We start from the raw sequence: 71,901 nt of genomic DNA, 5'->3' as shown, positions 1-71,901 counted from the left end.
AGGAGAAATTGTGAGTGTATAGGTGTTCAGGCTTTTTCTTCTGTGGTAACAATGGCTGCTCCAGGAGAAAAATAACCTGGGAACAACATCTAGCATCCTCCCCACTCCTAAGGAGGCAGTAGTCGTGTGTGTGTGTGTGTGTGCGCGCACATGCATATACGTGAATACACACACACTGCACTGCATTCCTTCCTCAGGACTAAAAGTATCTACTGCCAGTTTCTCCTTTTATCTCGAGTAGCTATGACTTGTGGATTTGTTTGTTCTGGAGATCCTGAGTCTAAATCATGAATAACAACTGTCGTGTGCATGACTACTTCCCACAAGAGAAATCTGTGGCAGAGTCAAAAATACAATAAAGATCTCACTGATTCTAGTCCTATCCTTTCTGTGTAAAACTATTGTTTTCTTCCTGATAAAATCTTGTTTCCTTTTAAAGGCTTGGGAATGAGGCTTAATAAGCCAGAATCATTTTGTGGGGGTTTTAAGGCTATGTATACACATTTTCATTAGTAAGAATGATATCTTTGCCATGATGACATTGGTGTTTTTGAACTGTGCCTAGTTTTCAGGAAGCTTCAACATGAAGTCTGGTTGTTCCAGACTACAAATAATTACCATTTTTTATTAATGTGGCAAGAAGACTTGATTTTTCCCAGTTCTTCCACAGCAAAGTTCAAACACATTACTAGTTATAGCTACGACTATCCATATCAGATACAGGACTTTCTCCAGGGCTACTGTGGTTGCATATTTCTTCCAATCTAAATAAAATTCTTTGTAAAAGAATGAGACAGCTCTGTTTTTATCCAAGCTGCAAATTCAGAGATACTTTCTCTGAAAAGATGGCTTGCACAATTATATTAAATAACCCAAGATTTTTATTTATTTTGCACAGTTTTGTATACAATTAAACCATATAAGCTTCTGCACAATAGTAGTTATTGCAATAGTACCCAAAATGTGCTCTGTGCAGGGCATGAGAAGACCTGGTTCACAGCTTTTTGTAGAGAAGAAAGGTAGTGTTGACAGTTGTGCATATGCATGAACAGCATTGTGTATATGCATGCACTAATACTAATGGAAACTGGACATTGCTAGGTGTTATTTTAATAGCAATTTTTTTCTTTCAAAAAATGTCTTGGAAGAGGTCTGCCCTCAACAAATGCCTAGAATTTTCTTGATTGAAATCTCTTGTGATTCTGCTACATGCACAGAGGAAGGACTGGAATTGGTTCATCTGCACAAGTTCTGTAGATTCTTTGTATGGCAAAAAAGAGCTCATTACTAAGGTATGAGAGGAAACAAGAGCTTGTAGTTTTGCTGGGAGCCAGGAGTGTTTGGGATGTAATCCTGGACGTTTCATTCTGTACCCTGGACAAGTCACTTTGACCCATTTGATCCTCCTTTTGATTTCACAACTGCTTTACATATTTTACCACTGACTTCAGTAGTTACTCCTGATTTATGTCCACATAATAGAACTGGAATTGACCACATATTGTTCATATGCAAAATTAGAATATTTCATTTTAGAGTTAGGCTTGGATTAAAAGCTTTCATCTAAACACCCCAAACTGTTGATACAAATCTGAGCTCTGCAGAAGACATCTTTCAGTAGGAATGACTTGCCTGTTTGCTGATCTTTTCAAGACATTTTGCAGATGTAAAGCTATATATATCAGATGTACAGTACTAGGTAAAATTACCAGTTACTGAAAAGCACCTGTAATCAACATTGTTTTCTTTTTTAACTGATTTTAGTGATCTGCTCTGAAAACAAGTTGTTTGCTGTGGATCTGCCTCAGAAGACTTGGCATCCATGCACACCATAGCAGGGACTGTGGCCTCTCTCAATGACTAGGTTATGTCATGTTTATAGTTTTAGATGTTAATATATAGAATAAATCATAGTTTCTGAAGTAAAGACCTATAAATAATATACATTGAGGGGTTTTAATGACATCATAATAAAACCATAAGAGCAAAGCTCAAGATCTTTCTGTTCTCATCAGAACCTCATATGATTATAGCTTTCTCCATAGCCTTTTCCGCTTTCATTTTTTTATAATACATAGATCCACTTTGTAATTTTAGTGGGAAACTGTTTTCTAACAGGGAAATATAATTCAGTGAGTAAAAATTGTAACTCCATCAAAATTTGTTTTTTACAGAGTCTCAAATAATCACAGCCAGGTGCAATTCAAATGTAGTTGAATGTGACAGCTGAGAATTAGTGCCCAATCCTATGGACTTCAGTGAGAGCTTGGGATAGGAAAAAAAGGGCAAGTGTAAGGGTTTTTTTTGTTTGTTTTTTTTGTTTTGTCAAATCCAGCCTCCACCTCTCTGATTCCAGCAATGGAACTGGCAGGATTCTACTCTGCAAAACCAAACCAACATAGATTGGATTTACGAGGCTTTATGAAGCAGTGTACTTGTCTTGCACGGCAGTGTGGGATCTCTTCATACACACAGAGTGCATCTACATGAGATGCTTTACTGCACATTAGACTAATCTAATGTGCAGTAAAGCATCGCCATCTATACATGTGCAGCAATTACTTTGCAGTAGATTAATTTAAATCTTTGTTTGCTAGTACCTACAGATACAGGTACTAGAAAAATGACACTTTACACTAATGTGCTGAAGCTCATGTGTAGATGTTGACTGGGAGCCAATTTCTCCCAATCAGCTCAGGCAGCAGGGAGCTGCAACTACCTGCCTAAGCCCTGGAGGGTGTGGGGGGAGCTGTCGTGGCTGTGGGGGGTGGCCCTGAGCCCTGCAGGGTGGGGGGAGCTGTTCTGGCTCTACATAGCTGGGAGGAAGCTGCCTCCGGAGCTAGGACAGTTCCCCCCAGCTCCCCTGGGGCTTGGGGATGACCCTGATCTCCATGTATCTGGGAAGGAACTGCCCCTGGAGCACAGGCCTAACCCCCCTGCCCCCTGCCAACCCAGGGCTACCCCTGGAAGCCCCTGGCTGCTGCAGGGGGGAGAAGAGCAGGGAAGGAGTAGCCCTGGACTAAGCTGCTCCTGCTGGGCTCAGTTTGCTCCCAACACAGGAATATGTGCAGCTGCACACTCAGGCACAGTTTAATGCACTTGCATTTTCTGTGCAGGATGTTGGTTAATTGGATTTCATCTTTAATTACCATATCCAAATATTTACAGCTCTAAGTCATCATAAATACAAAGTGTTTATAAAATTACGGATGACTAACCCATACACCCAGCTGAAGTTTCTACCATTTATTTTAAAGAAATAATTTTGAAGAATGTTCCTGATTATGCTGCATAAAGTTTTTCTACTTTTAGTTCTAGCTGTCCTTGTCAAATTTGCTAACATGCCTTGAATTTTCTAACCTTGGAATGTGCTAACAAGTCTTGAAACAACCTTTTGATTCTTCACCCTGGAACTGAACTTCTGAAGTGTTTTGACTAATTAATTTTACCTCTCCAGAACCTTGATTAGCCAACTTCCAAGTACTGTGTTCTGAGTTACTAGGAGTCTTAAGTTTAATGTTCTCAGGAACAAGCAAGGCAATAAAGGAGGAAAGACCTCCTGGGCATGTCTACATGGGCATTAATATGCTGTAAATACAGCACATAAAGTTTAGTATCTGTAATAGGTACTAAATGCACCATAATTGCACCGGCACACATCTTTTAGGTGACATTAATACGCAGTACACTAATTCTACTGTGCATCAGTGCATTAGCATGGCTTTGGCTGTGATGGGCTAACGTGCAGTAGAATTAGTCTACTGTGTTTCTAGTGTCTCACGTAGATGCGCCCACTGATTCCTGTATTCTATCCTATGTCCAGTACCTTTTTTGGGGCTTTTATTTATCTCTTACCAATATAAAGAGAAAACTGTTTTAATGGATACATCTCAAAGAATCACCCAAATTTCAATACCATTGCGGTCAAATCTTAGCTCTGATTTGTCCTTGGACTTGACCTCAAATTCTGTTCTCTGTGTGTTCTGGAGTCAAATATGTACATTGCCTCTCTGGTATATTTATAGCAGAAATGTGGAAATGAAGAAGAGTAGGCTTGTTAGCTACATATTAAGGTCTGATTTTTCAGGTTGGTGGCTGAAAAACAGCCATGTGCTTATATTGCAAGCAAACCAAGCTGTGGCCATGAAAGCAAATGATTGAGTTCAGTTCCAGCCTTGCAATTCTGATGCATAATACAGACACTTAAAAAGTCATTTTGCTTGTAGAAGCAGTACTGGTGCCAGTGGTGCATTCCACATTTAAATTCAAGCAATATGGAAATTAGGTTTATAAATATGATTTGCATTTGTTTTTCCCTAATACACATAAGAAAATCTCCTCCCACTGAAAAAATCTTTCCTAATCTCGTGGACACCAATTTCCTCAATTTGACACTGTCTCTTTAATATCTGCTGTCATGTGTCCTTTGTGATTTCTGATTTGGAAAGGTGCAAAGCAGCCTTTTTAATCCTATGTAATTTTTAAAAAGAATCATTGTTTCTTAGGAAGATCTGAAAAAAAAATCATTGTCTGCTGGCTTCTGTATTAACATTTGTTTCAAAGGATACTTGAAAGAAAACTTAGTCTAAAAGCTATGTGCACCACTGTCAAAACAGGTTACAAATCGTAGGTGTGAAATAGAAGCAACAATAAGAGCAACAAAACTCAGACTGCCAGAGAACTGCCTTTGTTACTAACAGTCCCATTTTGAGTCCTGCAGGTCCCTCTTCTGTTTCACAAGGTTCAGAATTGAGACTAGTTGAGATGTGGTGGGAGGATCTGTGAGGTAGAAGTGATTCTATTATCATGGAAGAGTAGCAAACCACCCATTTCATGGCAGCTAGAAATGTTTCAGGGGCTGAACATTTTCTTTCTTTCTCTGCCTTGCCTTTCCTTGCTGGAATTATGTTGGCTTCTAACCAAAGCAAAGCCCTATTGTTTTAGACATTGTACAAACATGTTGTGAAAGAGATTCTGGCATGAAGAGCTTAGATCTAAAGGCCAATCAATAAGTGAAGGGGAAAATGTTAATAGTGTATAAAGAATGGTGATCAAGTTCAGATGAGTAAATTCAAATTATGTTCTATGGGACAAATTATATGCCCCTTATATTCTATAAGAGAATGTGATCTCAAAGGTGGTAAACCTGCTGTAACTCTAATTGGAAAGCTGGGGTACGATATGTAGGGATGGCCTGGAAAGCACAGACTGTGGGCTATAGGGGTCCATCCATGGCACTGAAATACCATGTTTTTAGATCATTGTTGGAGTGACACTCATGGAAACTCCATTGCTTTGAATGCAGTTATTCTGAATTCACATTGGTGTGAGAAGAGATGCAGGGCCAGATTAATTAAAAGCCAGTATTGAAAGTGTCCTATTCGCTGCTATTTATTATAGCAAGAAAATGTCTAGGAAATGCACTTCAGGAGCTAACTTTTCTTGAATAGGTGGGCTACATAGCATATGGCTTTTTGCCTGCACCACAGCAGTCATTGTTTACTATAAACATAGTCTTATACTAAAACCACTTGGCTGATTGCTTTGTCTGAAATAATCACTGAGGTTTGAGATAATATGAAATCCAGATGTAAATAACTGATTTTTTTTTTCCGAAACAAGCTCCAACCTGAGGTTTCCTCCCCCAGCTGAACCCACTTTCAGTTTAGCCTATCTCTGAATGCACTGCCAATATAATATGCCCAAACCAGAACCTTTATGAGAAACTCCTTTGCTTCTCTTCAAACTTCAGTGTTTTGAATCAAACAAAACCTGTATACGCAGCCACACAAACTTTGGATTTGGTTTTGTAAAACCCGACTCGGGCATTGAGGCTTTGCAAAATAAAATTGTCTTCCCATCATGACTCCATTTTTGCCTCTGCTGAATCTGAGTCATAAATGCCCTAGTTGCCATATTTTTATTACCTAAGTACTAGATAAATTATCGTGGTACCAAGTTCAGCAACATATCTTTAAAAAAAAATCACACTGTATGTGTATTGTTTTACTTTTATGGGGAGAAAAAGTCCGCTTAGTTGCAAATGTCAAAATAGTCTAAGATTCGGTCAACTGGAAAAGCTGAAGTATGGAGTACTCCTGTTTCAAATCACAAAGCTGTAAGTAACATTCAGTGAGAAAACAAATTCAAGTCCACATACCACAGAGTGAGACAAGAATGTGTATTCCTCTGTAAGAGGACATTCCACTGTTAGTCAGTCTTCCTGCACTGCGCAGGAAGTCGGGATAGAGGGATCTGCAGTTCATTTAGGAAGCACTGACCTGTAGTACTGAATCACTAGATTAAAAATCCTAAAAAAAAAAAAAAGGTATTCCAAAAAGTAAATGTTTATCATTGTGAAAATATTTTAAAGTTGTTAAGGTGGCTATCTATCTACCTATACGGCAGCCTGAGCCTGCGGCGGGCAGTGCACGCCCACCCCATGCAGAGACCTGGAGTAGGGTCCCCCCTGCCCCATAGGAGTGTGTGCAGAGGCAGGGAGCAGCCCCGCTCCCTGACTGGGCCTGTAGTGGGCATCCTGCCCCCTCACCATGGGGAGCTGGCTCCTGTCCCCGGATGAGCTGCCCATGGCCCTGTCCTGCTCCCTGCCAAGGCCCTATGGCCATGCATTGTGGCCCCAGGCCTCAAGCACCAGGCACTGCCCAGCTGAGCAGCAGCTCCAACCCTAGCCCTGCTCAACTCCCTTCATCCCTATGGGGGCCTCAATCCCCCTCGCCCAATTTACCTACAGAAGCTGCTTGCCAGGCTGCTTGACCACCCTCCTCCCACTGCTTCCCAGACCCCTGCAGACTGGAACAGAGGGCCAGCCTGCAGAGGGCTTGTCACAGAACTGCAGAATCTGTGGGTTTCTCCAGCAAAAGGAGAAATCTGCGTTTGCCTCCAGTAAAAGGTAAAATCTGCAGTTTACTCCATTTTTCCATGGGAAACAGAAAACTTGGATCCCTGCTGTTAAGTGATGAGAAATGAAGAAAGCAGGTGTGGGAAGAAGAGTTTTATGGTTAAACGTAATCATTAGCATGTGAATGAATCAACTAGCTATTATCTAGCTCCCCTTTAGCCTTTATCCAGTTGTTAAACAGGAGGTAAATTTAGGGTACAAGCATGGCATCAAGCAGTACTGTGCTGACACCCCACACCAGCTCTGCATGTGATAGCTCCTGAATCTGCAGTAATGTAGCAAGCAAGGTGAGTTCATTGACCCAAGTGCAGTTCAGCGTTTGGTTTTGCAGCTAGAACATGCAGAGCAAACACGCTCCCGCCTGGGCTTTCAAGCAAAGAAGGGAATTGCTCTTGGGCTTTCTGCATCCCAGGGGAGTGTTCTGACCATTGGGTCAGTAATTAAAAAGAGATAGTTCTGCTCTTCTAATTTTGTGAATTTGCACTGTAGTTTCCTTGTCTTTTACTACAAGTACTTGGAAATGATATAGATGAGAAATGTCAGGACAGTTCATTTTGATGTGTTTGAAATTTTGTGTGATATGAAGAGACATTTTTCTTCTTTTCTTTGTGAGGAAAAAACTAAACAATTATTTTGAATCAATCAGACTTGCTCTTTTTGGCTGAACTGAATAATCAATTATTTACACAGCCCTACTTGGCACAACCTTCTTCATACTCTGAAGAGCTGGCTTCTTGAAGCTGTTTCAGCCACACTTCTACCAGATTGTTGGAGGGGTTTGGATAAGTGTATTTGTGTCTCTGGTCTTTGCTTGAAGATTCTTTACGTCTGGGACGAGTCATGGTTTCTTAAAACTGAATTGGCTTTTGATCCATTAAGTTAGGCACTGAAATTTTGCAGGGCCCTCTCTGCTCCTTCTGGAGTCGATCATGCCTTTGCACATTGGATACTAATCTCTAAAATGGAAATTTGTTTAATGTTTTTTTCTAAAAATCCAAGTGTACAATGGCCACACCGTTCGCTATGTGTGTACTGGCAACAGCATGCTTGAACAATTCCAATGAGTAAGGCATGACCTTCCCTTCCTGAGACCACATTGGCTAGCCTTATTTCAAGTTGTGTTTTTTTGACCATTCCTCCACTTAATCTTTGAAAACCATTGCCAAAGCTCTTCCCACAATCAGTGCAAATTGGTTTATAATTTTCTAGTGTTCTGTATCCATACATCCTAAAAATGGCCTTATTTTGACCCACTTGCCTGAGTTCTTTTCAGTAGCTGTTCTTTGAACTATTCTGTTAAAAATGTTGGCATCTACTGGCATTTCTGCAACACTAATTCTTATTAGGATTTGTTAATTGAATAGGTTGAGTTGTAAGAGCTATGACGCAGAAATAGTTCCAGTAAAATGTCAATGGGAAGGCAAAGTCGAAACAAGAATTCATTTTCATTGCACATTACAGAAAGTCATGTCTATAGGACCTGACAGATTCCTGAATGTTGTGATGAACATTTAGACATAGAGCTTGAATGAAATCTTTAAACCTTAGCTTCCTAGATTATTCACATTCAGCTGATTCTTCCTCCTGTAAAAAATAATGGAATATTTGCACTGGTAGTTACAAAATTTTCCCCGCTGAAAATAAAAATGTTAACAAAAGATGTGTATATCAAACCCAGGGAGATAATAGTGATCCTATGGCTTCCTGCTCTCTTCACTGGAAATATTCCACAGTCCTTGTACTGCTCTAAGATTAAAGTAAATTCAAAGGATAATATGCATTTTGGAGGATTTTGAGCTTACTTGGTGAGAAAAATAATCCATGGATTAAAAAGCACAACCACTTTTGGATAATAGTTAGGATAATGGACAGAATGATAAAAGTTCCATGGTTTTGTTGCTACAGCAATCTATCAAGTTGTTTCTTCTTGCCTGTTTTTTTTCCCCTAGCACAGTTTTTTCCCCATTAAGGATGAGTCTAAGCATAGAAGAGTAGGTGGCATATTAACTTTGGTATTACATAATGTAACACACGCAAACTGTACAAGTGATTTTTCTATTGCAAAGTGTGTTGTGTATATGGTTTTAATTTAAATATAATTGTATGGTTTTTGTATCCGCTGTGCCGTATGTACTCATGCTTTCTTTATTTAAGTATCTTGTCTCCTTTCTGCTGCTTGGGTAATCTGAGGAAAAACTGCATGGAGGCAGAAAAGCCCCTTTTTGTTTAGGCCTATTGTTTAGAACCAGCCCTGCTGTTCACTGCAAACAAGAAGGCTGGTTTCAGTAACTTTTAGAGGGCGAGATCAGACCCCTAGCCTAACTGGCTACACTAAGCAGTGGTCTTTTACATTAAGTAGTTAAGAGGAAAAACTGGAAGCAGGGCAAGCCCTGTTTGAAAAAGCTTGGGCGATGTCATGCTAGGTATATAGGCATCTCTAAGCTGAGAGTCACTCTTTGGGAGGCTGCAGAGCTGGAAGCGGAGGGGAACTAAGCTGCAGGGACTGCTCCCCATGGAGGGGGTCTTCCCCACATTGGGTGCATCTATGTGTATCTGTATGGTGCCTTTGTTACAGTGCTGTCTTTTGAAGTACTAAATGACAGCGTAGTAACAGCCCGCACTGCACCACGCACGCATGCCACACACAGTTATTTTTACCTGTTACGTCACCATAGCAATGCGCTATAAGGAGGACGCATGTTGCTACAGCGATGTAGCTGTGGCATCATGGTTTGTGACTGCCGATGCGAGTTGCTGTAGTGCGTTGCTACGGCAATGTAGCATCATGTGTAGGCATGCCCACGCTTCACTGGAGAAGCAAGGTAAAGCTATGTGAAGGGAAAGCCTCAGGTACAGGGAGAGAAAGTCTGTCTCAGGCTTGAGACTCCTTTTCTCTCTTTCTTCTTCCCCACCGCATACCTTTTTTTGTTTTGCTTTGTTTTCCTGGGTTTTGAGTAGGGTAGTATTGTGGAGGTACTAATCCCTGGAGCAGACTGACCAGGGTTGGAGCCTGGCAGTTTTGGCCAGGATTAAAGGCCTGGCAGGCTCAGTGGTGGCCAGTCTCGGGGGGCATGTGCCACCTCTATGAGTTGCCTATGCTCATGGGTAGCTCCCTGAGGTGCAGTGAACCCGAAGAAGCATCTCACAGGACTCTCTGGTGAGTCTGCTGAAGGGTAGGTGTAAGGGTGCAGGCCTCCTGGACTATCTCTTTGGGTGAGCCCGAAGTCCCAGCTTGCCTGGGCATGGGTGGAGCCTACCCAAGAGGGTGCAACCTATAGACTCTGCCTTGTAGTTGATAGTGTTTTAAATTGCATTTGGCATTTTCCTTTGTTTTCCTTGCCTTTGTTTTCTGGGATGAATCTGTCCTCTTGTGTTTGTACTGCTTGCATAGAAGGGGTTTTATGTGGGACACCCCAGTCAAATTCAGTGATCCCAGATTTCTAGGTAGAGGCTCAAGGCAGAGTGAAAACCTATTGGATACCCTGAAATTTAAACCTGGCCCTTGTTGCTGCTCATCAGTGTTCGGCAAAAGGGTTACAATAATGTGATGTAGAAAATCTTTCTTTAAGATCTGGCCAACAACACTAAACGCCATAGTTTTATCTTTTGTATAATTCTTGTTAGCATGGTGTGCTTCAGGAACTTAATGTTTTTAAAGAAAAAAGAGCCAAAGAAAGAAGAACATAGAGTAAGAGAAGATCTTCTTGAAAGTGTATCATTTTCCAATTTCTGTCTTGTAACATATGTGTGTGTGTGTGTGTGTGTGTGTGTGTACGTGTGTGTATATATATGTTACAAGACAGAAATTGGAAAATGATACACTTTCAAGAAGATCTCCTTTTACTCTATGTATTACAAACTAAAATCAAGCTAATGACTTGTTTTCATCTGTAGACTTATCCTATAGCATCAGTTTACTCCCTGTAGATTCAGAAAGATGATATTGTATTGGTTTACACAGTGCTCAACGTTTACTTGCAACAATGAAAGCTGCATTAAATGGAAGCGTAGATTATAGAAAATACAGTAACTGAAAAATTCTTCATACCTTACCTGTGTATAAGGATGGAACAGCCCATTGTGACTGAAGGCTTATTGCTTCCTAGAATAGCTTTGCTGTGTGTGCGACTTGCAGGTGGGCAGACAGGCACCGCTGCCTGCCCAGCACACAGCCCTGTCTCTGCTGACTTGTGAGAGCCCCAGGGGAAGGGGTGGCAGTGTTCCAGATTTCTCAGGCGATGTCCCAGATTTCCAGGCTTTCCATATAGTAAGCCTAGGTATAGCCTTCTGTTCAACTGCAGGGTGAGTTAAAATTCTTTACATTGCAATAAACTGCATTCAACATGACCCTTCTTCCACTAGCACTCAAGAGTCTCTGTCTTCCCAGTTCACCTACTGTAGTGGTTCTCAAACTGTTTTTAGATAGAAGGCATCCCTCAGACAATGCCAGCAATTAGTTATCATTAATTTTTTACTATAGAAAAGTAACAGACAATTATTGTACTTCAAGGAACTAAACCGTAAAGATAGCGGAGTTCTTTTCCATTGTAAAGACATACCAACTTTACCTGGCTGAATGTTTTTTATTAACTAGCTTTATTTATTTGAACTTGTTCTGATCTGAGATGACACAACAAAACCATTTGTTTTGTAATCAACCCCATGACCGTGCTTTACGTAGTCTTTTTTTATACTGAAAGGTATATTGTGCTCAAGAATGATACTCATTGCTCAGGACATAATGCTATGTGAAGTATAGCAGATAATTACTCTCTCAGCTCTGTGCTCCATAAACACGAGTGTGGTTTCAGAAAAGTTAGAAATATGTATGATGATGTTACTTAGTGGAAAAATATTAATAGTAAACAATCTAAACAGCTCTTTCGCTGGGAAAAATGTCTGCTGACCTGGTGGTGATGAAATGTACCTTAAGCAAATATGCTTTACAAGACTTAAGGAAAGCGAACACGATGACCTGATCTGGCTGACAAAGAGCATGAAAATATCTGAATGCCTACATGATGAAGAATGTAAGTAGTTGCTAGAGTTGAAAGCAGATGAGAGAGATTCCCTGGGCCAAATTTTGCCATTTTAGGGCTGTCCTAATGCAGGCAACAATTCAGCAGGAGATTTGTTCAGGTAAAAACTACAGGTTTTGACCTCCTAATAGGGAGCTAGGGCTTCAAAAGAGTTTTATAATTAAGAACCCTCCCATTGTCATGCTACTACTATCTCTATTGGTGGCAAAATATTTTATGATAAAAAAAGTTAGAGGAGAGCTTTTCTTTTGACATACCGGATTCATTACAAGTTAAAAAAATCAGTTGATTGCAGAAACAGGAAAGGAAGAAAAGAAAAGCAGATGGGGAAAATAGTTAACAATTTGACAAAGTAGAAAATCTTTCTCTTCCTAATTTTTACAACCTATTGAATTAAATTATCACTGTTTTTCATATGATGTGTGCAAGACTTTCCTGGCTACTTTTCATTGAAAGTTTTCATATTGACCTGGTTTTGTAGTGTTTTTTTAAACATTACTAAGTAGAAATATATATTAAACATTGTTTCCCAAATTAACTGGTATGATGAATTTCAGTTTCCTATGGACCTGTATATGTTACACTAGCCAATTGCCCTTCAAGAATGATGGGTGGGAGAGGGGAGCAGGTGAGGACAGAGATCCGGGACACCCCCATCTGGGCCTGCTCCCCCTTCCCTCCTGCTGCTTGAGGTCTGGGCCCACTTCCCTCCTCCCTGCTGCAGTGGCAGAGGGAAGGGAGGAGTGGGCCTGGGCCTGATGTGGGGGAGGACTGGGCCCAAGGGTGGGGAGAAGCCAGGGTGCCATGGCAGGGGTCAGGGAAGGGGGGAGCAGCTGGCCTGGGCCAAGCCAGCGGTGCCGGGGGGATGGGAGGAGCAGGCTCGGGGCTGACATGGGGGAGTGGAGGTGGGGGAGGAGTGGCCCCAGGCCCAATGGGGGAGGAGACTTGCTCCTTCCCTCCACCTGCATCTGCCATGTTGAGCAGGGCTGGGCCCGCTGTCTCCCACCCACCAACTGCTGCGGCAGGCCGGCTTTTCCCCTGACTTGGGCTCACTTCTCCCCCCACCCCAGCTTGGGCCCGGGTCCACTCCCCCCCTGCCCCCACCATCACCGTCAACACTATGGGTGCGCCCACTTCTTCCCCTCCAATGTTGGGCTCATTCAGGGATGGGAGGATTGGGTTTGGGGCTGACATGGGGGAGTGGGGGTGGAGGAGAAGTGGACCTGGGTCTTAGTGGGGGAGAGGGCCCTCTCCTTTCCTCCTCCTTCCCTCCTGCTGCTGCATTCTGCCCCCCTGCCCCCGCTGCGGCGGGCCAGCTATTCCCCTGCTCGGGCCCGCTCCCTCTCCCACATTTGGCCCAGGCCCGCTCCCCACCCTGCGTTGGGCCTGGGCCCACTCCTCTCCTCCCCACATTGGGCCTGGGCCCACTCCCCGCCCCTGCCATGTTACTTGCAGAGAGCAAGGTCAGCCAATCAAAGCACGAATAAAGCATTACAGACAGGCAGACAGACAGACTTAGGCTTTTATAATATTAGAACCAGTGCCATTAGGGGTGTTGATTGTAGCCATGTTAGCCTACAAGGTTCTTTGGATGTCATCCTCTCACTGTACTCGGCCTTGGTGAGGCCACAGCTGGAGTACTGCATCCAATTCTGGGCTCCACAATTCAAGAAGGATGTGGAGAAGCTTGAGAGAGTCCAGAGGAGAGCTACGTTCATGATCAGAGGGCAAGAGAATAGGCATTATGAAGACAGGCTGAGAGCCATGGGACTCTTCAGTCTGGAAAAGTGCAGGCTCAGGGGTGACCTGGTGGCAGCCTGTAAGTATATAAGGGGTGTGCATCAGGATCTGGAAGAATGCCTGTTCACCAGAGCACTCCAAGGGATGACAAGGTCCAAGAGTCACAAACTCCTCCAAGACCATTTTAGGCTGGACATAAGGAAAAACTTTTTTACTGTCTGAGCCCCCAAGGCCTGGAATGAACTCACTCCAGAGGTGGTGCAAGCACCTACTTTGGACTCTTTTAAGAAACTTTTGGGTGTTTATCTTGCTGGGATCCTTTTGACCCTAGCTGACTTCCTGCCCCTGTGTCAGGAGGCTCGACTCAATGATCTTCCAAGGTCCCTTCAAGCCCTAATGTCTATGAAATCTATGAAATCTTTTATTAGACCAAGTAAATAGTTGGAAAAATTGTTCTTTGCAAGATTTTGGGCACAAACACCCTTCTTCAGAAATAGGGAGAGTCTGTTGGTGTTTGTGTGCTCTCCTGGTAGAATAGAAATGAATAGGAGACAATACAAGTGAGACAGGTGAAGGAGGAATGTTGACCTGGTAATAGAACATAGTTGGTAAAGTGCAGACAGCTGGTACAATGCAGACAAACCAGTCAGGCAGTTTATAATGTGCCATAAATCCAATATCTATATTTAGTCCAAGATTTTTTGTATCTAGTAGATTTATGAAGTGAAGTTCATAGGCTCACCTATGAAAGGTGTCTTGTAAATTCCCTTTGAGGATTAGAACTGAGAGATTGGAGAGAGAGTGCTTGTCTTGTGAGGAGTGTGCACTATCATTATTTTTTCTGATATTTTCAGTGTGCCATCATTCTGGTACGGAGTTGTTTGATTTCTCCTATATATTTTCCATCAGGGCATTTAGTGGACTGGATGAGATATATTACATTTCTGGAGGTGCAGGTACAAGATCCAGGGCTGGTGATGGCTTTGTTGTGGGATGTAGTTATTGTGGATATGTGTTGGTAGCTTTTATATTTTTTGTCCTGGCACAGTCTGGATCCATTTGGTACACTTCAGGCCATAGGAAGTTTGCTTCTGGTAATGAGGTTGGTGAGGTTTGATGCTTGCTTATAGGCTACAATGGATGGCTCTGGAAAGATCTATTTAAGAATTGGGTTGTCTTCTACTGTGGGGTGCAACTGTTTGAGGATTTTCCATATAGGCTTCAGGGAACGATAGTATGTTATAACTAATGGTGCGCGATTCATGGGGAATTTCTTTTTGTACTGCAGCAATTCCTCATGTTATATCTGGGTGGCTCTTTCAAAAGTGCAATCTATGTCTCTGGAGAAGTGTCTGTGGTTGGGTGAAAGTCCTCCTGAGATTTGTGAGATGACAATCACAGGTATTTTTGTTAGTGCAAATTTGGTGGTATTGGGGGCTTGGCTGTATATTACAGCTTTCATAGTTTCATAGTTGGTAGGGTCGGAAGGGACCTGAGTAGTTCATCAAGTCCGACCCCCTGCCATGGCAGGAAAGAGTACTGGGGTCAAATGACCCCGGCCAGTGTTTATCCTTTTAAAGACCCCCAGGGTAGGTGCCAGCACCATTTCTCTTGGAAGTTGGTTCCAGATCCTAGCCGCCCTGACTGTGAAGTAGCACCTTCTGATATCTAGCCTGAATCTACCCTCTGATAGCTTGTGACTGTTATTTCTTGCACTCCTGGGAGTGCTGAGAGGAACAGGGACTCCCCCAATGCCTGCTGGTCCCCTCTGACTAGTTTGTAAATGGCCACTAGATCCCCGCTCAGCCTTCTCTTGTGGAGGCTGAACAGGTTCAGGTCCCTTAGCTTCTCCTCATAGGGCCTGCCCTGCTGTCCCCTGATCATGCAGGTGGCCCTCCTTTGGACCCTCTCGATGCTGTCCACATCCCTCCTGAAGTGTGGTGCCCAGAACTGGATGCGGTACTCCAACTGCGGCCCAACCAGGATCACATAGAGGGGGAAGATCACCTTCTTGGACCTGCTTGAGATGCATCTGTGGATGCATGACAAGTTATGGTTGGCCTTCCCGACTGCATCCCCACACTGCCGGCCCATGTTCATACTGGCCTCAATAATGACTCCAAGATCCCTCTCTGCCTCTGCACTGATGAGAAGGGAGTTCCCCAGCGTGTAGGTCTGCTGCTGGTATTTCCTCCCCAGGTGCAGTACCTTGCACTAGTCAGTGTTGAAACCCATCCTGTTCTCATCCGCCCACCCCTGTAACCTGTCTAGGTCCAATTGCAGCCTATTCCTCCCTTCTAGTGTTCCCACTTCTCATATCTTAGCGTCATCTGCAAATTTGAACAGGGTGCATTTTACCTCTTTGTCCAAGTTGCTGATGAAGATGTTGAACAGTGTGGGCCCGAGGACCAAGCCCTGTGGAACCCCACTGCCCACATCCCTTCAGGTTGAATAAGACCCATCCACCACCAGTCTCTGGGTGTGGCCCCCCAACCAGTTAGTGACCCATCTGACTGTGTAGGCATCAACACCACAGTCTCCTAGTTTTTTAATGAGAATGGGGTGAGAGACCGTGTCGAAGGCCTTCCTAAAGTCCAGAAAGAGTATATCCACTGCGACACCTGTATCCAGGGATTTTGTGATCTGGTCATAGAAGGGCACCAGGTTGGTCTGACAGGCTCTGCCTCTATTGAACCTGTGTTGGTTGCCCCTAAGCATAGTCTCCGTTGCTGGCCCCTCGTGGACATGCGCCAGGATAATTTTCTCAAAAAGCTTCCCCAGGACTGAGGTAAGACTAACAGGCCTATAGTTTCCTGGGTCCTTCTTCTTCCCTTTTTTGAAAATGGGAACCACATTGGCCCTTTTCCAGTCCTTCGGCACATCGCCAGAGCACCATGAGTGCTTGTAATGCCGTGCCAGAGGTCCCGCAATAACCTCTGCTAGTTCCCTCAGGACTCTGGGCTGGAGATCATCAGGACCTGCTGATTTAAATACATCCAGTCCCTCCAGAAGTTCCCTGAATAGGTCCTCACTGACCCTAGGCCTGGGTATGCCTCCCATGGGGCCTACGGTAACTTCTTTTTACCCCCTATATATTTAAAAAAGGACTTCTTATTGTCCTTGATCTGGGTAGCTAGTCCCAGCTCCATCTCTGCCTTGGCCTTCCTGACTGCCCCCCTACAGTCCTGAGCAACAGAGGTATAGTTCTCTCTGGTGATGGCCCCTCCCTTCCAATGGGTGTACGCCTCCTTTTTAGCTTGCAGATGTTTCTGGATGCCTTTGGTGAGGCATGGGGGCCTTTGTGCCCTCTTGCCCCCTTTGATCCATGTAGGGATTACCTCCCTTTGGGCTTGGAGGATCGTCTTCTTAAGGAATGACCACTATTCTTGGACACCCAACTCCCCCCCACTCTGAGACCTCAGTGTCTCCCCCACTAATCTCCTTACCTCCTTGAAATCTGCCCTCCTGAAGTCCAGGGCTGCTGCCTTGCTGCAGGCCTTCACCACCTTGCACTGGATGGTGAATTCCAGTAGGTGATGATTGCTGTTGCCCAGGTAGCCAAGCACCCGCAGTCCCCTCACCATGCTATTGCCTGTGGCCAAGACCAGATCCAACAAGGTGTCTCTCCTGGTGGGGCTGTGCACCTCCTGGGTTAGATGGAGGTCCTGTATCTCAGCTAGGAACCTACATGAGCGGTCAGACCTGGCTGACTGCTCCTCCCAGCAGATGTCTGGAAAGTTTAGGTTGCCCATGATGACCACACTCTTTGACCTAGCTGTCTCCATAAGCTAAGTTAAGAATTCCTGGTCTAACTCTTCTCCTTGGTTGGGTGGTCTGTAGTAGACCCCCACCGTTAAGTCTCTTTCTCCCTGACCTCCTTGTATTCCAACCAAGAGCACTTCAGTCTGACCTTCCTCTGACCCAGTGCTACTCACTGAGGATGTGTATTGCTCCTTGACATAAAGCGTCACATCCCCACCTTTCCTTCCAGTCCTATCTCTCCTGTACAGACTATAGCCCTTGATGTTCACTGCCCAGTCATGCGTTGGGTCACACCACATTTTGGTGAACCCCACTAGGTCTGGGTTGGTGTTAGCTAGCAGGAGGGCAAGTTCCTCCTGCTTGTTCCCCATACTGCGAGCATTAGTGTAGAGGCATTTGAGGCCTCCTGAAGATGCATGTACTGCCCCCCTAATCCCACTACTACCCAGGCCCCTGTTACTTACCAGGGTATTTGTTTTGCTTGTCATCGATCTAGGCTGGGCTGCTCTTGTGGGTGATGCTTGGTTTGGTGGTCCAAGGATTTCCTCTGTCCTCATCTTCCCCTTCCCCCTTTCTTGGTGTGTTCAGGGTAATTTGCTGGTTCTGTGTAAATATGTATGTTGGTTCATGGGTTTCTTGTATATGGTGGTTTGTATTTTGCTATTTAGCTATTGATCATAGTGTTTAAAAAGGAAATGTTGGTATTCAAGAGATAGCATGATAGAGGGGTGATGGTTATTAAATGTGTGATGGAAGTCATCACAGACTGCAGGGTTTTGCTCCAAATGATGATGATGTTATCTATATATCTTAGGTATAGCACGGATTTGACGGTGCAGTTTTTGAGGAATTCTTCTTCTAGGTGGGCCATAGATAGTTTGGCATATTGTGAGGCCGTTTTTGGTGCCCATAGCTGTGCCCATGATTTGGAGGAAGTGCTGGTTATTGAAACTAAAGTCATTGTGTGTGAGGATAAAATGTTTAAGTTCAGTAATATCTTTAGGTCTGTGCTCTGAGTATTATTTTGTTCTTTTCAATGTGTAAGACAGGCTTGGATGCCATCCTGGTGGGGGATGTTGGTATATAAGCTGGTAACATCCATGGTAACTAGGAGGGTAATGCTGGGAAGGTAGTCTATGTTTTTAAGTTTTCATACAAAGTCTGTTGTGTCTTGGACAAAATTTGGTCTTTGGGTGACAAGAGGTTTTAGGATGGATTTGATGAAATCTGATATTTCCTCAGTTAGGGTTCCATGGTTGGATATTATAGGTCTGCCTGGTTTTCCTGGTTTGTGGATTTTAGGGAGCATGTAAAGAGTCCATGGATTGGGTAGCGGGGGAAGGAGATAAGATTAAATGTTGTAATTTTTCTTGTAATTCAGATGGAAATGATGTGAAGGTGGTTTTGAGCTTTAAGGTAAAAAGAGAAGTTGTATCTTCCTTTAGTTTTTTGTAGTAGGTGGTGTCAGAGTTGTCTGTTGGCTTCTTTTATGTAGTCTTCACAGTTAAGGATGACTTTAGCTCCTCCTTTATCGGATTGCTGTATTTACTATTTGGTGGTTGTATCTTAGAGATTCTATGCCCCTTTCTCTGAGAGGGAGAGCTTGTTATGGTGGTGTTGTTGTTGATTATTTCATTGTTTATTCTTTCCTTGAAGCAGTCAGTAATGCAGTTGAGGTTTTAATTTCATCCACCGTGAGGTTTCCAATCTGATTTTTTGTTGTTAATCTTTTCCTCAATGTTGTCACAGGATGAAGTGTTGAAGTGGATTCATTTGGTTGTGGAAATTTTCCTTGAGGTGAAGGCATTGGAAAAATTCTTCTAGTTCAAGACATTGTAGTGTCTTATTAGGGTATTTGTCTGGACAGAAATTAAGGCCTTTAGAGAGGATGGATTTGTCAGCTTTGGTAAGTGTGTGTGCATGGAGAGATTGATAATATTTGAGGGTTGACTGGTTCCTTCAGTTTCATCAGGTACAAGGCTGGAATGCTATGTGGTATTGGTTTTGTTTCTCTGATGGTTGTTTAGTGGCTGGGAAAGTTGTTCCTGTAGTAATTGATTACATTTCTTCTTTTTATGTTGGATGGATGTTGTAAAAAATCTTTGGCAGGTTTTTTTTTGTATATGTTGTATAATGTTTGGGATGATATCTGGATTTATCTCTCTTAAGATGTTGTAGAATTTGTTGATTTCCTTCTTGAATTGATCTATTTTGGAGTAGGTTATGTGAAGGAGATGATTTCTAAGCTTTTCTGGAGTTCTCTGCATAGTTGTCAAGTATATTTGGAGTTGTATATAGTAGTCAGAGGACTGTAAATGTTCAGTCCTCTGGGAATTGTGTTTCTTGAATAGGCTTAGAAAATATGTGTCGCTGTTGAGTTTGGCTTCTTGCTTCATGTTCTGAAGTTTCCATTTCAAAAATCCATTACCAGGTTTAATATTAGACTTTAAGAAGTGGCACTGAATTCATCAGTGCTTGAACAAGAGTAGTCTGTTCTTTGAGGAGAGCATTTATTGAGCACAACAATTCTTAAATTCAAATGTACAACAAAGAACAACAGAAAACTTCACCTAAACTAAGACACAACTCAGTAAGACACAGTGATGATACACACAACTTCGTCTAATTTAAAATGCAATATAATAAACCAAAAAGACAACAGAAAGCCTTTGCATGAGTCTTACATAGTCCTTATAGCCAGGGATTCAGAAAGTCCTTCTGGGGAATCTGCAGGTGGTCTTAGGTGTTGGAGTGGAGATTCCATAGGCCTCATCTCTTCCTACACTTTTATAGGCAAATCTGTACCTCCTTCTGTCCTTTGAGTGCCTTGACCATAGTCACGTGTAGCATGCCCTTCACGTATAGGATGCCCCTCATAGATAGCACACCTCTCATACATTCAGTGTATTTCAGTATCTTACCTCTTACAGGTTCTGCTTTGAAATGTATGTAATCCTCTGCTTGCTTTGGTCACACCAACCCAAGCAGTCCGGGACCCTCCCCTGTTCCTTTAGCCCTGTCTCCCTACATACACTTGTGATGATTCTGATGCAAAAAGCGGTTCGTTTCTTTTGGAGGCTCGCAAATAATTCTCAGGCACACACTATTAGCAGCACAAAAGGTGTATTTGCAAATAGGGTCAGAGCAGAGACAGAAAATCTCAAATTACTCCGCCCCCTGAGGAAATTCTTAGCTGGCTTTTATCTTTTTCCTCCTGGGCACGTGTGCAGAAACAGGAACTCTTACAACTCATTTCTGGTTCATACAAACATACATGTGATTACGTCACTTCATCCGTCGCATGTATATTATAATTAACTACTTAAGTATGCGGGGCGGATAGGCATATATGCATCAACTAATTACGCACGCTCAGAAAGCTCGCTAGGTCACCAAGAGTTGAAATCCCCCCCCCTTTCAAGGACACAGTCAGCTGAATTCCAGCTTCTGTAATCTGCATGTGAAAGTCAGGGGGAGAGAAGAAAAGGGAGTGATTCTTAGCACAAAAGGTCCTTGGTAGTGTTTCTGCTTATCAGGTACGAGATGCAAACTGTGCAGTTCTAACAACACTCTATTCATTATGCAATTCTAACAATATTTCTAACAATTCTGCCAGGTATTTGCCAACAATCCCCTCCATGATGGCCCTCCTAGAGGAGCAATCACTCTTATGTTTAGGTATGGTAGAGGGTTGAGGCCTATCCAACTCAATGCCTAGTGCAGGGTTTGGCAGCCCCTGACATGCTTGCTGAGCATGGCATGCGAGGACATTTGCTCAGCATGCCACGGCCAGCCCTGGCTCTGGGTAGCTGCTGCCAGCGATGGAGCCCTGGCTGCTCCCAGCAGGGCTTGCAGTGTCCCAGTTGCCTGTTGGGAGCAGCCTGGGCTCGCGGCTGGCAGCAGCTACCCAGAGCCAGGGCCAGCTGGAGCCCCAGCATCAGCTCTGTACCAGCACATGAACACGCACCTTGGAGCAGGCAGTGGGCGAGGGGCCTGAGGCAGTGCAACCCCAGTCTTTCCCTCACTCCCAGCACAGAGCTGGTGACTGGGCGCTGGAGCCTGGCACAGGTGTTTGTAGCCAGCCTGGGCTCTGTGCAGCTGCAGCAAGCAGCGTGCAGGCTGCAAACAGCTGCGCCGGGCTCCACAGCTCCAGCATCAGCTCCATGCTGGCAGGGGACTGCGTGCACACCTCGGGGCAGACAGCAGGGCAGTGCAGCCTGCCCCAAGGTGTCCATGCAGTTGCTTCCAGCATGGAGCTGATGCCGGAGCTGTGGAGCCCAATACAGCTGTTTGCAGCCTCCCGGCTGCAGCTGGCCCGGCTCTGGGTAGCTGCTGCCAGCTGGGAGCCTGGGCTGCTCCCAGTAGGCAGCTGGGACCCTGCAAGCCCTGCCCAGGCTCCAGCAGCTTCCCAGAGCCAAGGTAGCTGCTGACAGCCACAGAGCCTGGGCTGGGGGACAAGAGGCAGCAGGGCTGGGGGGCAGGGGAACAAGCAGGGCATCCTGCTATGTACCCCCTGCCTTCATTTTGTTTTTCTAGCGTGCCAGCACTCTGGCATCTTCCAAGGTAGGCATTGAGGGGGTTTTCGGCACTCTGGCCAAAAAATGTTGCTTACCTATGCCCTAGTGGGTTGCAGCCACCAGCAAATCAACTGTTTCTTGTTGATAGCACTCTCACCATTCTCATCCCTTCTTGCCCTGGCCTCCATTATAACTGTTACCATCTTATAGCATGGGTCTTGTACTGGCTGCCACAAGCTCCACTTCCTTTATGCCTAATGAGTTGCAACCATTAGTGGAGTCTGATCCTCTTTGTGGTAGTTTCGTCACCTCAACTCAGTCTTCCCCCAGCCACTATCCTTTGCTCAGGAGGCTTTCTTTACTAGCCATTAAAATTTTCAGGTGATTACATAAGTGACATAACATAACACTACAAATACAGCTATAGCCAATAACATTTAAGCTAAAACTTAAAATAAATATGCTACCCCCCAAAAAAGAAAAACAGAAAACAAACTAAAATAGTATTACTATCTTTCTGTTTCTTTTCCTTTCACAATAAAACGTTGTTTATTCATTTGTTGCTTCCATTGTTTTACAGACAGATATAACCAAAGTATAATACAAATAACAATAATTTGAATCAATAGTACAATGATCAGGGTGTGAGTAATAATGTGAATAAGTCCTTGGTTGAAGTTCCAAAGGGTCAGTTTATCTCACCAATTGTCTTTGATGCTGCCACTCAGTTCTTTGAGCTGCTTGTTTTTTCAATCCATAAGCATACCTACAACTTTTCCTTCTTGTTACCATTATAATCACAATCTTCATCACAGGTAGTTGCTGAATCCCTGCTTGGGCCATTCTTCTGGGATTGTTGAACCATGCCTCAAACACAGTTGATAATGGGGTCTTCACTCCTCATTAATTTCCTTTCCAGGCCTTTAATTGTGAAGAGCGAAACCATTTTTGCTTATGTTTGGAATGTCAATATATTTCTGCTTGATACACGGGTGCCATGAATATTTTTCCTTTGTAATTTTGCACTGCCAACATTAATAGTTTGAAGTCCAATTTTTCCCAATTTTTCACAACTCAAATTTTTGCTGCTACTTTATGCTACAGTGCATGGCCCTACTCATGCAGTTTGCAGTGGGACACATTGTCCTACTGCTTCATGTTCTGCAGAGGCGGGTGCTGGCTAGGGCACAGTGTGCATCAGTGCAGGGCTAGCTGGCAGGCAGCCAGCATGCTGAGGCACCCTGTGCACCACAGCTGGGGAGCAGCAGTGGAGATGGGGATCAGGCAGCAAGGCTCCACAAAACCCCTGCACAGTGGCACGCAGAGACAGAGGAGCAGCCAGCGCAGGGCTGCCTGATTCCCCCATCTCAAGGCAGATTACACCCAGCAAGCAGGGAGCGGCTGGCTGGGGTGCAGCATGGCTCAGCACGGGGGCTCTGTAGTGTATGGAGACAGTGGAGCACGCAGCCCTGAGCTGCTTGCTCTTCTGTCTCCATGTTTGTCCTGGTACGTGGCACTTTGGTGTGCTTTATACCACTTTTTTCCCCAGGGGTGTTATTTGCTACCTAGAAATCCTGGTAGCAAATTTTTCACCAGTACTGTTAATTAGCAGTACCATGCATGGTTTAACATGCAACATGTGCAGCTTGTGTTGCCACAAAGAGGTTTACGGCACCACAAACCACACATGCCTGCACATCTGGATTTTGCCCAAGTGTGACAGACAGCAGTTGGACTTTATCGTGCTCTAAGCTGCCAGGATTTAAGGTAAGATGATGCATATGTTAACCTGAGCATCGTAACATAAACAGCAGTGCAAGTGACTAACAGCGAAATATTGTCAGGAACGTTTGTGCCAATTACATTATTAATGATGGAATGTCAGGCATGTGTCTGCTTTACCTACTCATTTAAAACTTTTCCTGTCATTGATCCTTTTCCAATTGCTGCTTCTGTGCTTGGAGAAACTAGACTTGAAGAACAGGTAGAAAAAGATTCTGTAAGATGGTTTACATAGCTATATCCTCAAAGGGGTCTGCTGTTTAAAGCTTAGCATAGCACATTCCATAGCTAGAGGATATAGACCATCTCAAGGGTTTCTGCGGTTGTTTAACTCCATGAAATAAACTGTTCCTTCCACCCCAAACAGGAAAAAAAATGCATATTTGCTTGCCAAAGCTGTGCAAATATATTCATCCAAATGAAGCTGCTCAATTATGTAAAAGATGAAATGTTTAAGAAGTAAGATGTAGATGAAGGGAAAAGGGCCAGGTTTATTTTTCTGTGACCATTTTTGCTTAGCTGCACACATGCAAGGAAAAAGCAGCTGTGGAGGGAATGCAAAAGCAGGGAATAGCTTTTCCTTTCTTGTTTGAAGTAGAGCTTGTAGTGTTGAAAACCAAAACATTTCCTGGAGTACATGATTTCTCCAACTGTAAGTTGAAATAGAATTTTAGGATAACCTTTGGTAACTTAACACAAGTTTGGGATTTATATAGCAGTACTGTATGTCCTTACAATCATTATATATTAGATATGAAACATGTCAAATTAAAATAAAACAAATTATTAATAATGATAAAAATATATTATGCACAGTACAAAATAATATTTTCATCAGTGGTTATGTTCTGGTTATCAGTGATCCCTTGTACTTACATATCATGTACAGGCAAATGGTCAAAGGACTTTGGAGAGGGTCAGACATATGATTTCCTAAGGATTCCCAATGTAATTGACAGATCTTGTATAAAAATTAGATGTTGTGGGCCTCCTGTGTTTCAGAAGTGGAAAATACCCTCTTACTGATAGTTGCCAACATTTAAATAGTTTTGGCAAAGAGTCATTCTACAAATAACCCGTCCCTGTGTGTGTTCTCATCTGTTGGAGGAACCTATGTACATTCTGGTGAATATAGAATATTTTTTTCAATCTTTTTTTCTGCCTTGTTATTTAACTCATGATGATGTGGGGTAAGCTTTGCAAACAGATGGTGTATCTCTTTCTCCTACACTTAGGTAAGTACTGTTAAATAAAGAAAAAAAAAACTAGATTAAAGATGTGTACAGATATTACATTTACATTGGTTTGTGATTGATCTAAACCTGTAACCATACAGAAGTTTGGTGCACATAGGCTGGTTTTAAAATGGTGCAAGTGGTCTAAGATGGACCTGGTTCAAGGTACACTCAAGTCAGATCAATTTAGGTTAGACCAAAACATCAAACTTCTGTACTGGTTCCTTATCAGTTTACTGTCCTCCTGCATCCCAGCCTCCTTTGCAGCCCCCACTACCCCTCCTTTGCAGGTAGGCATGCTAGTACTTAGCCTGCACTTGGCTGCTCTGGCTAAGTGGCCAGTGGGCCCTGCTCCTAAGCCCTCCCAGCACACAGCCAGCACAGCCCCTCTCCCCAACCCTGCCTCCTGCCTCCTGCCTCTGGCCATTTGTCAGCTGCTGCAGACAGGCAATGTGGGGTGGTGGGCAGGGAAAGGAGGTATCTATGTCCCCTGCATGAGCTGTAGGACCTGAGCACCTGAGTTCCTGGGCCATGTCCCTGCACCCAATCATGAGGCATCCCATGATATACATACAGACCTGACACCGAGCCCACTGGTCCCACAGAGCCTGATCCTGGCTCCTGCACATCCAGCCAGGGACCCCCAGTTTCCTGTGCTTGGGTACAGCTCCAAAGACCCCTACCCTGGCTCTCACACCCCATATCTCAGTGGCCAGAGCCAGATACCCTGCCACCTAGACCCCAGCTTGGACCCCCCCTCCTGCCGCCAAGCAGGAGCTGGTGTGGGCAACTTGCCTCTGGTGGCTGGGCAGTGGGGGGCAGAACATCAGGACTAGGCCTGCAATGAGGCAACCCTATAATCTATCCACCTCAGCAACTGCCAGCAGGTATCCAGACCATATGCACCTAGGTTGCTTTTTTGGTCCACAGCTATAGGGTCCTGGAATACTAGGGTAGGGGTGAGGTGTGTGACTGAGCATCCAAGCCAGAGCACACAAGAAGATGTCCCTGGAAACTTCAGGAGCAGGTGGGGCATGGCTACCTGCGTTGGTGTTGCAGGTACAGGATACTGGAAATTTCCAAGTTGGGCTGTAGGGTGTTGCCAGAGTCTTGGGGTGTCAGCTGGAAGTCCTTGAAAAATTTAAGGTTATGGGGGTAGCCTGACCAGTGAAGCCCCAGTCACTCTGGAGCAGGGGTCACACCTAGCTGCAGTGAGAGGGAGAGCCATGCACCAGGACCTGCACCTATACCCATCCACTGCTTCTTCCATCCACCTCTTTACAGTCTTACCCACTCAGGGATGCTGAGACACAGACCCATGGATGAACCCATCTCATTCTCCTCCACTATCCAACCCTGGTCACACAACTGAGACAATGGGGAGATGAGGGATCTCATCACCATTTGTAAGAGAAGCTCAGGTTGAGATGTGGGTGAAGCAGATGATGCCCTGCACAGCAACAGAGAAGCAGCTCTTGTGGTTGATGAACACCTGGGCACCCTTAGGCAGGCAGAGGACATGAGTGCCATCCACAGCCCCCATACAGTTGAGGTGGCCCCTGTAGTGGAATCTGGTAACCAAGTACCATAAAATGACTGGCCAGGATGTTCTGGATGACCAGGCACACTTCTGAGATGGCCTTTCTGGCTGTGAACTTGCCCTCGCTAAACTGGTTGGTGATGCAGTGGAGGTTGCTGAAGATAGCCAGCTTCATGATGGTGATGGCCACCTGCTTCAGCTGACCTCCTGGTGTGTGATGTGGGGGCCCAGCTGGGCAACAGTGTCCATGAAAGTAGCCATGTGTATGTGCCCTGCTTGTTCCAGGTGTCCAGGATGCACTGCTTGTTCCAGGTGTCCAGGACAATCCACTCCCACTAGTTGCTGCTTGTGGTATGAGCCCAGAACTGGCACTCAATGGTCTGGAGGTGATGCCAGAGAACCCCAGCATCCATGGCATCCTGGGTGGCCTTACCCTCATTTGCCATGCGAAAATCAGTTGCCCAGTCCAGAAAGCTTGGTGGATGAAGGGTACGATAGGTTGCCCCATGTGGGATGTCCAGCTACTAGCTTGGGGGCACACAGCCATCCCATGGAGACCAGTTGTCCCATCATGTCCAGATAGATGCGCATGATGTCCCACAGGCTCTAGTGAGAGTCATGCAGGACAACAAGCATGACATGCTGCAGCAACTGAGTCTCTGTATTTGGGTGCAGGCAGCAGGACACCATGGCAGGGTGTGAGCAGGCTAGGACATCAATACATGTGCAATTCACATGGAAGGCACTCACTCGGGGGGGTGGGGGTGGGGGGTGATGTCAGAGGGTTGAGGATATGCTTGTCTGTTCCTGGCAGACAATCAGGGTTGGCCTGGGTTTTTGGCTGTGCTAAGCAGTCTCCAGTAGCCTAGAGAGCCTGCAGGATAGGCTGGGAGGCATGCAAGAGCGCCCGCCAAGTGGGACCCCTTAGTGCAAGATACTGTTTGCTACTGATCTAAACTAGGCCACTTACAGAAAACTGCCTTACTTAGCTTGATTCCTCCTGAGGCTTTTTGAACATCTGTATGAAGTCTAAAATAAGCTACCTAAAAATTGGTTTTTTTTTCTTGTTTATTATCTAATTTTATTTTTTACTTTAATTTTATATCCTTCCATATCTGATCTTTTCTATCTCTGTTTCAATCTTTTTTGTTATTTCTTTCCTAATAACCTGTCACTTTTCACTGAAAAACATTTAAGCAACTGCTCCTTTTTTTTTCTTTCTTGCATATTCACAATATGCTTCAGTGTTGTTGATCTCTCCTATGCTATGTTGGCCTAATACCTACTGGCCCCCTTCTTTTCTTTCTGTCACGTTTGCTGATAACATTTTCATCTCTGTCTTACAGCTCAGGGTTTTCCAGCTTTGGGGCAGCTTGGGACCACATGCTGCACAGACTGCAATCCCGGGGGCCAAATGAGGCGTGGCTTCTTATTCCACAGGTGGCCACTCTCCACATCCCCCTCCCCACCTTGGGCAACCTTGCCTGCTCCCCCACCTCCTGGCTTTGCATAGGGCATGTGTAGCACACCCTCCCCTCCCCACCCATGGGCTCACTTGCGGTGTAGCCTGGCTCCTGTGTTTTTCACATGCAGCAATCCAGCCTCCCCACTCCCCTTTGTGCATGGAGCCTGGACACTTTGACCGTGCCCCACCCGCTCCCACCACACCACTGTACACACAGCTCAGGTACTGCACTGGAGGCTGGAGGAGGAAGGGAGGCATTAATTAGAAGCTGTGAAGGATGAGGGAGAACCCGGCTGTGGTTCTAGCAATAAGCTCAGGAAAGGTGCTCAGACAACTGAAAGCTGTTGCCTGCTTCTGGGTATTGAGTTTGCAAGTGGGTTTGCTGCCCTGAGGAGCTGCTTGAATAGCAATCTCTTCTTATGTCCCTCAACATTTTCTGAGATCATACCTGAACACGGAAAGATTCCTAGACATGGATTTCACGAATCCCAAAAGTTATCAAATTGAGTGCCAGATAGGAATGCCAGGACTAACTTGGAAAAACCATATCAAAGATTTTTGTTCAGAAACTTATATTTTCAAATGAAAGATTAAATTAACTTTGACATTTCCAAAACTGAAATGCTCAGTATATATATGTATGTGTTTGTGTGTATGGCATCTACAGTTTTAAGGTTTTCAGGCCTCAAAGACCATCTTTGGCAACAGCAGTGTTTCTTAAACTTAATTTGGTTTACTGTTACAGAACATGCAGAACACAGTAGCAAAAAGCTAACTTTTTCTTTTGTGGTTTTTCCATCTTCATTATAGTCAAGATTCCTTTGCTAGTCATGGCCCAGCCCTAAATACATGTAAAAAAGACCCACAAGTGTGATTCATGTGGTAGTATCTCTGAATTCATGGGTATGTGGCATGGCTCCAGTTTCAGGTCATGTTTATGGAAAACAGCACAGTAATAAAAGGTAGAACTGACCTTCTGTGCCTGGATTCCATTATTTACTGGAAATTAAAGATCTCATTACAATGTTATGCATGCACAGATAAATTAAATGCCTTGTATGAAAGTTAATAGCTAGTCCAGTGCTGGAAATCCCAAAGAAGGGCAAAGGGCATTATTGGGTTTGGTTGTTGTTGCTTCTTTCTAGTTTCTCTGTTTCTTGGTGCTAGTAGCATAGCTGAGGGGAGGTGACTGGGCACAATCCCTGGGTGCTGAACTGGGCATGGCCACAAAAATATTAGTCACTGTGCTGCTGGTCCAGCCCCTGCCAACTGAAGCCAATGACGCTGTCCTGCGCACCGCCACTGCTTCCCAGGACATAGCAGAACCCAGGTACAGCTCTGCTTGGTGCTCTAACTTGAGGAAACTGAGCCATTAATTTCACTGCCTGGTGTATTTTTATTTCCTATACTCTTATGAAATTATATAGAACCCCAAACTCTTGGAATGGCAATCAGTTTCTTTTTTACCATATGGTGAGAAACAGATTCACTTTCTCACCTCTAAGGAAACAACATTTAATTGTATTTGTATGTGTACATGTGCATGGGCATGCACACACATGTGCACATGCATGTTCTCATATTCTGAGAATGTAGATGTAACTAGATACATATACACACTGCAGTATGTCCCTGTTCAGTAGAGACACCTATAACTGGGGGTCTACCCAACTCAAGGTGGTGGCTGGCCAATTTCATGGGCAGATTTCACAGACATTAGGGCTGGAAGGGACCTTGGAAGATCATCGAGTCCAGCCCCCTGCCCCAGGGGCAGGAAGTCAGCTGGGATCACAGGATCCCAGCAAGATAAACATCTATTTTTTTTTCTTGAAGGCATCCAGAGTAGGTGTTTGGACCATGTCCAATGGTAGGCTATTCCAGACCCTGGGGGCTCGGACAGTAAAGAAATTCTTCCTTATGTCCAGCCTGAAAAGGTCTTGCAGGAGTTTATAACCATTCAACCTTGCCATCCCTTGGAGTGCTCTGATGAACAATTATTTCCCCAGATCCTGGTGAACACCCCTGATAAACTTATAGGTGGCCATCAGATTGACCCTGAGCCTGCACTTTTCCAGGCTAAAGAGCCCCAGGGCTCTCAGCCTGTCATCGTAAGGTCTATTTTCCTGACCTCTGATCATGTGTGTGGTTCTTCTCTGGACTCTCTCAAGCTTCTTGACATCCTTTTTAAATTGTGGAGCCCGAAACTGGACACAGTACTCCAGCTGTAGCCTCACCAAGGCCGAGTACAAGGGGAGAATGACGTCCCTGGATTTCCTTGAGAAACATCTATGGATGCAAGCCAGCATTTTGCTCAATTTACAAGCCACAGCATCACATCGAAAGCTCATGTTCATCTTGTGGTCAGTCATGACCTCCAAGTCCCTTTTATCCATAGTGCTAGCCAGGTTGCACTGCCAAGCTTATAAGGATGTTACAGGTTTTTCTTCCCAAGGTGGAGAACTTTGCATTTTTCAGTGTTAAACACTATCAGGTTCTCATCCACCCATTTCCTGAGCCTGTCAAGGTCAGCCTGGATCACCCTCCTGTCCTCAGGTGTGGATGCTTTACCCCAAAGTTTGGTATCATTGGCGAACTTGGCCAGTCCGCTTCTGACTCCATTGTCCACATCATTAATGAAGATGTTGAACAATATGGGTCCAAGGACAAAGCTTTGAGGGACCCCGCTAGTCACAGGGCACCAGGACAATTGACTTCCATCAGCCACCACCCTCTGGGTCCAACCACAGAGCCAATTCCTCAGCCAGGAGATCATAGTGGACCCAAGGCCACAGTTGGCCAGTTTTGCCAAGAGGTGATTATGGGATACCAGATTGAAGGCTTTTTTGAAGTCAAGATATACAACACCAGTCTCCTCTCCATTGTCCAGGTGATAGGTCACCTGGTCATAAAAGAAAATGAGATTGGTCAAGCAAGACCTACCCGCAACAAACCCATGCTGGCTATCTCTCAGGATGTTGCCATCAGCCAGTCCATTGAGGATGGCTTCTTTGATTTTTTCTAAGACCTTACCCGGGATAGAGGTCAGGCTGATGGGCCTGTAGTTTTCCGGATCCACTTTCCTCCCTATCTTGAAGATAGGCACCACACTGGCCTTCTTCCAATCTTTGGGCACTTCACCAGAGTACCAGAAATTCTCGAAGATCCATGCCAGGGGCTGAACTATGATGCTAGCCAGCTCCTTGAGTACCCTGGGGTGTAAACCGTCAGGGCCAGCTGACTTGAAGGTATCCAGCCTCTCAAGGTGTTTCTTCATGAGGTCAGCATTGATGGAGGCCAACCATAATTTTCACGAGCTGAGGGGCTCCAGCGGCCCTGCCTCCCACTGCTGATTCATGGAGAGGGCTCTCCATCATGTGGCCCCACCCCTCACTGCTGATCAGCTGAGAGGGCTGTCCATCATGTGGTTCTGTCTCTCACTGCTGATTGGTGGAAAAGCACTACAGTATATAAAGCATTATGAGGCTGCACGACAGGCAGCTCTCTCAGCCAATCACTGACAAGGGGTGGGGGAGGCAGCCATCTTGCCTGCTTGCTTTCTTACTAGTAGCCCCCTTTATGCTGGCTCCCAGTGGGGAGTCAGTATTTTATTTTTAGTAAGTTTTTTTTCCCCTGTGGATTTCATGATTTTCATGAAATCCACTAAATCACAATTTGAGCAGATCCCTACCTATGACCCTATTGCCTATGGGAATGTAGAACTGTGATGTTGCAGATTATGCAAAGAAAATATTTGGGAGTGCTTGTTGTGACACACCTTGGCCCCAGATGCAGCCTGGGTGCACCTGTAAGAAACACTCCTGGGGCGCCATAACACCTTTAGGATGTCCTTCTGTATCAAACTCACCTTTGCTGTCTGACCACTGAGAACCAGTTGAGGTGCACCAGAAGCTAAATATTTGTTTCAGCCCTACCTATCTCACTCAGGCTTTCCCTATTTGGGATTTTGCCAGCTAAAAGAACCACACCTTTTTCTGGTCATGTGCTTAGGAAAGATAGATTCTCCCTTTCCATAGAATGAGCAAGCCTGTATCATTAGATACTCCGGAATCACAAGTATCACCACCAACAAGTTGCTTGTAGAAGGATAACGAAAAGGATTTATTATAAAAAATCCAACCAAGCAAACAAGAGATCGGTAACCATATGTTGAAATACAGGCAGAGATACAAGAAAAACAAAAGCAAACAATGTCAGAACAATAACCTGTTCTAAGGCTGAACTTTAAATCCCAGGAAGCAGTCCCTAGCCAACTTAAACAGGTTAAAAAGCAGTTTCTGTCTTGGATCTGTCACAGCCTCCTGCAGTTTCCCCTGCTAGCTTGCTTTATTCACCCTCTCTGGATGAGTAAGCACAGTCCCCTTGTTACTAAAAAGACTGAAGACATACTCATGGTCTGGATGCAGGCTTAAGTAGGATTGCCCCTCTTTCATTAACATATGTCACATATTCAATATGAGGGGGCCACACTATGCCAGTAACTTCCTGCCCCACAAAGGTGCATGTTTGCTAGAGCAAAAATCTTTTCTGATCTAATTAAGACTGGAAGCATATATGCATCCTTTCAGACATGGAGATTTACTCATCCAATATACAGTCTCTCTCCTAATTACTCTTAGTAGGAAAAGTTCCTATTTCAAGGTGTTACTTCGTGCTAGAGTTAGGTTTTGGAGACAACATTTGGGTGCCCAAAATTTCTGTGGACAAAGATTCATCAAGCCATATGCTCCTTATTTGTGGAATACTTAAAATAATAAATTATGTGGGATTCATATAGTTGTCCATCTCTCCCTCTCCACATCAAACAAAGATTGAGGCTGTAAGCTTTATTTTTTAAACCTGCTTACCTTATGATTCCCTGAATAAAGTGTTATAGAAGCAGACTGTGGTAGGTGGTTATAAATTAGTCATACAAAGTAGGGTATTGTCTAAGTGGATTTAAACTTCAAGATTGTCCCCTCTAAATAAGCTGTAGTTAGGAGATATGTGTAGGCTTACCACATTATACACAATTTCCACTTGGCTCAGTTGTGTTTCCATAGTAATAAGTGCATGTCATTAATTATTAGTTTGTTACTATGGATACTGAATTTTGGTATTTTTTCTTCATTATTAATATCCTGAAGTATAAAGAAGCATTGAAGACTTTATTTTCCAGGAGTTTCCATTGGCTGTTAGAAAATGTTAATAAAAATCATATATTTGATTAAAACACAGCTGATTTTAGAATTTATTTGTTTAACTGTATATGAAGTAGACTGTTCAATGCACTAAAATCTTGGTTTCAAATCCTGGATGGGGGCTTTGCTTGAGTAAAGATACAGTTTTAAGTATTATAATGCATAGCTCTTAGGAAGTCTGTATTTGGTCCCTGGAAAAAATTCACTGTGGGACAGGACAGATGGTTTGTATGGGATGGAAAACCAAACCCCCAAATCAGCTGTATTTGAATCTGCCAAATTCTGTGTTTGGGTGGGCAGGCATTTGCCTATGGCATCATAGAGACTGGATTCTTCCTTCTCTGCCAGCTTCAGAAATGTCCATGATCTTAAGACCTCATTTTACAGTCTTAGCTTTGGTGACGCATATACCCCCTGAGATTGATGATATACCCCCGGGAGAAGCACTGCCGCTGACACCTCCCCGCTTCTCGCTGCTGGTGTCACCAATTGCCACTGGCCCCCACTGCTGCTGCCAGCAGCATCTGCAGGTGGTCGCCGATAGGTAGGGTGTGAGAAACAGAAATTTGATCTTTCCTGACTTTTGTCTATGCCTATTTCAATGTTATCCAGTGCATAATATAGTGCTATTTCGCAACCACTGAGTCTTCAAGAGTCTTTTGTTTAACAGTTCATTTCCCCGTTCTCAGAATTAAAATGATCATTAGGCCTTGTCCTGTAAAGTCTACTATGTATCTCCTGAGAATTACTTCATGTTTTTAACTGTTACTATATCCAGTATGGCATGTATGTTTGTAGTCATTCATGGGATCTAGTGCTTTATGACTTGCTTGTCTGCTATGCATTTCTGACCTTAACTCCCTTGTATATCTTCTAAAAGTTTAATCTTTCATTTATACTGCATTTGATTTCAATACAAATACTATACTGTATATATGTAGGGTCTGACCAAAAAGGAATTTGGATCTCTTAACCCGCAAAGCAACCACTAACTGAAGCTCTGACTTTGGTGGGAGTTGCGGATATTTAGCATTTTTGAGTGTAAACTCAAAATGACAACTAGCAGATAGACCAAACTGAAATATAATATGCACTACAGTATATAAAGCATTATGATTTAAGAGGTGTTTTGCTTTGCTTGAGTTCTTCCTGAACATTAAAAAAAAATCTAAATCACAGTTCTACATGGTACATATTAAATAACTATATGCACAACTAATTCAGGCAACTTCAAAGAAAAGTTTTGGTTAGCTGGGCAATGATCAAGGGAATGAAAAGGTAAGGTTTCTAATTTTATCCAGATCTATTCACCCATCCTCACTTGTAGCTGCTACAAATGATGCACTCTATTTAGGTCAGCATTTACATCACTGGCAGCTACCCACCTTTTCCTGGACTTAAATTTCCATTTCTGCCAGTACCTTAACCTAGATGAGCTAAAATATTCCTCTGTTCCACAGAAAAAAACCAAACATTCCTGAATTGACAAAATAACATTCCTGACTTCCAAATGCTTTATAGCCCATAAAAGAAAGTAGACTCTTCACTGATAAAAATGAGTACTCAAAGCATATGGTATTAGAAAAAAGTGAGAAAATGATCCACACTGTAATAAATTTTAATTTGTTGCCACTGTTACTATATTAATTTAAAATGTAATAGACAAAACAAAAAGTAGAGGTGGCTACAAAGGGAAATTGAAGATTTTCAGACCTCCATCTTGCAATTGGTTTAGAACAGATGAAGGGTTTCACCCCTACAGAGCTGTGACTGAAGTTTTGGGACCTAATTTTGTCTCTTGAATAAAAATGTTGTTTTTTTTCCTGAAAATAAATTGAGGTTTCACCCTTACCTGACTCCAACTAGCTTTCCTGCCCTTTCCTCTCCCCTCCTGTTGATTCCTATCTTTATATCTTTGATCTACCCTTGAGAATTCTCTTGTTTCTGCCCCATGCAATCTGAGCTCCCTCTCTGGCTACGGAGTCTTTCAGCCAAGCAAGTTAGATCCTTTGGAGATTGACTTCTTCATAGTCTTTCAACATTGATCCTTCGTTGGCTGGAGGCACAGAAAACTGGACAAACCTTTTGAAAATATAATGTGAGACCATTACATTACTACGGAACACTTTATAAGGCACTGGGACTTACCAGAATGCTATAAAATTCAGCATTTTAGGGATTGTTTAGTGAAAGTCATAACCATTTGCAGCCCTGGTAAAATATTTGTTGAAGCAGCAGTTAAATTTTATCTCCACAAAATGATCTGAAATTCAAAACAAGCAATTTATTTAAATTGATTTATATTTCTTCACTTGAAATTAAAATTAATTTCTTAAAGCACTGCTGCCATTCATCTTGTCACTACATTTTCAGGCCTGTGAGGAGCCCTGCAGGCCAGATGACATGGTTCTTTGCACTAGATGTAGTCTGTGGGTGCGTCCACATGAGCCCACAAGTGCCTCTTGCAGCGTCTCAAACTCCTGCTGAGAGTAGAGGCTTTCCCCTCCCCCCTCTTTTTTTAAGTGCTGGATGGGGGGAAGCCATCAAGGGGCTGAGGGTGTCAGCCAGCGGTGGGGCCAGGTGGGGCAGCCATTGGGGGGTCTGAGGAAGCAGGCGGGGGATGAGGCTGGCTGGGGCAGCCATTGGGGGAACTGCAGGAGTCGGTGGGGGATGGGGCCAGGTAAGGCAGCAAACTGGGGGGACTGGGGGAGCAAGTGGGAGTGGGGCTCTGCAAGGGGAGTTGGTAGCCCCCTATGGGGACCATTTGGCCCCTGTTGGGGGGTGTTTATAGCCCCTATGGGGGACAGCAAAACATATAGGTATTTAAAATTCACTTTATTATGATGATAGAGACACTGGTAGGCTTCCAAATTGCTTTTAACACCTGTAGATATAGGAATAAAACATTGCCCAACTGATTGCTGTCTCTCTGTCTCTCACTCTCTCTATATAGTGATCTTTTGTTTTACTTGTGGAGGAACGTGGATTTGGGGGTATTTTAGAGAGTGATTTTGGGATTTTTTTTATCAGAGATTTTTCAGGTTTTCAATAGGGAGCACCAGAATTCCTGTTAGGGAGGCCAGTGGCAGGACCCTGCCTGCTCAGAGCTGGCACCTTGGACCCATCTGGCTGTGGCTCACCTCCTGGACAAATGGGGCCAGGAGGACATGCTTTGACAGTTCAAAGCAGGCCACCACACCTGGAACATCTTCCAGGTGATAGCTGCCCAGATGGCTGGGCAGGGGGCACAAATGGCAGTAGTGCCACACAAAGGCCTACCCTGCAACCGCAGTCCACTGGCAGCTGGCCCAGAGGGGCAGATGCCTCTACTGGCTGTGCAGTCCCCATCTGAGTCTGGCAAGAGCACAGCAGGTCACAGCCAGGTGGCAGCCCCCACTGCCAGACTGCTGCAGTGGGTAAAGGGTGCAGGAAACTCTCAGGGCTGCTTCAGCAGTCCAGCTGGCATGAGGGGTAGTGTTCTCAGGTACCAATTGGCTAGGTCGTAAAAGCTCCTGAGAGCAAGTAGGCCTGAGCTACTTGCCAGAGCAGCTTTTTCTACTGCTGGGACCAGGACAGGGCAGCTTTTTATACTGCTGGGGACATCACAGCTGCTGGCCCTGGGCTCCAGCTCCCCCTGGATGCAGATCCCAGAAGAGCCAGGCAGGGTTATTTTGCCCCAAGCGGCACAATTTGCTCCAGACCAAAGTACATGTCCAGGCATGTGCACTGATGCAAAAAGCCCCAGCTCAAATTTGTACTGCTTCTATTTGAGCTGCTGCAAGCACACTTGGAGGTCAGGAGCAGCGGGGAGAAGAGGGACTCAGGCGCACGTGTGTCCTTCCCACACGTGTGCCTCCTTTCTGGACCCGGAGCGGAGGAGAGTGCAGCAGTAGAAGCGGCGGCGGCGAGCGGAGCAGCTGAGGGGCCAGCAGCAGCTGATCCCCCTAAGCTTCCGCCACTTGGAGGTCAGGAGCAGCGGGGAGAAGAGGGACTCAGGCGCACGTGTGTCCTTCCCACACGTGTGCCTCCTTTCTGGACCCGGAGCGGAGGAGAGTGCAGCAGTAGAAGCGGCGGGCGGCGAGCGGAGCAGCTGAGGGGCCAGCAGCAGCTGATCCCCCTAAGGTAAGTGGGGCTGAGGGACTGAGGGGCCGGCGCAGCTGAGCCGGATCCGGAGGGGGAAGCCCCCCGGGTCCCTCTTAGCTGAGCCGGTAGGGAGCCGCGCTCCCGAGCCGCGCGAACAGAGCGCGCAAACAGGTGAGGGCTAGGGGGTTGTCCCCCAAGCCAGGGAGTGCCCCCGGGACTAGCCTAGGGGAGCAGGCTCCAGTCTCACCAGATCCCCCCCAGTGGGGGTGCTCAGGGGGCGGGATCATTGACAGGCACTTCCGGTGACACCGGAGCGCCTGATTGGTGGGTAAGGCAGCGGCGGGTAATTCAAACCGCCTCCTTTATAAACGGCGGTTTGACGTAGCTTCCGCCACTTGGAGGTCAGGAGCAGCGGGGAGAAGAGGGACTCAGGCGCACGTGTGTCCTTCCCACACGTGTGCCTCCTTTCTGGACCCGGAGCGGAGGAGAGTGCAGCAGTAGAAGCGGCGGCGGCGAGCGGAGCAGCTGAGGGGCCAGCAGCAGCTGATCCCCCTAAGGTAAGTGGGGCTGAGGGACTGAGGGGCCGGCGCAGCTGAGCCGGATCTGGAGGGGAAGCCCCCCGGGTCCCTCTTAGCTGAGCCGGTAGGGAGCCGCGCTCCCGAGCCGCGCGAACAGAGCGCGCAAACAGGTGAGGGCTAGGGGGTTGTCCCCCAAGCCAGGGAGTGCCCCCGGGACTAGCCTAGGGGAGCAGGCTCCAGTCTCACCAGATCCCCCCCAGTGGGGGTGCTCAGGGGGCGGGATCATTGACAGGCACTTCCGGTGACACCGGAGCGCCTGATTGGTGGGGTAAGGCAGCGGCGGGTAATTCAAACCGCCTCCTTTATAAACGGCGGTTTGACGTAGCTTCCGCCACTTGGAGGTCAGGAGCAGCGGGGAGAAGAGGGACTCAGGCGCACGTGTGTCCTTCCCACACGTGTGCCTCCTTTCTGGACCCGGAGCGGAGGAGAGTGCAGCAGTAGAAGCGGCGGCGGCGAGCGGAGCAGCTGAGGGGCCAGCAGCAGCTGATCCCCCTAAGGTAAGTGGGGCTGAGGGACTGAGGGGGGCCGGCGCAGCTGAGCCGGATCCGGAGGGGAAGCCCCCCGGGTCCCTCTTAGCTGAGCCGGTAGGGAGCCGCGCTCCCGAGCCGCGCGAACAGAGCGCGCAAACAGGTGAGGGCTAGGGGGTTGTCCCCCAAGCCAGGGAGTGCCCCCGGGACTAGCCTAGGGGAGCAGGCTCCAGTCTCACCAGATCCCCCCCAGTGGGGGTGCTCAGGGGGCGGGATCATTGACAGGCACTTCCGGTGACACCGGAGCGCCTGATTGGTGGGTAAGGCAGCGGCGGGTAATTCAAACCGCCTCCTTTATAAACGGCGGTTTGACGTAGCTTCCGCCACTTGGAGGTCAGGAGCAGCGGGGAGAAGAGGGACTCAGGCGCACGTGTGTCCTTCCCACACGTGTGCCTCCTTTCTGGACCCGGAGCGGAGGAGAGTGCAGCAGTAGAAGCGGCGGCGGCGAGCGGAGCAGCTGAGGGGCCAGCAGCAGCTGATCCCCCTAAGGTAAGTGGGGCTGAGGGACTGAGGGGCCGGCGCAGCTGAGCCGGATCCGGAGGGGAAGCCCCCCGGGTCCCTCTTAGCTGAGCCGGTAGGGAGCCGCGCTCCCGAGCCGCGCGAACAGAGCGCGCAAACAGGCGCGGTCTGTAGGAGCGCGCCGGCGTTTGCGGCGGCGTTCGCGCCGGCGGGCGAGCAGGCGGGGCCCAGAGGCTGACCCCTGCTCTGCTAGTAAGGGCAGCAACTCCTGCGATGGTGTCGACACGGAGTTCTGCCAGGGCCCCTGCCCGGGGGGCGCGGCCTTCCCGGGGCTTGTCCGAGGCCTCCACCCAGACAGAGCCCTCGGGGGGGCTGCCGTCCTCCAACCCCCTGGCCTGCGGGAACTGCCTGGCAAGGTCTGGGGGGGCAGGGACTGGGGACTCCTGCACCTGTCCTGTAGGTATCCGCCTTAGGACCCTGGAGGAGCGGGTGCAGGAGCTCCTGGAGGAGGTTAGCAGGCTGAGGGGAATCCGTGAGGCAGAGGAGGAAATTGATAGGTATTTTCTTTCTCTGCAGGGTGAAACAACAGAGGAGAGGGCAGACCGGGATGAGCCCTCCACCGCTGAGTGGTAGACAGTCTCCCGCGCCAGAGCTATTAACCATGTTGCGGCACCAGTTCCTCCTGTCCATCTGGAGAACAGATATGAGGTCCTGGCAGCCCTGGAGGAGGAGGGAGCAGTGGAAGATTCCAGGGAGGAGACTTTGTGCACACAATGTCCTGTGCGGGCGACGGGAGTCAAGAGGCCTAAGAGGAGGAAGCGTCGCGTCATCGTGATTGGTGACTCCATCCTGAGAGGTACGGAGGGCCCCATCTGTCGCCAGGATCCCTCAGCACGTGAGGTATACTGCCTGCCCGGAGCGAAGATTCAGGATGTGAAGGGGATGCTCCAGTCCATCATCCAGCCCTCCGATTATTACCCCATGGTCCTTGTCCATGTGGGTACTAACGATGCGGCCAGGAGAGCCCCTGATCGCCTGATGGAGGACTACCATGCTCTGGGAGGCGTGCTGAGGGAGATGGGCGCACAGGCGGTCTTCTCTTCCATCCTGCCAGTGAGCGGACGCGGCAGACGTCACGAGATGTGCATTGCGGAGACCAACTGGAGGCTACAGGAATGGTGCTTCGAGGCGGGCTTTGGCTTCCTCAGCCATGACCGGCACATCGTGATGAGAGACATGCTGGGATGGGATGGGCTCCACCTTTCCCCTAAAGGTAAGCGTGTGTTCTCTTCCAGGTTGGTGAACCTCCTTCGGCGGGCTTTAAACTAGGCTCGTCGGGGGAGGGGGAAGATGAGGGCGGAGGAGACGATGAGATACCAGGCCCAGCAACAGCCAGCGAGCCCAGACCAATGGTCAAAAGGGAGAAACAGGTAAGCGATGGGGGACGGGGCATTGCTGAGACTAGGGGGTCAGTGGGCACAACCGCTGAAGGCCTCAAATGCCTCTACACGAATGCCCGAAGTATGGGGAAGAAGCAGGAGGAACTCGCCCTCCTCCTAGCTGTCACCAGCCCTGACATAGTAGGGATCACAGAAACGTGGTGGGACTCATCGCATGACTGGGCGGTGAGTGTCAAGGGCTATAGGCTATACAGGAAGGACAGGATAGGAAGGAAAGGTGGAGGAGTAGCACTCTACATCAAGGAGGAATATACTTCCTCGTTAATTAGCATGGGGGTAGAGGGGGGGCACTCTGAGGTGCTCTGGGTTAGAGTAAAAGGCAGTCCAGGGGAGAGAGACTTAACGGTGGGAGTCTACTATAGACCTCCCAACCAGGGAGAAGAGCTCGACCTGGAATTCTTAGGTCAGCTTACAGAGGCAGTGAGGGCTAAGGATGTGGTCATCATGGGGGACCTGAACTTCCCAGACATCTGCTGGGAGGAGCAGTCAGCCAAGTCTGATCGCTCACGTCGGTTCTTAGCCAGACTGCAGGACCTCCATCTAACCCAGGAGGTGCACAGTCCCACCAGGGGAGACGCCTTGTTGGACCTAGTGCTGGCCACGGGTGATGACCTGGTGAGGGGGCTGCGGGTGATGGGCCACCTGGGAGACAGTGATCATCGCTTGCTGGAATTCACCATCCAGCGTAAGGTGGCAAAGGGCTGCAGCAAGGCAACAGCCCTAGACTTTAGGAGGGCTGACTTCAACAAGCTAAGGAGGATAGTTGGGGAAGCGCTGAGGACCCAGAGGGGAAGGGAATCAGATGTCAAAGGTGAGTGGTTGCTCCTTAAGGAGACGATCCTCCATGCCCAAAGGGAGGTAATCCCAACAAGGGTCAAAGGGAGCAGGAGGGCACATAAACCCCCATGGCTCACTAAGAGCATCCGGGAATGTCTCCTTGCTAAAAGGGAGGCATATACCCAATGGAGAGATGGGGTCATCGCCAAGAAGGACTATGTTATAGTCGCCCGAGGATGTAGGGGGGCAGTCAGGAGGGCCAAGGCAGAGTTGGAGATAGGACTAGCTTCCCGGATCAAGGACAATAAGAAGTCCTTCTTCAAATACATAGGGGGTAAAAAGAGGGTCCCGGGTAATGTGGGGCCCCTGCAGGACACGATGGGCAACTTAGTCATCACGCCAGATGACAAAGCTAACATATTTAACGATTTCTTTGCCTCTGTCTTCCTAAGTAGGGACCAGTTCAGCCACCTCCCTGCTGGGCCCCCCTCGGGCCCCGAGAGAGACACGCCTGGGCCAAGGGTTAGTGAGGAGTTAGTTAGGGTACTTCTGGAGAGGCTGGACGTGTTCAAGTCCGCTGGTCCGGACGATCTTCACCCTAGGGTTCTACAGGAACTGGCTGAGGTCATTGCGGGACCCCTGGCACGGCTCTATGAGCACTCGTGGTGCTCTGGCGAGGTGCCGGAGGACTGGAAGAGGGCCAATGTGGTCCCTATCTTCAAAAAGGGAAAAAAAGAGGACCCGGGAAATTACAGGCCAGTTAGTCTGACCTCAATCCCGGGTAAGCTCTTTGAAAAAATTATCCTGGCACACATCCAGGAGGGCCCTGCGGGGGAATGCATGCTCAGGGGCAACCAACATGGGTTTATCAGTGGCAGGTCTTGTCAGACCAACCTGGTGGCCTTTTACGATCAGGTCACCAAATCATTAGACGCAGGGGTTGCTGTGGATGTAGTCTTTTTGGACTTCCGGAAGGCTTTCGACACTGTCTCTCACCCTGTCCTCATCAAAAAGCTGGGAGACTGTGGTGTCGATGCCCACACGATCAAATGGGTCGCCAACTGGTTGGAGGGCCGCACCCAGAGGGTGGTAGTGGATGGGTTCTTCTCGACATGGAAGGACGTGGGCAGTGGGGTTCCGCAGGGCTCGGTCCTCGGGCCTGCACTGTTCAACATCTTCATCAGTGACTTGGATGAGGGGGTAGAAAGCACCCTGTTCAAGTTTGCTGATGACACTAAGATGTGGGGGGATGTGGGTGCACTAGAAGGGTGCAATAGGCTACAAGCTGACCTTGACAGGTTGCAACGGTGGGCGGATGAGAATAGGATGGGGTTTAACACTGATAAGTGCAAGGTGTTGCACATGGGGAGGAAGAACCGGCACCACACTTACAGGTTGGGGAACTCCCCTCTTGCCAGCACGGAGACGGAAAAGGATCTTGGAGTCGTCATTGACTCCACGATGAACATGGGCCGACAGTGTGGGGAGGCAGTCAAGAAGGCCAATCGTACCCTGTCATGCATCCACAGATGCATCTCGAGCAGGTCCAGGGAGGTGATCCTCCCCCTCTATGCGGCACTGGTCAGGCCGCAGCTGGAGTACTGCGTCCAGTTCTGGGCGCCACACTTCAAGAGGGACGTGGACAATATGGAAAGAGTTCAGAGGAGGGCCACTCGTATGATCAGGGGTCAGCAGGGCAGGCCTTATGAGGAGAGGCTACGGGACCTGAACCTGTTTAGCCTCCACAAGAGAAGGCTAAGGGGGGACCTTGTGGCCTGCTACAAACTGGTCAGGGGGGATCAGCAGGTATTGGGGGAGTCCCTGTTCCCCCGTGCGCTGCCAGGAGTGACCAGGAATAACGGTCACAAACTGGCGGAGGGTAAGTTTAGATTAGATATTAGGAGGCGCTACTTCACAGTCAGGGCGGCTAGGGCCTGGAACCAGCTTCCAGGGGAAGTGGTGCAGGCTCCTAGCCTGGGGATTTTTAAAAGGAAGTTAGATGAGCACCTTGCCGGGGTCATCTGACCCCGGTGCTCTTTCCTGCTAAGGCAGGGGGTCGGACTAGATGATCTACCTAGGTCCCTTCCGACTCTAGCTACTATGAAACTATGAAACTACTATGAAACTATGTGCATTCATGTGTGGACACGTCCCATGGGGCCAAATGAATCAGGCACTGCTGCTCCTAATATATAGTATAATGGAACCTGTAATCTATTGCACGGCCTTTTATACAAGAAATTAAGATATCAAACTTCATACAGGTCACCATCATCAAATACCTTCAAGCTGTTTCATCAATTCTGCTAAGTCTAGAGCTCTCCTGATCCAGCACATGGAGGGACAGATTGGAAGAATTGCCCTAAATGTCTTAGCTGGTTCCCTTTATTTTACCTTAAATTTTACCCCTTCAAAGACTTTGGTGCATCTTCTACTCACTTTATTCAAAAGTCACATACAATTTTTATCAGGACTTTGAATGTAATATCTATAGACATCAGGAAGAACTTCTTTATGGTAATGGTTGCCAGAATCAGGAATGGTCTTCCATGGGAGGTGGTGCTCTCCCTTAACTTGAGGGTCTTTAAGAGGAGACTAGACAAGTACCTAGCTGGGGTCTTCTGACCCCAGCGCTCTTTCCTGCCTGGGGCAGAGGTTCAGACTCAATGATCTGCTGAGGTCCCTTCCAACCCTAATATCTATGAATCTATGAATCACACTGGTATCGCTACATTTTTTGGTGTTAGATATCTACCTGTGTAGGAGGGAAATATGGTAGCACACAATCAGAATGGCTGCTTTTATGTCACGTTTTCCCTATGTGACCCCATAATGGCATGGGTTAGATATCACTGACCCTGGCAATCTCCAGTGGCAGAAACAGCTCACAGCCTAATTTCTACTGAGCAAGCAGTACAGTACAGTACCAACAGTGTACAGTTGGCTAGCATCTGTCAGAGCAGCAGAGAACTGGCTTATTCTCTCCCTTTTGAGTTCAGTTATGTGTCCCAGAAGATTGACCCTAATCTTAAAACTGTACTAAACTCATCATGGAACCCCCAGAAGGGCTAGTGCTTGGCTTGGGATGCCCTGCCTTATACAGTCTCTTGAAGTAACCCCTGTGACCAACCCAGGTGAAGCTTCTAGAGATTTAGACTTGTTTGTCTCTGAGCCTCAAATTATCCTCAGAAGCATAGAGCTATCTTCTGGGTTAAGTCCTGGAGAAAGACTCTACCCCAGTTCACCCAAAATCATAAAAAGGGCATTTATTAGTCATCATACAGCAGATAGAGTCCTTGGGCCACGATGCCAAGGCCCAAGGTTTGGTTTCTGTGCCCAAGATGTTTTCTTTCTTCCAGGCCTCTTCTGTCTTTCTCTCTCCCCTTGTCTCTGGGAGTCTCCTTTTCAAGCTACTTTCTTCACAGTGGGATTTCTTTGAAGACCCTCCCAGGCACCAGAAACAGCAGGAAGTCCCCAGATGCTAGCAGTAGCATACGTAGGAGTGGGCCAGCAGGGCATTAGCCCCAGGAGCTGACTTAGTATGGCCCACTTCCCACATAAATCTACCACAGCAGGGGCAGTCCTGCACTGCCCAGCTGGAGGAGGTGGGCAGAGGGGGACAGAATGACACACCTCCTTGCCACTGGGAGCACAACTGTGCTTCAGGGGAAAGGGAGAGTGAATGGGGCACCAGGAAAGTCTTGCAGGGAACCCACACCACTTCCTGTGCCCCTGTAGTAGCAACTGCTGCTGGAGTGAAGAGAGCCAGGCAGGTAAGACTCTTTTCCCCCTGCCTGATCCCCCCACCCTTTCTCTCCACTGGTCAGAATAGTTCCCCCCCACCCTCACATCTGCCCCAGGTGCTGAAAGAGCTTGCTACACTAGGGCCTAAATTAAATGAGGCTATGGTGGGCTTTTTATACAAAGTGGTTCATTGTTTTCCTGATATCCCATTCCCCAGTAGCTGAGGCACAGCTGTAAACAGAGACCTCCTTTGTGGTGGTCCTGATTTGACCTGCATTGAAATAAGTGGCATAGCCTTTTACACTTTTACCCTTCCAAGATGCATTGTTGCTCCTCTGCCATTAGGTGGCCAGCGAGAACACACAGCCTGACATGCTTGTTTCTGGAAGGTGCCACAATAACCTTACACATACACACTACCATGTCCTGGAGTGGGTGGGAGTTGAAGCAGAATACAAATACCTCTATAGGATCCTGGGACAAAAAACCTTTCTTCTAGGATCTGTTTACAGCCTTAGGGCACATGCCCTCAGATCTGTGTTATCATAACATCATTAAATCCATTCTTTTTCAGTGCCCAAGCCAATTAAGTAAACAGGCATATAAATTATTATAATATAAATATCTTTTAACCCAGAAATATGACAAACAGTGCTGAAGTGTGACACTTGTATGTCTTACTGAGATCTAGAAAACATACCATATTTAGGAGGAGAGGTAGTTGGCTGTGTTTATCTGAAGTCAGGCAGAAGGTAGGGCAGGGTGGTACCTTAAAGACTTGTTCAGAAAAGGATAAGTTTTTGTTGGCAACAGCCTACTTCTGCAGATGCTGTTCTATGGCTAGCAGCTGACAAAATAGACTGCCTCCTACAACAGCTCATGTCCTTTTAAATGAAATAGCCTTTTAAGATGCCACCCTGCCTTGCTTTCTGCTTTATTTATTTCAGTTCTCTAGGCAATTTCATTTCATTTTGCCTATTAGCGGCTCATATTTTTTTCAGCTACTACATAATGAAAACTCCTAAACTCAATAGCGTTCATTAGGATGTTGATGTTAATAGGCCTTTACTGGTTTACATCTTTTGTTATTTTTAAAGTGGGGAAAAACACTTTTTCCTTTTACTGTTTAATTAGTGTCTTGGCTGTTTCCATGTACTGAAGCAACACTGAGTTACTGGATTCGACTGTGCGATATACAATAGTAGCAGTTATCACAGAGTCCCACAGGAGAGATGCAGCTGCAATACATTTTATTCAGATTAAATTTCTGAGCAGCAGACTGGAAAGAGAAGTTAAGTCATTAGCTATTCTACATCCCTGGGGTGCAGATCTTTGTATTCTTATGATATTATCTAGCTATGAAGCAGTATTTCACTAGTGTTAACTCCAATGGATTACAGTCTCTAGATATCTATCTTGGGGAAAGGAAGGAATTTATCCTTTCAGACCAGGTAACATGTGAATCACATAGTACAGTTGTAGCATATATTATATATCAATTAGTCTTGGAATCTCCAGTCATTTCATACACTAGTGTGATAAAAAGCATCTTCCCCCTTTATACGGTCTTGCTGTTATATAGTTTTTCTTTTACTGGGCAAGGAGATCATTATTTTCATTACATATGTGGGTGTGAGGAGAACCAAATTAAATGTGGCCAGTCACTCTTGAGAGGCAATGAGTTTTCGGAAAGCTTTAAATGAGCACTGTCTAATCAGACCTTCAGTACTGGGAAAAAATAGTCAAATCCTTCCTTCCTTCTTTCACCATTACATCTTTATGCATGTTTCCCCTTTGCAATTATTTCTTTTTCAGAAGATACTTTAGTTCAACTAAGAGTCCTGGAGTTCATGCCCGTTCAACACAGCCACTGTCTTCTATTCAACTTCCCTAATAATAGTTGTTTACTGATACCAAAACTTCTAATGCTTGGCATTTTATGTTCAATTCCTTTTCTCAATTGCTGTTTTCACTCTTTTTTCAAAATAGCAAGTCATAAGAAGTCCGGTCTTGTTTATTTGAAACTGCCTGTAGCTGTGTGATGTTTTTCCATTTAAGATCATCTGAGAATGAAGAGGATTACTTTCAGACAGAACTTACTCTCAAACTAATCTAGGTTTGGCAACGTCAAGTGTTCCCCTGTACTGTCCAATTTTAGTGCTTGTATATCAACTTAGTACCCTACCCCATGATGGTCTCAAGCCATTCCTGCTGTAGGGAGAGGTTTTGTTATACTTTTTATGTGTCTGCTTTCATACAAAAGACATCAATCTTAAAAGATTTTTTTTCTGAAAATGAAAAATAAGCCACCTTTCAGCTTGGTTTCTGTGTCCAAGTGGTTGACTACAAAGTGAAACATTGGCCTCACTTTGTGCCATGCATTGGACTAAATGACCTTTATAATCTTATTTTACAAAGAAACACTTATTTTCAGTGCTAAAGTAATAGACAGAATCAAATTTAAGGGCATAACATACGTCTGTTCTCATAATGGTTTATATCTTGTGTGAGAAATTCTTCATTGTTGAATTTCCTTTTTTTATCAGGTCAAAAAACATGCATTTATGTGTAATGGATATATAATCACATAGCATATCCATGTATACAGTTTACCATAGCTATGCTAGTTTCAGTATGTATATGTAGAATACGAATATCTAAATTCATTTTTCTTATTACTATTTCTCTGCTTTGCTGTGTCACTATCACCAGAAATAATGTCACTTGTCACACGCTTACAGGGAAGATTACCACTGAAAGCACAAACTCACCAGAGTGGAAACATTACATAAACAGTAATTGTAATAAGATCCATATTTTTTTAATTTGGAGGAAAGATCAAAGGCTAGATTGAAAAGAGAGCTACAAAGGAGAGATCGTGATGGCACAAAAGGTAACAAGGCTGCAAAAAGGAAAGTTGGAGGGCAAAAGAATAGGGAACAGAAGGAAGTGGAAGAAAGGAATATAAAAGTAAAACAGAAGAGGAGAGAGGAAAAGGAAAGCAAAAGGGATTACTAATTAAAGTTGTATATTGGAGATAGTAAGGAAAGAGGACAAGGTAACAGGAAGGAAAAAAGGCAAGCAGATGGATTCAATCAGGTTCCCGTTTTGTCTCCTTTCAAATGACAGATAAAAATATTATGGTCCTGGCTATGAACTTCATGGTTATTTAAGTTCAATATTTTGTTTTAGACAGCCTGGATACAGCTAGAATTAATACTGGTAAAAGGTACAACCCACTCCATCCACCTAAAGCCAGAGTAATGCGGCTCCTTGTAAGTGAAGCACAAGGGATTTGAGGAGGTGAGACCTACGATTCTTTTAGGGATGACTTTTGCCATACAGCTCATCCACTGGATATGCATATGTGTGGGTCCTAATCTTTGTTTTCCATCACAGACTATCTGGGGCTCAGGTGCATAGCATGTAGAGCATGCACAGAGGCACCTGCAAGATATTTCACCATTGATCCTCACCTCATTTCCATTTAGGGATTAAGTGGTGCAAAAGGCCTTGCGCTGCCCCTTTCATCACAGATTTATCTCATTGCAAGCCATTAGAAAGATCCAAAGAAACACAGCATGGATGGCTGCCTTACCTAGTTCCTAGTTAACAAGATCACTAGAGGGCATCAAGTTTAGCACATATCTAAGTGCTCTGCTGCATTCTGGACCTCAGTTTACATTGCTTGAGAGAAGAATTGATTAAGATTTGGGAAATTTATTTGCAAGCACATAGAAACAATTTCTAGTTTATATTTATGGATCCTTTTTGAATGCATGAACATAAGTAATGCTGTAGTTGCTGGAAAGCTAAGTAATTGTTGGGACAGATTTGAGCTACATTTCCAGTATAAGGTTGGATATTGTAGATCAGAGATGTCAAGCATACAGCCTGTGGGCTGGCTCCAGCCCATGGAGCTGCAGTATCCAGCCTGTGGCTCCTGCTTGAAGCATGTGGAGATGGTCTGGCACATGGGATGGACTTGGTACTGTGGGAGCTGCTCACAACACAGGAGACTGGTCCAGGGTGTGAGCTGCATATGACACGTGCCAGACCAACTCTGTGACTGGTTCAGGACCTGATCTGTATTGGGCCATGCTGGAGCCAGGGTGGAGGGGTTGCATGGAGCATGTGCCCTGTGCCAGCTCCCCGTTCCATTTGCAGTACCGATAGCACTGGGTCTGGCCCATATGCTGCATGTACCACATGCTAGCCCTGCTTTGTGGTTTGTGCTGCATGCAGCGTGTGGGCTGGACCGAGTGCCACAGGCACTGCCCACAGCACAGGTGACTGGCATGGGGCATGTGCTGCATGTTGTGTCCCACCAGACAGCCCTGTGAGGTGGCTCCACTGTGCACAAATGAGTTGGGGTCCAATCCTGCCTGTCTGTGAGCACAGGCCCCTGGACTGTGGGCAATGCTCCTGGGACCGGGTCCAACTTGCTTGCAGCTCTATCCTTGGAACAGGGTAAGTGCACACTGCCTGGGGCACAGGGGGCCAGGACAGGGCACACACTACATGCAGTTCCACACCGGTCCGGCTCTGCCCACTGGCTCCAGCACATCCAAATCTGACCTGCAGACTGGACCAAAGGCCCTCATTTGGCCCTGCAAGCTGGATGAGTTTGACACCCCTGTTCTAGATGGTGGTTGTTGTGTGTTTTTTGTATATGTGTGGTTTCAATTTAGCTTTTACAAAAAAAGTCACATGTAACTAAATAATGAATAAAGTAGATAAATTCATTCTACAGAATTTTTTAAAAAAGCTTTTTCTTAAAAAAAATCCACCCTTTACAATTCTAGTGGTTTAAAATAATCCCTTGAAAGACAGTAATTTTCTCTTAAATTCTATAGATTTTTGAGTAATTGTTATAGAATCACATTAGTTTAATTATTATTTTATTGCACACAGCTTTTCCTTAAGAGGTTTGTGGGTGAGTTTATCCTTTAGTATATAATTTTAAGAGCCTCAAAACCATGGTATCCATCCAGTCAGTAACTCAAACTGGGCACTTTTTGCTCATTTGACCTATTTGCCCGACAGAAGTTGCATGTAAACTGGTTTAAGTGAGTAGAAACCTGTAACAGAATAGAAGTTCAGCGCACATAAACTAGTTTCAAAATGACTGAAACTGGTTTAAGATAAACCTGGTTGAATGTAGTATCAGACTTAACTGATTTGGCTCAAACTGGTTTATGAAATTTCTGTCCCCAAACCTGTTCCAGGTTCAAGTTAAATCACAGCCCCCCCAGCATCCTTTGCCCTGGGCTGGGCTAGGCTGGACTGTCTCCTCCAGCAGAGAAGAGTTTGGGGGTGGGGGAAAGGCAGGGACTGCCCCCCCCACCTAGGCAAACCCTGTCTGGGTTCTGAGGCCAGGGACAGGGGTTAAACTTCACTTTTCCTGAGTACAGGGATGCCCTACCCTGCTAATTTACTAAAAATTACTACTGTAAATTTACAGTAGTAAAATTTACTACTGGCTATGACTGTGGATGACAAATCCCAGAGGCACCTGGAAACAGGAAGAAGTGATGAGCCACCCTGCAGAGTCCTGCTGCTGTGATTGTGGACTGCAACTCCCAGAGACCTCAGGGACAGCAGGAAAAGGAAGTAAACACACATCCCAGGCTGGCTACATGCCAGAGGGCCATGCTTTAGTGCCCCCCAGCTTCTGGCCTGAGCCACTTTAGGTATGTGGCTGCATTTCCAAAATCAAAAGTACATGTCTGTCCAGTTGTTTCTCAGTTTAATCTCTGCAGCTTAGACTAACCTGCAATGACTGAACTGATTCAGCCTTAGGCTTTTTGATCAAATTCATTCTACAGTCTGAGAATTATTTTTAGAAAACATTGATTGAATACTTTCAAACAATTAATAGAACCAAGAAAATTGTTATTTGTGGTTTGGACACTTTATGATCTCAAAAAGTTGTATGAATTAGCTAAGTCTTCATTCATCTCTACTTAATTGGTATACTGTTACTTTGTCTGTGTGACAGAACTTGCACCCAAAAGCAAGCAGCTAGGATTGCTTGTGTTTTTACTAGATTGCAATAAAGAGAGTGCTGTTGAAAAGCAGTTGTGGCTGATGCTGGGATTGGTTTTACAGTATTCTTGTCACTATCAGATTACAACAGCTTTTGGTTTTCATGTGGGTTTAGGGATCTACCTGCATAGACTGGATGAATGGGGTTTTATTTTATTAGCATTGCAGTGTAGGTTTACATGAAGAAATGGACTAATTCTTCAGAAATGCCTACATTGCTTTATCTCTGCTTTACGATGAACTACAGTCAGCATGATGTTCAAGAATAGAGCTGAGTGTGAAACAATTATCCCATCTTATGATAAACTTTTGCAATCAGGAATTCTTCCAGTACTTCACTAAGATGAACTCAAATCCTTTTGATTTTTTTTAAACATGGGAGTTCCATTCCAGAAGAGCCAATAGCCCAGCAGTTCCTTAGGGAGTTCGGGCTTTTCTTGGGATATGGGAGATACAGGTTTAAGTCCTGCTCTGCCTGTTTCAGAGCAGATGATTAAACCTTGATCTCCTGCACCAGGTGAGGAGACTCATTGCCAATTCTAGAGTTGGTTCTCTCCCCTTACTTCATTTCTCGGCTGAAACTTTCCCAACAAGCTTTGTTGACACTGGTATGTTTCTGCAAAAAGTTTCAGTTTCATCAAAATGGGCTCCTCACAGGTGGTTTCAATATACTTCTTACAGAGAATTGTTATGCAGTTAAAAAATTGTAGTGTGGACACAGATCACATTAATCACTTTTAAGCTGTGCTGCTTTTCTTAATGTGGACAAAATGTAGCAGTGATTGGAGACAGGGTCTAACTGTTCTGAACATTTCATTTCAGGAAGCTGCCTTAGCCAGATCCTGTCCCATAACTTACGTGCCTTTTGCAAGCCAGTTTATGGCACCTACCAACTAAATCTAATTCTATTGGAAATGGAGGCTCTTTTCTCTGCTTCAGCTTCTTGGGACAGGAGTCAAATCTTTTTCTGAGACAGAACTAGAAAGCTGAACCTTGTCATTGTGTTTAGCCATGCATCTTAGAGAGAGTGTGCCATCAGAGCCATTTAGCATCCAGATCCATGCATAGTAGTGAAATACTGTCAAATCTATTAAATGAGCACAGCTGCCAAAAATCTGAAGTAGTAAGTAACCAGTTGCCCAGTTGCCTAAATGAAAGAATGTTGTTTCTCTGTGTTTCACTTTTGACTGATACTGCAACCAAAATAGGAAGAATTCCAAGTACAATATATCTTTGAGAGAGGACCCTCAGAAGGGACACACTGTGTACTTTTATAAAACACATTGAAATAATTACACTAATTTATCGGCGAACAAACACACATCCCAAGCTGGTGGCTACTGTGTGCGCCAAGAACATTGAAAGCTGCATTTTCCAGGAATCAGATGCACCTTGTGCAAAATGTCATGAAGAGATTGGGATGGTTTTGGTTTTCTTTTCTTTGTTTTGTTTATTATAGAATGAGAAGCCATGGGGCAGGCTCAGAGAGGCACATCTAATGCATGAGGTCACATAAACAATGTTGAGCAAGGCAAGCTAAGAGATACTTAACTAGTCATTTAAAACTGATTATTTTCTTTTCTGGGGAGTGTGTTATAACCAGGGATCCAGGATTTCCATTTCCCATGTAAAAATGGAATAGACATGGATTTCCCCCCTTACTGGAGTAAAACGTGGATTTCTCATTTTAGCAGAGAAACCCACAGATTTTGCAGTTTTGCAACAAGCCCTCTGCAGGCTGGCAGAGTTGGATCCTGCAGAGGACTAGAAGGGAGCAGGAGGAGAGTGGTCAGGCAGGGGGCACCATGTGCACATGACAGCCAGGCAGCCTGGAAAGCAGCTCCTGTAGGTAAGTGGGGGTGCGGGGAAATTGAGGCCCCCATAGGGAGGGAAGGAGTTGGGTAGGGCTGGGGCTGGGGCTAGAGCTGCGAGTGCATGGGGCTTGGGGCCCGGGGCCGCAATGCATGGCCACAGGGCGCCAGTGGGAAGTGGGATGGGTCCATGGCCAGCTCATCCAGGGGGTGGGATGGTGGGGCCGGCTCCCTGCTGGGGGAGTCTAGGGGGCACATGGCCCCTAGATCTGTGTGTGGGGTGAGGGCAGGAACAGCCTGCACGTTGCGGGCTCGGGCTCCTGCCATGCTGCCCTCCCCCCTGGCCTCCGCAGCTCAGCGTGTATGACCTGGCACTGCAGGACAGATTGCAGCCATGCAGGAAAGTGCTCGCCGCTACAAGTTCTGTGCTGCCCTGACGACATCCCCTGCGTGCAACCATGTACCATGCCCCCCTGCATCTGCTTGAACAGGGGAAGTGTCACGAGGGCAGTGTGGAGATCACAGGGCCAAGCAGCTTTCCTGCGTGGCTGCACTCTGCTCTGCCACACCAGGTTGCACACATTGGGCTGCGGAGGCCCTGGGGGAGGGCAGCAGGATGGGAGCTTGCAATGCACAGCCCATGCCTACCCTGTGCACAGATCTGGGGGGCATGAATCCCCCTGTCCCTCTGGGAGTGCGTGTATAAGTAAGTATATAAGTAGACCTTTCTCTGTCTAAGTCCCCTAGTAGTTGTTCTCACCTAATATACATGTTCAGGCTCCCTAAAAAGGTTTATTTTCCATGGGTTTCTTTTAAAATGGTAGTGTGGGCAGCAGCTCATTTTACCTACTTTTATATAATGGTCTATGGGTGAGAGCACTTTCCCAGGAAATGGAAGACCCAGGTCAAATCCCCTTTATATCCTGATGGGATTCAAGTCTCATATCCACCTCCCAGAACAGTTGTCCTGACCACAAGACTATAACCCATTTTGAGAAGGGGCGCTCTCTATCTTTCCTGTTGGACTATATCATCTCAAGTTCTCTTTCCTCTTAAGTTAATGGATGAATGTCACATACTAAATTCCAAGATATGTGGGGAAAACTTTCTCTTCCTCCCTCTCCCTTCATATACTGTCTCCTAAGCATGCATTTCCTGTGAAGACATAGGGGTTTTCCTGCCTCTCCTATTAAATTGCTTTCTTCTTTGTTGTAGCACTTCCTGTGTGCTCTTGTCATAGCAGATGCAGAGAAAGGAGTTGAGTAGGAAAGGGTGTAATCAGCTTTATTATTTAACTGCTGCTTGTTGCTGAAAAAGGCAGCTGGTTACACTGTCTGGCAGGGGATGATATAAGTGACAGAATATGCTTTTTTCCCTTGAGATGCACCAGGTACCGTTCACAAAATTTAGGATGGAGCCCTCATCCCCTTTGGTTTCAGCAGGCTTTGGATAAAACCTGAAAGCCCGACTCTGGGGCCGTTGGGTCCTTTGGTCCTTTGCTTTACTGCATGATACTGTATCATTTTTCAGTAACTGCATAAAAGTTTAGTGTAAGTATTGATGCCTTTGCAGGATTATTTATGGGTCTGTTGGCCTGCAATACCTCACACACATCCTCATTTAGAATGATTTAGTTTTTAGTGTGAAAGAAAGCTAAAATTTTTGTCAACTTCCATCCAATTTCTGTTACGTGTCCAGTTGTTGCTGTATTAAAGGGAAAACATATACAACTGCCTTCATTTAATATAGGAAAAGAATAATAGATACCTTTTACCTTTTAGCCTGTGTACTAACTTATTATAACCTTCATGACTACAATAGTTGAGCACCCTGCAGCCTTTAATGTGTTTAATCCTCTCTCAATCTCAAGATCTCGTAGCTGTTTGTGAACATAAATCAACTCAAATTCTCCTTATAAAGTGAGGAAGGACAAGAATTCTCCATTTTTAAAGATGGCTCAATAGAGGCCCAGAGAGACTAGCTTGCATATTTCAAAGGTTTCTAGCAAGTAACTGGGAGAGACTTACTAAAGCCAAGAAGATAGTGTTTCTAGTCCACCAATCTGATTATTGAATGCAAATAAGGTATTTAATTATATTAGTGTAAAAATCTTAGCAGAAGTTTGCTAAATGTCAGTGCCATAACTTACCTTTTTTGGCCTCATTAACTGCATGTATTAGACACCTAAAATGTGATCTAACTCTTCTGATGAGATTTGAGCTGCTAACAGCTATGAGTTCTCTTCTTTTGAGAGGTAGGGAGACATGAGACCATGGCTAATTTATGTGTTTTTTGCTGAGATGGAGAAGCTGCTTTCTAATTGCTTTGCACTTCTAGAGACTCTGATATACACTGTAAAGACATTGTGTGTATAACAACTGTTAGAGAGGGCTGAATCAAGCCTTTGTTCCCCTTGATTGTTGCATGTTTACATTTTGATAAGTTGCTTAGTTGAGTTTCAATAAGTAGAGAGGTTTGAGTATTTGTTTTACTTTGTTAGAGCCATGTACTGCCCTCAAACTATGTGCAGAACCCTGTGATGGGAACTGACATCAATAAGAGTTGGGGCATAAATCGAGGGCAGTATATGGCCTTACTATATACACATTTTACAAGCATCTGAAAAAATTAAAAAATTACATTGTGGATATTAGCAGCATTTTAACCTGGAGTCAGATCAAACTAATTATGGTTTTATAAACTTGAGAAGTTGATTTTAGTTTGTAGCTGCTTTCTTTGAAGACTCAAAGTTACCTTGCCAAGGTTAGATTCAAAAGGATATCCTTTTGGGCTATGCGCAATTGAACTCTTTTAAAAGCAAAACATACAATTACCCAGCTATTTCTAGGTATCTGCTTCACTGCTGTACTCGTCTGGGCTTCCCTTTATCTCCTTATTCCTTAAACTAGATGTGGCAAGTACTGGGAAGGGGGGCAGAGAGACCGAGCGAGAGAGAGAATGCTTCTGAGAGCAGCCTTTAGTTTTGTGACTTGTAGTCCCCTAGCAGGCTGTTTACCACTGTAACCTTGAACTTGTTTATACAGCATTTAGCAGAGCTGGTCTCTGGTGTAGAAATGTGGATGTGGGTCTAGACCCACATTTCCTCAAAATGCAATTCTGGGTTTTTCAGACAAATTGGTCTAGTCTTAGTTGGGGGGGGGGTGTTCGCCATGGTTTTAAAATATGTTGATTTTTTTTCCCCCTGTGCTTGATGTTTGTATCAGTAGGGCTCTTGCCTCTGGGGAGCTCAGTTAACCTAATTGGCAGAGTCGTGTCAGGAAGCTAGCTTTGCAGCTGCTCCATGAAATACGACCTATGCACAAATTGCCAACTTCAGCTTCTGTCATTGACAGTCTCTCTATCATCCCAATCACACTTTCATTAAACTCTTTTCAGAAGAAGGAGAAAGATTATTCCTGTATGGCCCCATTAGGAAGGCATTTATATACTTAGTCTAATGCTCTGAAACCATCAATTTAAATTCTGAAAAAAATACCCCGTCTTATATAAAATCTGCAGCTGAATTTCAGCTTCTCTGTACTTATGCCAGATCTTGCTGGCATGTCTCCTTACTGTTAATTTCTATCGCATTTTGAGTTTTTTTGGATATGCTGCTTTGGCAGATATCACAGGCAGTTAGTCTGATGTCAATAACAAAAACAAAACAGAACTGTTCTGCTTAGTTTTTTTGTACCATGCAGTTACACTGAAACTTTGATGGTCTAGTAAAAGGGACTGAATAATATACATTGCAAATAAATTATGAGATAAATAGACTAAGCACCATAGTTAATAGGAAGGTAGCCATGGTAAGTAATGACAGTACTGCTTTGTTAAATTGTCAGAGGCCAGTATTTCAAACCCAATTGTCTGGGAGTTCATATAGGAAGAACCTTTTTTTAAGGACATATTAATATTAACTAGTTTTCACTGAAACTGACATCTGCATTCATAGAATCATAGAAAATTAGGGTTGGAAGGGGCCTTGGGCGATCATCTAGTCCAACCCCCTGTTCAAAGCAGGACCAGCCCAACTAGATCATCCCAGCCAAAACTTTATCTAGCCAGGCCTTAAAAACCTCCAAGAGTGTTACCACCACCTCTCTAGGTAACCTGTTCCTGTGTTTTACAACCCTCCTAATGAAAAAATTCTTCCTAATACCTAACCTAAACTTTCCTTGCTGCAACTTAAAACTGTTGCTCCTTTTTTGTCATCTGCCACCACTGAGAGCAGTCTAGCTCCATCCTCTTTGGAACCACCCTTCAGGTAGTTGAAAGCTGCTATCAAAACCCTTCCCCCACCTCAGTCTTTTCTTCTGCAGACTAAATAAGACCAGGCTTAGAAGTCATGTGCCTCTGCCCCTCCCCCCCCATTTTTGTTGCCCTCTGCTGGACTCTCTCCAATTTGTCCACATCCTTTTCATAATGGGGTGCCCAAAACTGAACACAGTACTCCAGATGTGGCCTCACCAGTGCTGAACAGAGGGGAATAATCACTTCCCTTGACTTGCTGGCAGTAAACCTACCAGTGCAGCCCAGTATGCTATTAGCTTTCTTGACAACAGGGGCACACAGTTGACTCATATTCATATCCACTGTAACCCCCAGGTCCTTTTCTGCAGAGCTGCTGCCCAGCCAGGCAGCCCCCAGCCTGTACTCGTGCATGGGATTGTTCTGTCCTAAGTGCAGGACTTTGCACTTGTCCTTGTTGAACCCCATGAGATTTCTTTTGTCCCAATCCTCCAATTTGTCTAGGTCACTCTGAACCCTAGCACTACCCTCCAGCTTATCTACTACTTCCCCCATCTTCGTGTCATCTGCAAACTTGCTGAGGGAACCAGAACTTGTGGTAGAGGTGATATCTTGTATTAGACCAACTAAATTGTGGCAAATACCTGACAACTTGCCAAGAGTTGTCACTTTGCCACTGTTGGCTACTCACCTCCCCAAACTGTGCTGCTTGGTGCAGTAGTCTGGGAGCTGACCTTGCCTGTGAAGACTGAGGCAAAAAATGCACTGAGCACTTCACCTTTTTCTGCGTCCTCTGTTACAAGGTTGCCTCCCCCATTCAGTAAGGGACCCACACTTTTCCTCATCCTCCTCTTGCTACCAACATACTTGTAGAAACCCTTCACATCCCTTGCTAGCTGCAACTCCAATTGGCCTGATTTCAGAAAGTCCAAGTTACAAGGAGAAATCAGCAACCTGTATACATAAAATGAAATGTGTCTCCTGTTATTTCAGTGCTATAATCCTTATATTGCCATCCTCCTTTATTATCTGTTTATTTTTCTATACTGTACTGTGCCTAATTTATACTTCAGTCCTAAAATGGTTCTACTTGGGTACATGACACCATTCTTGTTAGTCTTTGCAGGATAGGGCCTTCAGATAATTATTTTGAGATGCAGACATGCCCATTTTATTTGTCTGAAAGTGTCATGCATATTAGAGGAGTGCTCTAAAAAACACTGATGTCTGGATGCACATATTTAATAGATGATATTGCAGGAGATGGTACTTAAGAATATGTAGCATTGTTCTTGATTAATAAAACTCCTCGCTGTTTTACACTGCAAATGGCTTAATTTGGCAGCTCTTCTGAGGGAGCTCCCAGCCGTGCATGCTATTGTCACTGTGTGAATAAGCAACAATGTATGACTGAGCATGGGCATCTAGTAACTTCGCCTGTAGTGGCAGTGGCAATCCCTTAATATGATGGCAGTCTTCCAGTAGATAGGGAAATCATTGGTAACTCCAGAGATGACTGAAGTTACCAAACTGAGATCCATTTGTTTGACTGCCAAAATGTATTATGCTCATAAATCAGTGAATCATCATAATTAATGCCTAAGGACGAAAAATGTGATTAACAGTGATAAAGACAGTTGTTTCTGCCTATCATTAGGTGCTAGAGGACAGTCTGTTCATCTGGACAGAAAAACTGGATACAGTAAGCACATATTTATTACCTTTCCTAGATTTCAGTAGTGAGGACTATCCAATTCATCTGGAAAATACTTCAAGATGAAGTTAATCCTCTCTTCTGCCTGGGTTCTCTATTGCTGCACTTGAATGTTTGAACATACAAGAGGTAAGATGACCTTTTGTGTTATTTTTGTATATCTTAATGCACCTAAGTCAATATGGTATCTTTTAAGAGTCAAATAGGTCACCTGATCTCCACAGTATCCAGCACATGATTCATTGTGAGCATATTGTAACATAAATTCTCTTACTCTGGTTATTCAGATCATCTCATCAGTATCATGAGTAAACATCAATAGATTTTATTCAACTTGACCTTTTCCTTCTAGTTAATCATAGCTAGGGACATACCAAAATTGAGGAGGCAGGTAGGCGATTTGGTGGGTCAGTTGCTGTGCCTGCTACCACTTTTGTGGTTTTTCATGGTGAGGCCTCCTCATGCCACTGATTGGCTCAAAGGACTGCCCTTCAGGTGGCCCTGCCCCTTACTGCTGATTGACTGAGAGGGCTGCTGTTCATGCGGTGGAAGGGGCAGAACCACAGACCTCCACTGATTGGCAGAATGGGGCAAGGCTGCACGATGGGCAGCTGTCTTGGTCAGAGGGGAGGAAGAAGGGGGCAGCTGCCATTATGGCTTCCTTTCTGTGTACTGGCAGCCTTGAGAACTGCTGGGTCTCACTGGGGAGCCAGCATTTTATTTTTGGTAAGTTTTTTTTCCCCCTCTAGTGATTCTGAGAAGTCACAGGGAATGCCACTTTCTTCAGAAACCACCTGAAATGATGGTTTCCATGTAAAATGCAAAACTGTGATTCGAGTAGGTTCCTAATCATAACCCTTAACTCACAATTATCATTTGAGTGCACAGTGGTAATAGGATGTACTTCTGCATCCTGTATGGAATAATTTTCTGGAAGGTATTACCTCTGGGCTGAGCTTCTGCTAGTTATACATTTGGAAATATTCTTTTCTAAGACACATTCTGAGTGCAGGCACACAACACATTTACTCTGGAGTAGTCTCCATTTACTCTTAAGGAAAAATGGAGCGGATAAACGATGCACAGCACTTACTCTGGAGGAAATGCTGTCCACTGGTGTAAGGTTACGTAAAGACAAAAATAAATTTACATCAGAAAAAGTTACAGGATCATAAAAAGAATGTACCATTGCTCATTTCACTTCAGGATGTCCAGTTTGCTCAGTGCAAATCAGCACCCCAACCCCTAGTGGCCAGATTCTTTAATAGTGCCTACTTCAAGCAGCCAGGTTCAGAGATTGAGTCAGTGCAGGATACATTTATAGTGACATAAAGCTTGGGGTAAATTACTCCATAGTCATTTTTTCTTGTGTCTGCACCCTGACATGCAAAATGAGTTTTCATCTGGAGTTTTAATCTTTGCTAGTGTGCCTGTCACAGAGTAATTTCCTAGACTTTGGTTAATTGCCTCTTATTCCTCTGGGCATTCCCACTGTCATGGGATTCCAGCAAGGACTTCTTCTTTCGCTAACTGAGCTAAATTGTTACCCTGTACATTAGGGTCATTTCCTTTGGTGCAATAATTTAAACATTTCCAAATAAACGATAAACTCAGCTTCTTTGTAAATACACTTCAGATAAACATCAGACCATTTAAGACATGGGGAGGACAGTTGCTCATCAGTGTAAAAGACTGGCCAGCTTCTCCTATTAGATCTGTTTTTTTTTCTCAAAGTTCACTGTTTGAGAAATCTTACCCCCACTGAAGTCAGTAAGCCTTTTGCCATTGATTTCTATGGGGCCAGTATTTTAACTCATAAATCTGAAACTTTTTTAACCCAGAATCTATCTCATGCTTTTCTGTGGCAAGAAGGATCTATTGTTATTTCTAAGCTTCCTTTGATCCCTTTCCTTGTGCTGTATCACATATAGGAAGAAGTACACTGAGAATACACATGCCAAAGGCCTGCCAGCCATCTTAATAATGATTTTGAAAAAAACATTTGCATTTTGCTCAGAATCCATGTGTTCTAGCTAGAAAAAAACATACAGCCAGTACCATGAGGATTGGGCAAAACAGTTAGCTAGAAATAACCTTTACCAAAGTTTGAAAATATAAGGATGACTCTATTATTTTCCATTTTATATTTTATTATGATTCCTCATTTTCAGTTTCTATCTGGATGCAGAACTGTTGGGATACTACAAAAACATGTACACATAAGATTTTGGCCTCACTGAAATAAAGTCACAAGTCTTATGGGGCTCCTTGTAATGTGACAAATTATACAGCAGTTCTTCAGCTATTGAGATCAATATTTAAACTTGCGGATACCAGTTTTCTGGACCAAACAATCTTTCAGGAGTTGTCCATTACTGTCTGAACTACACTTATGGTAGGGACAGAGTACGTTTCAGTCTGGGTTATGAATGTGCATGACTCTCTTTGAACTGTACCCCAGGGTGGCAACGTACAAAAAATAAAATTCTAAAAGCACTGTTCATTCTAAAATGAAATAGAGTTAGCAATTATAGCTCATCATCTGTCTGATGTCCTGTGCTTGTGGTCACTGGCTTAAGCCTTGACCACTGATGAGATTATCCTGTCATTCCTGGTGTTGAGCTGCAAATGTCTGGATTTTGCTTCCAGTGGCAGTGGCTCCAGGGATAGGAGGGTAAACAGCTTATAAATTCTCCAGTGTTCCGTGGAGCAGCTTTTCTGGCTGGTTTTGCTAGCAATATTATTTAAAGAGTTCCAGGAGACAGAGAAGTAAATGACCAACAGAAAAAAGGAATAAAATATGTGATATAGTAAAAAATTATTTCTACTGTAGAACAGCTTATATAGGCATTATATGGCTGTAACCAACCACCAGTAAAATTCCTCATACTTGATGCATTACATTAGAATGCTCTCTTCATTGTGAGGGTCAGTCATTCTTTGTGTAGCTCACGCATTCCTTTGCTTTTGTTTACTGTTCTTTTCAGTGTTCATTTTTAAAAATAAATGCCAGCAAATGGGGCAATTACATTTTGCTGAGATGTACTGTTTGGGGGGCCAATAAGTTACGTCAAATACCTGTCTAAATAAACATAGATTTCTAAATGTATGAACTAAAATTGACTATGGGAGGCAAGCTTGTCTGCAACATAAAACATAATCTTAATACAGCAATTCGTCAGATCCTGAAGTTTTTACTCAGAGGCTAGATTGGTCTCTACATAGTTTCCTCATTTGTAGAGTGATTGGAGACGTGCAGGTCTCTTGATAAGCTTCTGGCCCTTTTCAGAAATATTCCATCAAACTGACAAGAAAAACCAGTGGGGTTATAAAGAACATCGTAAGTTTTACCAGATATTATTCTAAAAAGCAGTAGAATTTAGCCGGGAATTGTTTTATTTCTATAGGCTCTATGAGCTAGCCCGTAGAAAACTATATTCCTGTTAGGGGGTTCTATGGGATAATTAAAAAGACTCTTATAGCAAGATGATCATCTTCATCTTTTTTTGGTTTCTATATGGGGGTTTCAAAAGGAACTAACCTTTTTTTCTTGCATTTTACCTTAGTCTTCCAGTGGGCTTTTGTAAGAAATTCATTTGGAGGTTAATACAACTTGGCATTTTCTCTTCTAGTCACTATGGTGGATCTATGTTTCCCTCTCTTTTGTTTCTTGAAGGGAGATGGGACGGCACAGAACATAGATTCATGTTCTCAGGGAGAGAAAAAAGGCAACCCCATTCCTCCACTCCTGAGTTCAAGAGTTTGGACTTTGTTAGGATTGCCCTAATCCAAGGATATACTAATTAGGTCCCCCCAGTATATACTGCAGAACAAGGACATGGTAAATTTAGGTTGGAGACTAATTTAGGGAAGAAGTTGCCTAAAAATAGTTTCCATGCTGCTGAAGCTTCTCAAATGGTTTTTCTAATGTCTCCACGCCTTTGTCAGGACTAGGGTGTGCTCCCTCCCCTCCTCCCTGACAAGGGAAACACATTGGGTGCCTATACACATGCTCCAAAGTATTCTAATTAGAACACGTTGGAGCAAACTCAGTCTGCATGCTGCAGTGTCTCATGTATTCAGCATCCCACATTTCAAAGTAGTGGTGGGGGGCACTTTAACTAAAGCTTGTCAAATGAGTTTAGTTAAAGTGCCCCCACTGCCATTTTGAAATGTGGGATGCTGAATAAATAAGATGCTGTGGTGTGTTAATTAGAGCAGCTCCTGAGAGTTGCTGTAATTAAAATGCACCCCTGCCCTCCCCCCCCACCGAGCATGTGCATAGGCACCCATTGTGCCATAGTAGTCTCTCCAAACCTTTGCATGAAGAGCTCAAAGCCAGCCACTAAGCCCAGATGCTGATTAAATACCATAATATAGGGTACTAATCATACTTGTCTCAGTCTGTCATGTGGGTTGCCTGAGTTAGGAGGAAAATTTGAGAAATGCTGAGTTCAGATTGTACCAGAATTAAGATGTAAATATATTTTTGAGTTTCAGGGTGCTTAGATTTTTTTTTACAGTAAAAAATAATTCTTTGTGATATTTGATCATTTATAAAAGTTGTAGAGCTTTGCAAAATTATCACTTTGAATAAACCTTTGTACTGTTTTTCATTGATCCTGAATTTTGTAAATGCATTTGCTCATATAGTTGCCATAATGGAATGCACATGTCCAAAATCTGAATAAGCAAAAGATTTGTTAGTAGATTCATAGCTTTTAAGAGAGAAGGAATGGTTTAGAACATTTTATCTGACTCTTCTACCACAGGCCATTGCATTTCACTCAGGTACCCCATCTTGAATATATTGACTTATGTTATATATGCAGTGTGGTTTCAGTAATTGTGCCTCCAGTTTGGAGGCCAAGCACAAAGGAATTCAAGCCTAGGTGCATTTCACAAGATCTCATTATATTATAATACCTTTCTGTGTTTGTCCAGTGCAATGTGGCAACATTCTAAACTCCGTTGATGTTAATTTCTAAAGTGATGTTGCTTTTAGGGGAAGACTGGTGGCCAGGCTTATGTTTTATCCTAAAAAGTTAGTAGAGTTCCTTCTCTAGTGGGTGACTGCCTTGGGTGTGTATCATGTGCATTATTACAGGTGAGATTTAAAATGGGAAGCTTATAGATGACAAGCAGAAAATCTACATGGCTAGTTAATAAAGTTCCTTTTTTTAGCCTCAGGCTGATTTATAAAAAATATGTTAGTAGAAGAAACTTTCTTTTAATATTTTTTTGCTGACATTTTTGTCATTTTCAGGTAGTTACGAAAAAGGGAAGCCTTTAAAGTTAATGGATCAGCCTCAACTATGGAGTAAAACACTGCCCAATTCTGACACAGTTTTTTTTAACAATACCTGTGTAAGCATACTGATTTTATCATTTATCTATGGCAATTCCACTGTGCAGGAAGGCAGGAAAAGGGTCCAAGAAAAACTTCATGGCTGAGCGCAGATATCCAGGCTGGCCTGAGGGCAAAGAAAAAAGCGTACTGGCGGTGGAAGCAGGGGGAAGGGACAAAGGAGGAGTATACCTCCCTGACCCGAGCTTGTAGGGATTTGGTAAGGGAGGCTAAAGCAGCACTGAAGCTTAGATTAGCTTCTGGGATTAAGGATAACAAAAAGTCCTTCAAGTATATAGGTGGCAAGAAGAAGTCTTGGGATAACATTGGACCCCTACGAGGCAGGGCAGGGCAGGGCAGTTGGTGACGGACGCACGAGAGAAGGCAGAACTCTTTAACAAGTTCTTTGCCTCCGTGTTCCTGTCTGCTGACAATGGGGTGCTCTTGGGTAATAGCATAGAGAGGCCCAGGAAGGATGCAAGTCCCCTGACTGTTAGTTCAGACCTAGTTAAGGATTACCTGGAGGGCTTAGATGTGTCCAAGTCAGCAGGCCTGGATGACCTTCATCCATGGGTGCTGAGGAAATTGACTGGTGTCATTGCAGAGCCATTGAAACAGCTGTTTGAAGACTCCTGGTGCTCGGGCCAAGTCCCTGAGGACTGGAAAAGGGCCAGTGTGGTCCCTATTTTCAAGAAGCGGAGGAAGGAAGAGCCTGGCAACTACAGTCGGGTCAGCCTCACTTCTATCCTGGGGAAAGTCTTTGAAAAAATTAGCAAGGGTGTTACCTCTTAGCTCCATGTTGTTGGGGAACCCTGACACAGGACGCAGCCTGTCTGACTCACAAAGAATCCCCCCTCCCACCTAAACAAAACTGATTAAGATGCAGTGAGAGACACACCTAAAACCCTCCAGATAAGGGTGACAAGAGTGAAACAACTGCCCTAGGTCTCATTTGCATCCCAGATGGAACCAGATGACCATTCATTTACATGAGAGATGGAAAACAGAAAGCCTGAAGCAGAGACTGCAGTGAATTCTGGGATCAGAGAAGCAGGGGAGCACTGCATGGTGGGGAATCTGTGCTCCAGATGCTAACCAACCGCCATACCCAGCTCAGCATTTATCAGAGCAGTTCTAATCTGGATTTACCAAGGACTCCCCCCCACCTCCCCACCTCTAAGCAGAAGTAAAGTTTAATAGGCATCTTGGGCCGTACATTCCCCGGTCCCACTATGGGAGGCCTATTTAAACTTAATTGGCTAAAACTTGGTTGCCAGGTTAGGGAATGCTGAGGCAAGACACCGAGTCAGGGGGTATGGGCAACATTTGAACAATGGTAAAGGGTTCATCAAAACGTCCAGCCTGTTGGAGCCCTGTCCACAAGTGTTGTCATACTTTTCCCAGGACGACTGCTGGAAGTCCTCCCCTCCCAAAGGTTATGAAGACTGCAATAATTGCCTTAAGTCTGTTAAAAGACTATAGTAAGATCTGGAAAAGTCATGCTAAGCTGAGCCTTGTTCACAAGTAAAAATCTAAAACCCTGATGCTGCAAGCTATCTATTGTTTCTGAAGAAACCAGGAGATATCCCATCAGTATATCTGCTATCCATAGGAATTTCAAGCTGACTCCTAAGTATCTGATTACTCCCTAACCTTAGGTGCTTCCTGAGTATCAATCAGTTTCCTGAGATTTTCTAACCAGATAACACTTGTCAATAGAAAAGACAATTTGATTTACACTATTGAGAATGCTTGAAAGAAGCTGAACTGAGGGTATAAAAATCTGTAAAAGAAGCAGCAGTGTGTTTGCTGACACCACCCACTTTCTTCTGGAGAGGCTGAAGGAGGAAGATCGTCTCCCTTCAAGGATCGTGCTGAGAACTTTAACCTGTCAGCTTTGCAGCCCAAGTGCCTTGGACTGGTGAGATCCCAGCTCCCTCTCTCTTTTCTCTTCTCTCTCTCTAAGCACAGATTTCTGAACCTGAACTGTATTAGTTAAGCTTGAGCTAAGTTTCCCCAAATACTTAGTGAAACCAGGGTAATACTGTAAATGTTTGTGTTTGTTTTTCCTTTGCATGTCTATTACTATTAGTGTCACTATATATTTCATATACTTAGCAATAAATAACTTTTATAGTCAAACTGGTGGTAACTGGGTATATTTTTCCTTCTCTACTTCTCCTTCCCCACTTGCTCTGCAACAACGCTTCTTTTACCTAAGCTAAAGATCCCTGTGAAGCCCGAAAGTACTGTGGGGTCTGCTCATCAAGAGGCTAAAAGATTGGGACGTGCTGAGTTTGAAACACATAAGGGGATCAGCTTGTACAGGCTGATGGACCCAGTTTGGCTCAGATGTGCCCTAATGAACTGAATGCTGATTACTCCCTAACCTTAGGTGTTTCCTGAGTATCAATCAGAGAGTGTCATCTGGACACCCAGCTGGATTCAGAGGTATTCTGTTTAACTGTGTGCTTGTGTCTGACTGTAGTTTATTGTTGCTCTGATTCTTGGCATATGAGGGTGTCAGCCTGTCCATGCTGATCAACCCGGCCAGGTCAGGCGCGTCACGTTAATCTGTGTGTGTTTGTGTGTATGACTGATTTGGGGACTGGAGGAACCCAGCCCCACTGAAATTGAGTCCTGCAAGATAGCTCCATTGGGGGTGAGGGCTTGCAGAAGGGAGAGATACAGCTCTGTATAGAAACACAAGTAACACAAGCAGCACATTAATAGAATTACCAAGGCCCTGGAAACATACCCCTAATAAATAAACACACCCCAAAATAATGGGCAAATCTGGTAAAAAGGGCCACATTTGTGAAAGCCCTGCAGGGGAAGTGATGTTGAGGGGTAACCAACACAGGTTTGTGCCAGGCTGATCCTGCCTGACTAATTTCGTCTCTTTCTATGACCAGGTAACAAAGAGCTTAGATGTGAAGGAGGAAGTCGATGTCATCTTCTTGGACTTCCAGGAAGCCTTCGACACAGTGTCCCACTGTGGCAAGCTGAGGGACTGTGGCATTGATGAATGCACAGTCACATGGGTGGCAAACTGGCTCCAGGGGCACACCCAGAGGGTGGTGGTGGATGGGTCGATGTCGACCTGGAAGGGTGTGGGCAGCGGAGTCCCCCAGGGCTTGGTCCTTAGGCTGGTGCTGTTCAATATCTTCATTAGCAACCTGAACGAGCTTGTGGAAAGCACCCTGTTCAAGTTCGCTGATGACACCAAGCTGTGGGGCAAAGCGAATACACCGGCAGGCAGGGACCGCATCCAGGCAGACCTGGATAGGTTGGAGAAGTGGGCGGATCTGAACAGGATGCGGTTCAACAAGGATAAGTGCAGGGTGCTGCACCTGGGGAGAGGGAACCAGCATTATCGTTATAGGTTAGGGGCTGACCCTTTCGGCAGCACAGAGGCAGAGAGGGATCTTGGAGTCATGACTGACTCCAGGATGAATATGAGTCGCCAATGCAATGAAGCAATAGGGAGAGCCAACCGCACCCTGTCATGCATCAACAGGGGCATCACTAACAGGTCCACAGAGGTTTTGCTTCCCCTCTGTGCGGCGCTGGTCAGGCCGCAGCTGGAGTACTGTGTCCAGTTCTGGGCGCCACAGTTCAAGAGGGATGTGGAGAACCTGGAGAGGTTCCAGAGGTGGGCCACTCGTATGGTTGGGGGCCTCTGTGGCCAGCCCTATGAGGAGAGGCTGAGGGAACTGAACCTCTTCAGTCTCTGCAAGAGGAGACTGAGGGGGGATCTTGTGGCTGCCTACAACCTTATCAGGGGCCAGCAGCAGGGACTCAGGGAAAGTCTGTTCACCAGGGCCCCCCTTGGAGTCACCAGGAACAATGGCCACAAGCTGAGGGAGGATAGGTTTAGGTTAGATATTAGGAAGAACTACTTCACTGTAAGAGTGGCCAGAGCCTGGAATAGGCTTCCCAGAGAGGTGGTGCTCTCAACTTCTGTGGAAATCTTCAAGAGGAGACTGGATAGGCACCTGGCTGGGGTCTTATGACCCCTGCCACCCCCAGTGCTCCTTCCTGCCCATGGCAGGGGGTCGGACTCGATGATCTGTCTAGGTCCCTTCCAACTCATTGATTCTATGATTCTATGATTCACCAGGATGGAGAGAACATAGCAAAAGCCAGTTTAGTCTTGGCCCTGAAACAATAGTAAATACACTTGATAGGCGCGTCTAAACATTGCTGTTAGGTGATGTTGCTATGACACTGTGTTTTAGTACTTCCTTTTACAAATATTAAAGCATGGCTCACTAACTGCCTGTACTGCGTCATGCGCATAGCACACAGTTAGATTTCACCATTACATCTCCATAGTAGTATATTAAAATAGGGGAGTGTACCTATTGCGATGTAGCTGCTGATGACCTGGAGACTCATCTCTACATCACCATAGAGCACTGTATGGCAATGTAGAATGTTGCTATGTCACTGTAGGGAGACATGTAGACACGCCCAGTGACTGCAGGGGAGAAGGCAAGGAACAGTGGCCTTAAATTGCAGCAAAAGACATTTAAGTTGGATATTAGGAGCAATATTCTCATTTTGAGGGTGCTTAGGCATTGGAAGAGGATACTCAGAGAGGATGTAGGATCTCCCTTCTTGGAAATTTTAAAGAGTGGATTAGACAAACACTTGTTTAGGAAGGCTTAGACAGGAGCTATGCTGCCTTGAGCAGGAGACTGAACTAGATAACCATCTGAAGTCTCTTCCAGCTCTACCTATGACATTGTGCTTTTTCGCTTATAGTCCACACATTTTCTGCTGCACATACTACTACAGCTTTCAATGAACTCCATATTCATGAATATGAAAATATTTCTGGCTAGGAAGAGGTACCCAGTGGACAAAGAGAAATGCCCCTGGGAGATCAGAAGACTACAGCCTAGTCACAGCATTGGCAAACTCTTCCCATGTTCTCCATGCAGTCACAACAGAGTTGCATTGACATGACTAAGAGCCCCTCTAGACATGTAGGTAAAGGCATGATGGGATATAATGCAAGATCTAAACTATTATACTTCCTGCTATGCTACACATGCGTATCTGATTGTATGGATCATGCATTAGATCCCATTGTGCCTAATTGCTGGTTCAGGGGAAACCCAATCCTCCTGCACTGGCAAAAAGCAAACTCCTCCAGCTAGGAACCCATGTCAGTTGACAGGGCTCCTAGCCATGGTGGCTTAGCTTGCAATACAGTGTTACTGAAGCAAATGTGCATTGGTGGAAACAAAAGGAAAACTCAAAAATGCCATGTCTACACCAACATCATTCAGTGGTCCAAAAAAGGGTCACTTTTCTGAAATTGATTAGTAAGTTCTTAAGTACATTTAAGAAAAGAGAAACACTCGTGAAGTGTTTGGACTCGAGGAATGAAAATTAGTAAAGGAATTGAACATCTTGCATCAAGAATTCAAAGCAAGTAATGGGTGGTGTGTCTGAAAGATGTGATATAGCAGCTTAGTCCTGAGACAATGTCACTAACAATGAAGTTACCAGTAAACTTCAGTGAAAAGCTTGTTGAATTCCAGCAGTATATTATTGGTGTATGCAAGACTCCTGATTACCTATTGGGACAGATAGGTGATGCTGATGAGACTTCAGTCTATTTTGACATCCCAAATAATCTCACCATCAGTGAGGAAGGGTGAAAAAACCATAATTTTAACAAGTACAGGAAATGAAAATTTGTGAATTACAGTAATGTTAATAGTATGGGGAGATGGTAAAAATTGCCACCATATGTAATTTTGAAATGCAAAGCTGCCAAAAGAAAAGCTGCCACCAAGAATAGTGGTTAAGTTCCAGCAACAGGGATTGATACCAAGTGAACTCATGAATGATTGGTTAGATATTGTGTGGAACAGAAAACTGGGGACACTGCTGAAGAAAAGAGGAATGTTAGAGTTTAGATGCTTTCAGAGGGTAATTAACACCAGATGTGAAAGCAAAATTTGGTCAATGAATTGTGATCTTGTAGTCCTACCTACTGGTATGACATCTTAACTCCAATTACTGGTTGTTATACAGAGAAAGCCCCTTAAAGACCACTTAAGGTGCCAGTACTCAGAGGGCACATCTACATGTTCATTAATGTGCTCTAGTTACTGCACATTTAGTAGTTGGCTAACCAAGTACTAATTCAATGTTCAGTAACTTGTGCTACTATGCTGTAGCACTGGTGCATGATTTTTTTTTGCTTTTTTTTTTTTTTTGGATGCTTACTGCACTGTAGCCTAGTAACATGGTACAGTAGTGCATTAGCGCAGTTTTTTACCACCACGTTACTGTGCAGTATTGTTAGGCTACTGCATAGTAAGCGTCTTGTGTAGATATGCCCAGACTGACTCTTTAGAAGGAACCATGTGCTTGCACCTAGTGGGAAGATTAAGAAGCCAGCCATAGCACTGTTTTGCCAGATTCTGACTTCTTGGGGAAGAGTATCTTCAGAGTCCATTATTAACAGCTTCAAGAAGTGCTGTATATGCAATGCTACAGATGGAACTGAAGATGGTGTTTTGTGGGAAGAGGAGGGAAAAGATGAGAGCAGTGAAAAAAAGAAGAGGGGGGATACATGTGAAAGTGACCAGTCTTAAGTTGCAGGATCTATGAAAGAATTAGGACTCACCAGAATTTTCTAGACAGACCCTAATATAGACTTAGGTAATGTTTGTTGAATTTATGACCTTTTGTTATAAGAACTTAAATTTTTTCCATGTGTGAAATCTAATTATTAGGAGGTCCCATTCAGCTCAAGATTTACCTGAATCCAAGACAATGGGGTATTTCTTACTATGACAGGCACTTGCACACTTACTGCCACAGCATCACAGGCATGCCCTGTGCACTCCTGCCACAACTCACCTGCTTTCCTGCCACAACTTGATGTTCAGATGATGACCCTGTACCCACCTGGAGATGCTCCAGTGGTTTCTTGTGGGCTAGGTGTGACTTTAGTGCCATGTCTTCTGTGGGGCTCCTCCTCCCCTACATCCCAGCCCTTTCCACTTGGGTGATATTTGCTGTTGTTGGGATGGTAGAAGTGTTTACCACGTGATGAGTTCCACGGTGTTATGCTGGGGCTGGAATCCTTTAGAGGTTCTCTTCCCTTGCCTATGCTAATGTAGGGCTCAGAAATAATGTTAACCAAATTGATAAGATGAACTCAAAATGGACCTGGCTCAGTGCTTCCTGCCACAGGGTTTGCCAGTGGTGTCTCCCTGTTGTGTCTGATAGGCACTGTGCTCCAAGCTTCCCTTCCTGCCTGCCCTGAATGAAGTGCATCTCGCTCCCCAGCTGCTGCTTAGGGCACAGCTAATTAACTATGCTTTGTGGGATGCACTGTTTGCACCTCTTCCCTGCAGTGGGGAGAGCATTCCAGGCTCTGCTGGGGGTGAGAACAGCTGGGGCCACCTCTGGTCCCTCTGTTGCTGTTCCCCATTGCTCCCATCTCCCACGTACTTTTGGCCTGTTGCCCTGTGGCTCTGGTCCCTCTGTTGCCATTCCCCATTGCTCCCATCTCCCATGCACTTTTGGCCTGTTGCCCAGGGGCTCTGAGCCAATCAAGATCTTATTTCCGGCTGGCCCATGTGGGTTCTATGCCTGCATGCCATGGGCAGGTAAGATGGCCAGGAGACTGTTACTCTTATCAAATAAGCTAAATGGTGACACTTTGGGTGAGCAAGGAGACTGCTACAATGTGTTGTAATTACAATGTGTGGAAGCAGACTTGATTAATTGAGTCTGCTGGAATGTAGTAATTACCATGCTCCAGCTACGTCCTGCATCTTATGTATCAGCATCCCCACACTTCAAAATGGCAGCAGGGGTGCTTTATCTAAAGCTCATTCGACAAACTTTAGATAAAGTGCCCCCACCACC

The 71,901-nt window shown here is 45.1% G+C and overlaps 1 protein-coding gene and 1 long non-coding RNA gene across 2 annotated transcripts; both read left to right on the top strand.

Annotated features, from left to right (window-relative positions):
* The first annotated feature begins 23,610 nt into the window (after positions 1–23,610).
* LOC149871920 (uncharacterized) lies at positions 23,611–64,286 on the top strand. Its single transcript, XR_016440563.1, has 3 exons — positions 23,611–23,744; positions 58,666–58,778; positions 63,916–64,286. It is a non-coding gene; the product is annotated as an uncharacterized LOC149871920 (long non-coding RNA).
* On the top strand, positions 38,387–47,843 carry LOC149871921 (uncharacterized). Its single transcript, XM_090034469.1, has 5 exons — positions 38,387–38,874; positions 39,421–39,700; positions 39,959–41,862; positions 46,182–46,276; positions 47,658–47,843. Exons 3-5 carry the CDS (start codon positions 40,254–40,256, stop codon positions 47,841–47,843), a joined length of 1,890 nt encoding a protein of 629 aa, XP_089890595.1. The 5' UTR covers positions 38,387–38,874; positions 39,421–39,700; positions 39,959–40,253.
* Positions 64,287–71,901: the final 7,615 nt, after the last annotated feature.

Source organism: Crocodylus siamensis, chromosome 2 (genome assembly GCF_052110815.1).
Source record: "Crocodylus siamensis isolate JL-2025a chromosome 2, ASM5211081v1, whole genome shotgun sequence".
Taxonomy (NCBI): Eukaryota; Metazoa; Chordata; order Crocodylia; family Crocodylidae; genus Crocodylus; species Crocodylus siamensis.
This window is presented reverse-complemented; position numbering and strand designations above follow the sequence as displayed.

What these genes read in the sequence shown, in the direction of transcription:
- LOC149871921 (XM_090034469.1), top strand. Translation starts at nt 40,254, where the DNA reads ATGGTCAAAAGGGAGAAACAGGTAAGCGATGGGGGACGGGGCATTGCT. An exon ending in TAGTCTGACCTCAATCCCGG is followed by an intron (nt 41,863 to 46,181) that starts GTAAGCTCTTTG and finishes GATATTATCTAG; the next exon opens with CTATGAAGCAGTATTTCACT. An exon ending in AATTTATCCTTTCAGACCAG is followed by an intron (nt 46,277 to 47,657) that starts GTAACATGTGAA and finishes TTTAATTTGGAG; the next exon opens with GAAAGATCAAAGGCTAGATT.